At 58.9% G+C, this 66289-nt stretch overlaps 7 protein-coding genes across 15 annotated transcripts in view; 6 read left to right on the plus strand and 1 right to left on the minus strand.

Annotated features, from left to right (window-relative positions):
- Window positions 1-1414: 1414 nt before the first annotated feature.
- Window positions 1415-10561, plus strand: ANGPT4 (angiopoietin 4). 3 transcript variants are annotated; one of them, XM_041396172.1, is made up of 10 exons: window positions 1415-1885; window positions 6040-6195; window positions 6388-6509; window positions 6802-7034; window positions 7494-7609; window positions 8035-8136; window positions 8213-8379; window positions 9127-9257; window positions 9344-9549; window positions 9641-10561. In XM_041396172.1, the coding sequence occupies exons 1-9, from the start codon at window positions 1580-1582 to the stop codon at window positions 9502-9504; spliced, it is 1494 nt and encodes a 497-aa protein (XP_041252106.1). In that variant the 5' UTR covers window positions 1415-1579; the 3' UTR covers window positions 9505-9549; window positions 9641-10561. The 3 variants fall into 3 exon arrangements, with proteins under 3 accessions (XP_041252106.1, XP_041252107.1, XP_041252105.1); XM_041396173.1 differs by having other exon boundaries at window positions 9344-9537; XM_041396171.1 differs by having other exon boundaries at window positions 9344-10561.
- A 1779-nt stretch (window positions 10562-12340) lies between these two features.
- FAM110A (family with sequence similarity 110 member A) lies at window positions 12341-20243 on the minus strand. Of its 3 annotated transcripts, none has more exons than XM_041396116.1 (3): window positions 19969-20243; window positions 16370-16775; window positions 12341-14117 (listed from the first exon to the last, which is right to left on the minus strand). In XM_041396116.1, exon 3 carries the CDS (start codon window positions 14047-14049, stop codon window positions 13048-13050), a length of 1002 nt encoding a protein of 333 aa, XP_041252050.1. In that variant the 5' UTR covers window positions 14050-14117; window positions 16370-16775; window positions 19969-20243; the 3' UTR covers window positions 12341-13047. The 3 variants fall into 3 exon arrangements, with proteins under 3 accessions (XP_041252050.1, XP_041252051.1, XP_041252049.1); XM_041396117.1 differs by lacking the exon at window positions 19969-20243 and adding an exon at window positions 15217-15312 and having other exon boundaries at window positions 16370-16446; XM_041396115.1 differs by lacking the exons at window positions 16370-16775; window positions 19969-20243 and adding an exon at window positions 15217-15542.
- Window positions 20244-20382: 139 nt separating this feature from the next.
- Window positions 20383-23187, plus strand: SLC52A3 (solute carrier family 52 member 3). Of its 2 annotated transcripts, none has more exons than XM_041396114.1 (4): window positions 20383-20535; window positions 21277-22347; window positions 22602-22725; window positions 22849-23187. In XM_041396114.1, exons 2-4 carry the CDS (start codon window positions 21320-21322, stop codon window positions 23059-23061), a joined length of 1365 nt encoding a protein of 454 aa, XP_041252048.1. In that variant the 5' UTR covers window positions 20383-20535; window positions 21277-21319; the 3' UTR covers window positions 23062-23187. The 2 variants fall into 2 exon arrangements, with proteins under 2 accessions (XP_041252048.1, XP_041252047.1); XM_041396113.1 differs by having other exon boundaries at window positions 20384-20889.
- A 3543-nt stretch (window positions 23188-26730) lies between these two features.
- On the plus strand, window positions 26731-31762 carry SCRT2 (scratch family transcriptional repressor 2). Its single transcript, XM_041396118.1, has 2 exons — window positions 26731-26921; window positions 29031-31762. The coding sequence occupies exons 1-2, from the start codon at window positions 26798-26800 to the stop codon at window positions 29735-29737; spliced, it is 831 nt and encodes a 276-aa protein (XP_041252052.1). The 5' UTR covers window positions 26731-26797; the 3' UTR covers window positions 29738-31762.
- A 1161-nt stretch (window positions 31763-32923) lies between these two features.
- Window positions 32924-34149, plus strand: SRXN1 (sulfiredoxin 1; the record flags this gene model as incomplete). The annotated part of the gene is made up of 2 exons (XM_041396107.1): window positions 32924-33391; window positions 33558-34149. Coding segments are annotated over 2 exons (672 nt in total), but the record flags the coding sequence as incomplete, so codon positions are not given.
- A 6309-nt stretch (window positions 34150-40458) lies between these two features.
- Window positions 40459-43333, plus strand: TCF15 (transcription factor 15). Its single transcript, XM_041396154.1, has 2 exons — window positions 40459-41097; window positions 42897-43333. The coding sequence occupies exons 1-2, from the start codon at window positions 40621-40623 to the stop codon at window positions 42969-42971; spliced, it is 552 nt and encodes a 183-aa protein (XP_041252088.1). The 5' UTR covers window positions 40459-40620; the 3' UTR covers window positions 42972-43333.
- A 5888-nt stretch (window positions 43334-49221) lies between these two features.
- The window catches only part of CSNK2A1 (casein kinase 2 alpha 1), a 23159-nt gene continuing 6091 nt past the window's right edge, over window positions 49222-66289 (plus strand). The window contains exons 1-8 of one of the 4 annotated variants that reach the window (XM_041396178.1): window positions 49222-49339; window positions 61501-61694; window positions 62702-62813; window positions 63691-63792; window positions 64213-64263; window positions 64956-65015; window positions 65644-65727; window positions 66131-66241. In XM_041396178.1, the coding sequence (XP_041252112.1) occupies window positions 61594-61694; window positions 62702-62813; window positions 63691-63792; window positions 64213-64263; window positions 64956-65015; window positions 65644-65727; window positions 66131-66241 (621 nt within the window). In that variant the 5' untranslated portion in view covers window positions 49222-49339; window positions 61501-61593. Of the gene's footprint in view, window positions 49340-49393; window positions 49736-57191; window positions 57391-61301; window positions 61324-61500; window positions 61695-62701; window positions 62814-63690; window positions 63793-64212; window positions 64264-64955; window positions 65016-65643; window positions 65728-66130; window positions 66242-66289 lie in introns of those variants that run through there. The other 3 variants (XM_041396180.1, XM_041396176.1, XM_041396179.1) reach the window with 3 other exon arrangements.

The following is a 66289-nucleotide window of genomic DNA, read 5'->3' on the forward strand; positions in this document are numbered from 1 at the left end:
TGTTGGAAGCAGCGCTGCAAACCCCTCCCAGCCATCACCAGGGCGTGACCGTGGGGTGCTGAGCCCCCTCCCAGCCATCACCAGGGCGTGACCGTGGGGTGCTGAGCCCGGGCGTGCCAGTCTGTCCCTCCCTGCTGCGCTGCGTGTCCCAGGCACAGAGGGCTCTCTCGGGATGTATGCCATGTGTGCGCTTAAATCGCTGTCCAGCCGCAGGCAGCGCTGCCTTTGGGGATTGCCGGGGCGCAACTCCCCGTCCCCGCCCTGAGCGGGAGCAGGGAGAGGCCGGGGTGGCCGCGGGGTGTCGAGGCTGCGGGGGCTGCACAGACCCTTCAGGACGGGAGCGCTGGGTGTCAGCACCGAGCTGGCAGCCCCAGAGCCGGCACAAAGCTGCCGGAGCATCTCCTCCGATCGCTTCATGGCAAATAAATGGATTAAACCCCCGGCATTGCTCCTGTCCCTGTCTTCCCCATTCCCACGAGCTGCTGCCGGAGGGGGTTTGGAATGCTGGCCGTGGCCACGGTGCAGTCCCGTGTTCCACAGCTCTCCAGCTTGGGTCCCTGTGGGGGGACACCCTGCCCTGCCCCCCAGCACGGGGGTACTGGGGAAAGATTTGATTTAAAGTTTTAATGAGCATCACTCATTGCCTGAGCCAGCAGTGGGGCAAGCAGCAAGTGTGACACTGGGACTGCCATTCCACAGGACTGGGAATCACCAGGGTTTTTTTCTGGGTGTTGGAGAAAATCCCCCTCTGCTAAGATGCTTGGACATCCCCTTGGCAGCCTGTCCCCACCACGGGGATTGTCTGCTCCCGGGGGACACAGCCTAGCTCCTATCCCAGCCCATGGGCTGCCAGACGTGGTGTCCCCCAGTTCTGGTCAGAGTCACCAGCCCCCAACAGAGCCCGGCCTGGGATCTGGGCACGCCGAGCCCATGCACAGCGTGGCTGTGTCCTGCCAAGCCCTGCCTGGGACACAGCCCTCCCTCCTCCTGGTCCCCACGGGCTCGTCCATGGCCAGAGCAGCGCAATGCAGGCCTGGCTCCCGCTGGCACTATAAACAGCGGGACTCGGGGAGGGAGCGGGGCTGCCTGGGATGGGGGTGCCGGGTGCCGTGAATCCCAGCGGCTGCTGACCGGGGGCACCGGCGGGGTGCAGGGCTGGGGGGTGGGAGGGCTCGGCGCTGTCCACCCCGGGACGTGCGATGAGTTGTGCAGAGATCGCCCGGGGGAGGGACGGGGCTGCGTGTGCGACTGTGAGTGTGTGAGAGTGTGTGTGTGTGTGAGAGAGAGACATTTATAGATCACGTGTGAAACTTGATCTCCCCGCAGTGGACCCAGAGGAAAGAAAAAAGATAGAAGTATTGTTTTTAAACAGATTTTTTCCTTTGTTTTTCTTTTTTTTTTTTCTTTTCCTCCCCTCTCCCCCTGCGAGGGCTGGCGATAAAAGGCCGGGGCGGCCAGCGCCGGCTCAGAGGGAGGAAATGCCGAAATCGCCGCGGTCGGACGCGGCGGCGAGCGCCCACTGACCCATCCCGGCGCATCCCCCGCCGCGGCACCCCGGCCCCGCGGGGACCCCCGCGCCATGCGGGCGCTCAGCCTCGGCCTCGTGGCCCTGACCTGTGCCACCACGGCTCTGTGCGCTGCCGGAGCCCAGCGCCGGGCTCTGGAGGGCGGCGGCCGCCGGCGCTACCACCGCGTGCAGCACGGCCACTGCAGCTACACCTTCGTGCTGCCCGAGGCCGACCCTCTGCCCTGCCCCGCCGCCCCCGGCCCCGCCAACGTGCTGCTCCAGAGGGATTCGCCGGCCGGCACCGCCGGGCACGGGGCTGCCCAGCGCCTGCGGCACCTGGAGAGGATCCTGGAGAACAGCACCCAGTGGCTGCTGAAGGTAGGGGGTAGGATGGGGGATGTGGGGGGACACGCAGCGGGGTGGTGTGGGCAGGGATCTGTGCCCAGCACCCACTCATGCAGCATCCTTGTGGCACAGCTCGGGCACTGGGGCCTGCGCCCACCTGAGCATCCAGGTCAGCTTTTCTGTGCAGGTGTGCAGCTGGCATCAAGCACTGCCTGCATGGACGGGATGTGTGCTGCGGGTTCTGCAGGTGCTGCTGCAGATCACTCACCCAGAGCACTCCCCACTGAGGCTGTATTCCCTGTCCATCCTTGCCACAGGGCTCCTCATGGTCCTTGCTGGGTTAGCCGTGCCAAGCATCCCTTGGGGATCAGCATTCCAAGTTCTGGGCGAGGAGACTGGGAAGGGGTTTGGCCAGTGGTGGGGAGAGGGTCCCAAGGGCAGGGGCCACCAAAATCTCTCCAGCTTCATCATTTTCCCTCCTACAGGCTTTGCAGAAGCTCCCAGCACTTGGTGAGACTTTGTGTGGGAGCAGTGGGGTGCCACACCAGAGGGGCTGCGTACCCACAGGGTTGCCACCCTCAGCCCCCACTGGCTCACCCCGTCCCCAATGCCTGAGGCAGGAAGCAGCATTTCCTTCCTGGAGCCCCCAGCAGCTGAGTGTGACTGCCTGCGTCAGACCCAGGAATAGCTCATCCCACGGGACACATCCCTGGGGGCCCTGAACCCCACAGCCCGTGCCAGGAACACTGGGTACCTGCACTGATAAGAGGGGAAATGGCTTGTCCCCAGCTGTCACTGACCCAGCAGAGCCACATGCTTGTCCTGTGGTGTGCCACCAAGCTGCAATGGGACCTGTGTGCCTCTGTGCCATTTCCTGGGTGATGTCCCTGTGCCGAGCCCCTGCAGCACTCAGGGATCAGGATGGGGCCAACACACTGAGTGGGGATCCCGGGGATGGCCTGTGCCAGCCACGCTGCTTGGGTAGCCACCCTGGCTGTGGGGGACAGTGCAGGCAGCAGGGACGTGCAGGACGTTCTTCCTTGTCCCCTCAGCCATCCTAGAGAACAAATTCCTCAAGAGCTGGGAAAACGCTGAACCGTGGCTCTGCTGGCAGCCAGCCCAGAGTGCTGCAGAGGGGTCAGCAGGGCCAGTGACAACCTGGCTGGTGGCACCGAATCTCTGTCACTGTGGAACCTGCTGGGCCTGCTGGGTGCACACGAGTCCCGGGGTCCCTGTGCCCTGGGGTCCCTGTGCCTTGGTGTCCCTGTGCCCTGGTGTCTTTGTGCCCTGTGTGCCCAGGCCAGCTCTCGGGATGAGGGCAGCCTTTGTATGGCCAAGCAAGGCAAGGGATCAGGGTCCCACCACAGATGCACATGGCCCTGTGCAGAGCAGACAGCCACAGGCAAAGTGGGAGTGCACATCTGGGCAGCTGTGGGCAGCAATGCCCCTCACCACAGCCCCAAGGAGCACAAGGCAGTGGAGCACTGGGCAGCCAGTGCCTCATTCCTTCCCCATCCTCATCCTGTTCTATCCATCCATCCCATCACAACAATTCCACCCCATCCCATCCCATCCCATCCCATCCCATCCCATCCCATCCCATCCCATCCTGCAGCATAGCTCTCTCCTTTTAGAGGCAGCTTGCAGCTATGTTTTTTGGTGTTGTTCCTCAGCTTCCCAAATTTCAGCAGAGCTGCCCAAGAACGCTTGTTTTGGTCAGACTCCAGCCCTGAACAAACAAACGAGGGCTCAAAAGAGGCATTGGGTTCAGGGACAGATCGTAAACAATGTTGCATCCCTGTCTGCTCTGCCCTGGCACGGGGAGCTCCACAGGGTGCTGAGAAATTGGGAGGTCTCTGGTACCCAACAGGTTCCCCAGGTCCCCTCAGGCATCCCCAGCACTGGCCTCCCCCAGCAGCCCCATCCATGGCACTGGGGGCTCGCCCACCCTCCCCACTCAGCACCCCTTGGTGGGGACATGGCCAGGACCCAGCACACAAGGACACATCAGCTGCTTCCATCTCAGGAGGAATTCATTTTAGTTCAAACACAAACACTTGATGGTGCCACTGGGTCTAGCGGGGGACTTGGGGTGGGATGGGGTCTCCAGTGAGGCAGTGGCATCTTGGCAGCTCTGAGGTGCCTGAGGCACAGGGGCTGGTGCTGCTCACCCTGGGATGTGTGCAGTGGTATGGGGAGCAGGTGAAGGGTTTTCCACCCACCTGTGACTCAAGGATTCCTGAGCCGGTGCTTGTGAAATGTTTAGAAATGCCAGAGCGGGACAGGAACTGGGGCATAGGGGAGGGATGTGGCTGCAAGAAGGCAGCACAGGATGATCCAGCTGTGGGCAATGGGATCCCAGCATGGGGACAGCAAGTGGCTGAGTTACCTCCTGCTCCATGGTGATGTTTTGAGGTGAACAAAACAGCACCACAGCTCCTCCCGCAGCAGCTCTGCCCTTATGGTGCAGAAATGAGTCTCTGAGGCCAGGAGAGCCCAGCTCACATCAGCACCCACGAGATTAAGGAGGGGGGATCCCAGATTCTCTGTCCTTGGCTCAGAGCCTGCCCCACTTGTGCTTGTGTCCCCTATGCCAGACATGCCTGGGGACACTGTGCCCCACTCCAGCTCCCAGGGAGCTGCTGGGGCCAGGATCCAGGGCTCCATCTCCAGGGCTCTCAGCCTTCCCTGTGCCAGCTTGACCTTTTCTGTGGGTATGTTCTGCCCTCAGCTCGCAGATATGTTTATTTAAAAAAAAAAAAAAAAAAAGGCAAGATTGAGAGGGAGAAAAGGCCTCCCCAAGCCCTGTGAAGCAACAAGATTAACGACGTGGTTAAAGGGAAACTCTCCAGCAATCCCTCAGCTCGGGGAAATGTTTTCCAGACGCGGCTTTCCGACCTTTCCCTGCTTCCTCCCTGAGAGCATGTTCCTGCGAGGGAAAATCCCCAGGGAAACGGGTGCAGGCAGTGCTGGCTGGGATGGTCAGCCCTGGGACCTTCCTGCCCCAATCCCTCCTGCCCCACATGGATGCTCACAGTGGGGTGATGGTTTTGCCACTGCCTGGTGCAGAGGAGGAGGGAGCAGTGAGATTTCGTCATGCCAAACAAGTGCAGAGCCCTGTGCCCTGGCCCACTGCCGGCCCCACTCCCACGCTGAGTATCCCAACACTGCTGCCTGCCGTGGTGCTGAACATTCTGGTATTCCATGGTGCCAAACATCCCAGCACTGCTGCCTGCCTGCCACCGTGCCAAGCATCCCAGCAGCGCTGCATTCCCACCCCGGTGCAGAACATCCCGGCACCACTGCCTGCTTTCCACACAGCCCAGAGAGCAGCATCCCAACCCTGCTGATCCTGCTCCACGACCCCACAAGATGCAGGGGGATGTGGGGCTCTGCCTGCACCTCTGGGGAGCTCAGGCAGGGAGCAGGATCTGGGCAAGCAGGGAAGCAGCATCTGCGGGATGCAGGGAGCTGGGCAGCCCCCGTCCCTCCTGCTCTCAGGGGCTGCTTTCCCAGCGTGGGCGGCAGCGTGGCCCCTTCCGCTCCCTGTGGCCCCGCCGAGGGACCGTGCCCCCACCGAGGCCATCGCCCTGGGGAGGGGCTGAATGGGAACCTCATGGCGGGGCTGCCAGAAATAGCAAAGCCTTTGGGAAAGGCGGCTCCCCCGCGGGCTGGGAAAGCGGAAGCGTCATCTCAGCTGTGTCCGAGCTGTGTTCGCAGCCAGCTCCTTCCCAGCCCCGAGCGCTTCCAGGCGGTGGAGCGGCACAGGGTGCCGGACACCCGCCTTCCCTGGCTATGGTGTCCCCTCACCCTCCATATCCCCAGTGGCTGGGGGCCGGCAGCTGATGCTGATGCCAGTGCCAGCCACTCCCTGCCTGGCCGCTTGGCACAGGCAACCCTGGCTGGGCATCAGCCCCAGCTCGCCAGCACACCTGGGCACACAGACGCCCATGCCAGGCCCCAGCTGGTACCACAGCCCAGGAATCTTGGCAGCCGGTGCTTGAGGAGCCTCCCCTGCAGCAGCTCAGCTCGCTCTGTCCTCTGATAAGATTCCAATGACCCCGAGGTGGGTCAAGCCTTGTGGAGACACAGGGCTGTGCCCAGCGGTGCCAGGCTCAGCTGGGATGCTGAGATAGAACCCGAAGAGGTGCCCAAATGACCCCCTGCACCCTCACTTCCCTGCACAGCTGGAGAGCTACATCCAGAGCAGCGTGAAGCCGGAGATGGCGGAGCTGCAGCAGACGGCAGTGCAGAACCAGACCGCCACCATGCTGGAGATCGGCAGCTCCCTGCTGAACCGCAGCGCCGAGCAGAGCCGCAAGCTCACCGACGTGGAGGCCCAGGTACGGCGCGTGTGTCCCCACGTCCCCGCACCCTGAGACGCGGCGGGTGGCACGGTTTGTCTGCAGGTAAAAGCGATGCCCTGGGTGACGCAGGGTTTAATGCACCGGTGCCAGAGACGGCCGGCCCGGTGACTCCTGGGGTGTGGTGTGGCCCTGGCTGCTGATCCAAGGCTCCCTCTGCTCCCGAGGCAGGTGCTGAATCAGACGTGGCGCATCGAGATGCAGCTCCAGGAGAATTCCCTGTCCACCACCAAGCTGGAGAAGCAGCTGCTGCTGCAGACCAATGAGATCCACAAGCTGCAGAACAGAAACAAGTAGGGGCTGGGGTGGCTCAGGGACCCCCACAGCCCTTGGACCCCACAGGGAGGTCTCTAGCACCTCACACTGCATTTTGAGGGGGCTTGAACCCCTCCACGTGCTGGCTGCGATCGCTGGGAGGTTGCACAGCCCCAGCACGGCCACTGGGCTTTGGGTTCCCCAGGCTGGGCACATCCCAGAAGTGAGGGTACAATCAGGGGGTGCAGCAGGGGGTGGGGACAGCAATGGGTCCCTGCAGACACGCTGGGACCGCCCTGCCACCCCATCACCGCTGCATCCCACTCCCAGCATCCTGGAGGTGCGGGTGCTGGAGATGGAAACGAAGCAGCAGGCGGAGCTGGCGGGGGCTCACTCAGAGAAGGAGAAGCTGCAGCGGCTGCTGAGCCGGCAGAGCGGCACCATCGAGGAGATGGAAAGGACGCTGCTGGCTGCCAGTGCCAACACCAGCCTGCTGCAGCGCCAGCAGCTCCAGCTCCTCCGGTCTGTCCAGAGCCTGGTGCGCCTCGTCTCCCAGGGCAGAGGTGAGCGGGTGTGCGGGCACAGTGGGGGCAGTGGGAAAGCTCCTTGTTCTCCCAGGAGCGTGCCAGGGTGCCCCCTGTGGTCTGCTCAGCTTGAGTGACTTCACCTCAAAAATCATAGGATCATTCAATCGTAGAATGGTTTGTGTTGGAAGGGATCTTAAAGCTCATATCACTCCAGCATCCTTCCACTAGAAAATGATCCACTCATTGCAAACAGGGAGCAGCTTGGAGCCCCAAGGGCTGGGTCCATAGCCTGATGCCATTCCCAGCCATGGCAAACCCCCAGGGGTCAGGCTGGCAGCAGCCCTGGTGGCACAGCTGCCTTGCTCAGCCCTCAGGAGATGGCACAAAAGATAAAAAATAATCTGTGATCATAAAGGGAGAGGGAAGAGCAGCAAAGCGTGGCAGGGCTGCAGGGACATCACAGTTTCTGCCTTCTCACTGTCCCCTCTGCCACAGCCATGTCACCTGGGCAGGAGCAGCAATTCCAGGACTGTGCCGAGGTGCGCCGGGCGGGCATCCATGCCAGTGGCATCTACACCCTGCACATTGCCAACCTCAGCGAGCCCAAAAAGGTGAGCACAGTCCAGAGAGGGCTTCCCTGCCACACCCTGGAGTGTTGCCCACCCAGTGCACACCAGCCCCACACCAGATCCCTGCTGCTTGGCACATCCCAGGGCAGTTTCCCCACCCCATCCAGCCTTGGGGGCTGCACAGGGGTGAAGGCAGCGCCCACAGGATGAAAGCAGAGCTGGCACAGCCTTCCAAATGAGGGCATAAAACTGATTTTAGGCACCCTGAGCTTTAAGCACCAGACCCCAGCCACTGTCCACAGCCATGGAGGGAGGAGAGAGCCCTCAGCCAGGCACGGGCACAGCACACCCTCACCAGCCCCTCAGCCAGCTCTAGCACCCACAGAGCACCCACGCTGAGCTGCCCAGCCTGGCAGGGATGCACCTGGCTCCGAGCCACCCGCAGGTGTCCCTCGCTCCCCTTGCAGGCATACTGTGACATGGAGACGGATCGAGGGGGCTGGACCATCATCCAGCTGCGTGCCAACGGCAGCCTCAGCTTCCAGAGGAGCTGGAGGGAGTACAAGCAGGTGTGTGCCTGGCCGGGGAGGGGGACACCCTGGGGGCACCCCGGGCAGCCTGAACAATCCCCCTGCTGCTCCACAGGGCTTTGGGGACGCGTCGGGGGAGTACTGGCTGGGGAATGAGGCCGTGCACCTGCTGACCAGCCGGGTGCCCTACGCCCTGCGGGTGGAGCTGCAGGACTGGGAGGGCGGCCAGGTGTATGCCCACTACGGGAAATTCCAGCTGGGCAGTGAGCGGCAGTTTTACAGGTAGGGGAGAGGCACTGTGGGAACAGCCACCCCGAACTCCCCATCTCTGACTGTCCCCAAGCCCTGTGGGCAGCAGTGCCCAGGGTGAAGGGCTGGGTGGGGTGTTCCGGGGAGGTGCAGGATCACCTGGGGCTTCACTGGGTTGTCCTGGTGTAGTTACGGTGCCAGGTGCCAGGCACATTGTTGTGACACTTTCATCTCTCCCTGGGCTTCTGAGAAGTAGATTTTTAATGTATAAACTTGCATCAAGACAGTGGGATTTGCCATCCCCGTGGGAGCAACGTGGGCACTTGCACTGAGGTTCTTTGTTTGGGCAAGGGAGGTGACACAGCTGTGGCCATCAGGCATTTCCAGGGGTGTTGGGTTTCCTCAGGCTGTCCATGTCCACAAAGGGATGCTGTGCTCCTAATGCTCAGCTTGCCATGAGCATGTACTCCTGGCCATGGGCAGGAGGGTGGAAAGCAGCTGGGCTGGAGGTGGAACCAGACCCCAGACATGCTCTGCACCATCCAACCCATGCATGCACCGAGCTGACCCCAGCAAGAGAACCAGAGGAGACTTGGGGGTCCTCTCTGCCCCAGCATACCACAACCCCCACTCTTGGGGGCCAAGGACAGGAGGCCAAGCAGGATCTCTGCCCACATCCCTCTGTGCTGTGTTCATCTCCTGGCAGCCCCTGAGCAGTGCTGGGGGCTCTGTGACCCTCTGGCAGCCAGCAGTGACAGTGGCTGTGTTCCCTGGGCGCAGGCTGTCGCTGCAGGACTACAGTGGCACGGCTGGGCAGCAGAGTGGCCTGGCACTGCAGGGCACCCAGTTCAGCACCCGCGACGCCGACAACGACAACTGCCTCTGCAAGTGTGCCCAGATGCTGTCGGGAGGTGAGTGGAGCAGGGGGACACCCCCATGCAGCACCCATGGGTGCCAGCCTGCCATGCCACCTCCCTGCCCTTCTCCCTTCCCACAGGATGGTGGTTCGATGCCTGTGGCCTCTCCAACCTGAATGGCATCTACTACCCGGCCCGGAACAACATCCGCAAGCTCAACGGCATCCGCTGGCACCACTTCCAGGGGCCCAGCTACTCCCTGAAGGGCACCCGCATGATGATCCGACCCACCAGCTTCTAACGTGCCCACGGCAGTGCCAGCACTGAGAGACAAGTCCGGGACAAGGGATGGTTGGGGGCGGCTAAGATGCCCCAGCTGCTGCAGGGAAACTTGGCCATGAGTTTATTTTTTTACTCTCGTTTATCCCACTTTTCAGAAGTCTGCAGTGTCACCACGGCCATGCTGGAGGAACCGTGGGCAGGGGTGAAGGGCGCTGCAGGAGCTGGAGCTGCAGGAGCTGCACGAGTGGGACAAAGCCAGACCTGCCAAAGTGGACTCCAGCATATGGAAACCCCCTGATCTCACCTCAGCTTCTCTCCCCGAATTTCTGCTGGGCCTCAGGGTTTTGTCTTGGGGACAGGGCTCCAAGACCCCCTGGTGATGGGGCTCTGAGAGCCCCTGAGACCATATGCATTCAGAGGGACCCCAGACATGATGGGGGCTTTGCCTTTTCACTGGTTCTGGATATTGTAAATGCCCCACCATCCCACTTTCCTGCAGGATTAGAGGAGATGGATGGGACAGGAATCCTGATAAGCATGGAGGCTGGTGGTGTCCCTCCTTCCCCTTTTGTCCAGACACAGACATGCAGAGGGCCACAGGCTGTCCCCTTCCAAGCATGGCCCGAGCCACTGTCCCCATCTCTGGCAGGACAGGCACAGCTCCTCATGGGATGGAGCTGGGTTTCTCCAGCTCTCAGAGAGGACAGGAAGAGCAGGGGGTATCCTTGGGGACATTCATGGGGACCAGTCCTCGGATGGCCAGTGGCCCAGTTCTGGAAGGCGCTTGCTGGGAGCAGACGCTGCAGTGGCAGGGGCTGGCAGGGCCCCAGGACAGGCAGGAAGGGGCTGGGGGCTCGTGGGTGGGGAGGGGGCTGTGGGTTACAGGGGCTGGGAGCGGGAGGTGGTGGGTGCTGGCACCGACACGGCTGTGCACGCAGCAGAGGGGGGGCTCCTGCTGCCTGCCCTCATCACTGTCCCGAGGCACCCGCTAATTAACGCTGATTAAAGCACGTGACGTTGTTGGCGCTTCCAGAAGATGCTCATCAGTGGGGAATAATTAAAAAATGGAAAACACGGGGGGCGGTGCTGCCGGTTTTCCTTCTGTCCTGGCTGCCTGCCTGCAGCTCCTGCCTGCTCGTGGGGCACCCGTGGGGAATCTCAGCGCAGAGGGTGAGGGTGATGGACATTTCCCCGGCTGTCCGTCCTCCCTGGAATAACTGATGGCCTCAGCTGTGCTCCCCATGAAACTGGAGCCACCGGGAAGCAGCTGCCACGGAAAGTGATAGGGAGCATGGGGCTGTCCCCAGCAGGGACATGCAACGGGGGGGCATTCTGGGGGGGGACACGTGTGTCTGAACGTGTCTGTGCCAGGGTTTCATGCTGGCAATCCCATGGGTGAGGGTCAGATGGAGACTCCTGGTTTGGGAACAAGGCTGCTGTGTGTGCATCTGTGTGTGCACATCGAAATGCTGCTCACAAACACGCGTGCACATGGACACACAGACATCCTGCGTGCACGGGATCGTGCACACATGAGCACACAGGGCTTTGGATGGCCGTGTCAGATCCCATTCATGCAGGGCATGGGACACCAGAGCCACACCAAGGACTGGCAGCACCTGAGGGACAGCCCAGCCCTTGCCTGGCGTGGGGACTGGTGGGCCCCCCCTCTTCTCCTTAGCAATAGCAACAAATTTAGACCAAGCCCTGGGACACACCACGCTAAGGAATCCGACAGCACAGCCGGTCCCAGCACCAGCGAGGATCTGGTTCCCTCAGAGATTTCCCCAAGGGCAAAGCCTGTCCCCAGGCGATTGCCCAGGGTCCCTGTCACCCTCTGGTTTCCGGAGTGTTTTCCTTGGGGAGGCACCCAGTGCCCCGTGCCATCATTAAGGATCCCCTGGGTGTGCATGTCCTCCCAGAGCACTTCATCAGCCTGACTCACAGCCACATGCCATCCCCGTGCCCTGTCACCACGTCCTGACACCACATCCTGCCCTCCACATTCCCAGCAGCTGGACCTGACAATAACCCAGCAGGAGTCACGTGGACCTTGCACCCTAAGCAGGGGATCTGTGTGGACACACACCAGCACAAACAGAACACAACAGAAATCAAGCTGGGGTGGTAAATTCTTCTTTATGACAGCTTTTCTGGGGACCCCAAGGGCTGGATGGAAGCCCCAGCCAAGGGCCCGTGGTGCTGCCTTGGCCGGCAGCTGCTGGGGAGCTGCCACTGAAGGGAGGCAGAGGCAGCCCCAGGGCTCAGGTGGGGTCCCTGGGTGCAGGTGCTTGCTGATGGCTTTGATGTCACCTTCCCCAGCAGACACCTGCCTGCATGGGACATCAGGAGCACGGTGACTGCAGGGCACAGGTGGCACCTGAGGCGCCAGGGGAGCTGTGGTGCCATGCGAGGCTGCCCTGGGAGAACACACGGGCGCTTTTCATCTTCAAAGCGCTCCCCGCGCCAGCTTTCATCCCAGCCCACCTGGGAGGCCTCTGCTGCTGCCGCCCCCATCTCCCAGCTCCTGGAGAGCCGGGACCTGGCCAAGCTTTGCAGGAGGGAGGGAAGGAGGCGGGGAGGGTGCATGGCACAGAGGGGAATCCCAGCGGCTGGGGCTCTGCCGGGACCTGCCAGAGCCAACCGCCGCCCTGCCATGCCCGCCGGGCCCCGCGCTGGCACTCTGCGGCACGGAACCCGTGATTCCCTTCCAGCACCCGTCCACACAGCACCCACAGCCCTGCAGGGCTACTGGCACCCCAAGAGTCCCTGTCCCATCCCAAATTCCACCACCCCAAGAGACAACACACAGCCTCCAAAACACAGGCATTTAATAAAACTGGCTGCATTAAAATTACTGTTATTATTTACAGATCAAACATAAGGAAAAGAGTAGAAAAGAGGAACTGTTGTCTTCATAAATACCAGGCCCAGCATGGTGGGGACTTCTTGCCCACTGGCAGTCAGGAAGGGGAACACAGGCACCCACAGACACTCACACAGACACACAACCCTGGGCAGCTTGAAGCAGGGGGTCAGGTTTCTCCCTCACCCCTCAAAGCACCAGGCTTTTCTTCAGCAATAAGATGGGACCACCAGGATGTGGCCACCACCCCAGGCAGTGGGACCCCTTCCATGGAGGCTGCAAGGGGACAGCTATTTCACCAGTGCAGTGTCCCTGCTCCATGCAGGGGGACCCAGCCCCTTGCACCCCACCCAGGGTGCTGTGAGGAGCAGGACAGGCAGGAGCTGCCAGCAGTACAGGCAGGGCAGCCACACATGAGGCCCTGTGGGTGTTGAGGACCAGCCCCACACCCAGGGACACGTGTCCTCTGCCTTCCCATGAGCTCGCAGGGCCCTGGTTCTCCAGTGCTGGCACAGGGGTCTGACCATGGATCCCTGGCACATCAGGCCAATGATGCTGTGGCACGGCAGGGCTGAGTTCAAGGGTCCTGTCACCACCAAGAGCTCCCTGCTCCTCCCAGGGCACAGCCAGCGCTTTGTCCCCATCCAGCATTGCCCGCTTATGAGCGACCCATCCCAGGTGCCCAGCACGGCACTGCTACACGTCGGAGACCTGCTGGGGCTCCCTGGCCTGGCGCAGCCCGTAGAGCCACTTGATGACGCGGGCGTTGCGCTCGATGATGGAGATGCCGTAGGGCACTCGCTCCGCCGGCCGTCCCTCGGGGGTGGCGGCGCTGGGTGGCGAGCGGCCGCCCTCCGAGCTGGCCGTGCTCACGCTGTGGAACTTGAGGGACACGATGTCAGAGCTGGCGCGGGCGAAGCGCTCGGCCCCCATGTCCTGCATCTCCTCGGGGTCAAGGCCGCAGTAGTTGAAGAAGCGCTCCAGGTCGGCGGTGGCCCGCGAGAGCCGATCGCTCAGGTCCGACTTGGAGCGGTGCAGCAGCGGCTGCCGGCGGGCGCTCTCCGGGCGGGCGGGTGAGCTCCGGGACGGGGTCACAGGCAGCCCACCTGGCATGGGGGATGCAGGCAGAGGTGTCACCGGGCTCCGCGGAGCTGCACAGGGACGGACGTCCACCCTCCGCACGGCCACGCTGCCGGGGGGCTTGGTGGCGGCCGGGCTCTCCGGTGGCTTCACAGCCCCCTCCACCGCTGGCGCTTCCGCCCGCCACCTGCACTCCCTGCCCAGCGGGCTCTCCGCCTTGGGGAAGGGGCTGTCACAGAGGTTGATGAGGTTGTTGAGGATCTCCAGGTCAAGGGAGGTCTTCGGGCTGGCAGCGTCGGCGCGGCGTGGCCCCGGGGGTGCCCTGCGGCTGGGGGTGAGCACAGCCCGGCGCACCCCGGGGGTGAAGAGGGGCTGCTTGAGCAGCAGTGGCTTCACCGGCTCCTGCTTGGTGCTGGCGACCTTCTGGCTCTTCACGTACTTGGCCTTGTCGGCCTCCAGCCTCTCCACTGCGCTGGGCTTGCCGGCCCCCGGCTCGGCGTGCCGGCGGAAATACGCGGGCCCTTTGCGGAGGATACGGACGGGCATGGCCGAGGTGAAAGGCGCCGTCACCGTCACCCCCTTCATGGTGTCACCGGCTTGCAGCGCCTCGACGGGCATCCTCCGTGCCGGCACCGGGACACGGGTGAGCGGCCGCCACGGGCAGCGAGGGGCTCGGGCGCCGTCGGCTGCGAAAAGGGGCCGGAGTGAGAGCGGGGCCGGAGTGAGAGCGGCGGCGATGCTGCCCCTGCCCGCGCCCCGGCCCCACGGCAGACAAAGACAGCCCGGGCTGTGCGGTACCGCGCTCGCTGCGCCCCCGGCTCCGGGCTGCCTATTTGAAGGCGGTCACCACGCCTCCGCCGCCGCCGAGCCTCCCCGACAAGCGCCCCGGCCAATCCGCGCCGCACGCCTGCTTCAAACCGCACCGGGGCCAATGGCGCCGCCGGGGAGGGCGCCCCGGTCCCGGCGAGGGGCACCCTGCGGAGACAGTGGGGGCGGAGAGAGCCAAGCACCCCTCACTGATGCTCTGCCCAAGCCGCAGGTGCCGGGGGTGCATCGCCCGCCTCAAGGGGTGCGTTGCGTGTGCCCATCGTCCGTGCTCAGGGGGGCACTGCCCACATCCAGGGGACATTTCCTTCACCCAGTGCATCGCCCACTCCCAGGGGAGCACTGATTGCTCCCGGGGGTGCCTCATCTGCATCCTTGCATCGCCCATGCCCAGGGGTGCATTGCCTGCTCCCAGATGTGCATCCCCCATGCCCAGGGTTCCATCACCCACCGCCCTGCCGGGCTGGTGGATTCGGTGCTCCACTCCCTCTGCTGTTCCCTCGGCTCTTGCAAGCTCCGGCGCTGCTCCCAGGCTCCCTGCTCTCACCCCGGAGCTCCTTGGAAAGTAAGTGGAGTTCACGGGGGTTTCCACTCGTGCTTCCCCGGCCGCGGTGAGCTCGGGGCAGCGTGAGGCCCTGTGCACCCCGTGTCCTTGGGTCCCTGCCAACCCCAACAAGCGCAGCCGCCACAACGGTCGCACCAGCCCGCCCAGAGCGAAAAGGGGGGGGGAGGGCACCCAAACCAGCCCTACACCCTTCTGCAGCCCCCTGAGCAGAGCTGGGCACACCCAGAGTAGCCCCAACACCCAGAGGGGCTCAGCAGTGGCAGGGCCCACAGGAGCATATGTGGGTCAGACACCCTCCCCCAGCCCCTTTCCCAAGCTGCTCTGAGATTCTCCTGAGGGTCCCGATTTGGGGCACTGATGAGCCCGAGGATGTGGCAGCAAGCCCCAGCACTCACCAGGTGCAGTGGTGGGCAGGGCGGAGCCGGTGTGCTGTGGCCTCACTTGCTCCCGTGGCAGCCCCGAGCCGGCAGCTGCCACCGTCACCCGCTCACCTGCGTGCACAAACTTCCTGGGAGCAGCCCAGCGCCTGTCCCAGCGGCAGGAACCAGCCCTGGCACCCAGAGCCCCGCCGAGCAGTGGCTGAGCCATGTCCGCACCCCCTAGCAGCCCACGGGTGCCAGATTCCCCAGAATCTGGACCCCAGCAGGATCCCTGCACAGCACACGGTGCATCCCCACGACACGCTGTGACAGACGAGTGGCCATGGGGGAGGCTGGCTGCCCCTCTACCCGTTCCCGTCCCCTGCCTGGGGGGACATGCTGCCTCCTGACCTGGAAGATGTCTGCAGGGGGGCAGCCAGGCGTGCTGACAGCTGGGAACGGTCCCAGCACCGGCACAGATCCTCCTGCCTCCTCCCCAGGGCAGCTTTCTGCACCCTCTGCCTGACCTCTCGGGTCCAGTGCTGCCCAGCCCCTGTGCCAATGGCCAGCTTCACTGCCCTTGTACCTGTGCCCAGCACAGGGAGGGCTCCCCGGTTCAGCACGGGGGTGCAAAAGTGTCCCCCAGGCAAGGCAAAGATGGAAAATGTCCCCATGTCAGGCACTGGAGTTCAGCCTTGTACCAGACAGCCAAGCCACAGAAGAGATAGCTGCGAAGTGCAGGGACAAGGACACGGCAGCCCCAGCACAGCCACCAGTGGCCGGTGTGGGGACCCCTCCCCAGCACGGACAGCCCGGCCGGGCACAACCTGCTGCTCCACATTCCTGCAGAGCTGAGCCACTGTGCTGGCACGGCCACACCGAGCTGGGCTGCGCCGAGCCAAGCGGAGCTGAGCGGAGCCACCCTCCCAACAGCCCCAAAAACTCGGCAGCATAATCCTATGCCCCGAACCCAGCTGGAGTTCAGGGATCTGATCTCTGGGCATTGTCCAGTGTGGTCCCAGCTCCTCTTCCTCCTGGGGTCCAGCCAGGTTCACATGGCCCACCGGGTCACCTCCAGCCTGGAGGAGCTGCTCCAGAGGTACACGGTTGTGACCCCTTCAGCGGCTCACCCAGCCCCACTCTGCTGGCACTGAACCAGCACAGGACCAGCACCACCTCTGCCACCTACCTGGATTGGCCTCCTCGGCACGGATCAGCTGCCACCCTTCTTCTCCCTGCTCTCTTTCCGAGGGTGTCCCGACGCTGTCCTGCTGTCCCCACCCTCCCGCTCCCCAGGCACGTCCTCCCGGTGTCCCCGCGTGATGGCGGCTGGAGGGTGCTGGAGCGGTTCTGCATGCGGCAGCTGCCGCTGAGTCAGCGCCGGGCGAGGACGCCCTCCGAGGCAAATCAGCGCTCACATGGGATGGAAACCACAGGGCATTCCTCCATGCCAGCTGCGTCACGCAGCGTGCCGCTGCCCGGTGACGTCCCAGCTGCCGGTTCAGCCCACGGTGCTGGCCTGGCAGCCTGGATGCACACACGGCCCAAGGTGCTCACAGTGACAAATCCAAAATCCTTCTGGATGTCGCTGCTCGCTGTGGACAAAGGGTGCTGGTGCTGGTTTAGGGCTTCAGGGACACAGGGGAAATTCCCAGCCTTGCTGTGGGCACCCAGATTCCCTCATGTCACTGGTATGGTCAGTTGGCAGGGCCTGCTCTCATTTGGAAATCTCATCTTGTTTCTCCAATCACCCAGCAGCAATAAACTCCAAAACATAGGAAAATAAACTGGACAGCAGGAAGAGAGGTGACAGACAGGATCACCAAGCCTGCAGCCACTTGGACCTGCTGGTCTGAACCCAGCCCAGGCAGGGTGGCTCCTGCCCCATGGTACAGGCATCTCTGTTCAGCTCTGCACAGAGGGAATGAGCATTTGGCTCATGTTGCGGAGCTCAGTTACAGCCCTGCATTGTTCAAACGCTCCTGGAGCAAGACAAGAAGCTGGTGAAGGGAGAAGGGTCAAGGGAAGCACACAGTCTGGGAGCCAGAGGGCTGCCCTGAGCCCAGATTTGCACAACGGGCTCAGCTAGAAAATCCCAGTTGGTAGGCGAGGGCAGAGCCCGCAGGCTGCGTCCCCCCACAGGTGCCGAGGCTGTGCGGGTGCAGGCAGGAGGCTGCAGGAGCTGCTCGGGCACGTCTGGCCCGTTGGAGCGGGGCGTTGGATCCAGGCAGCGCCCCAAGCCTCGCCCTCCCCGGGAGCAGCTCGGGACATGCCCCAGGAGGACAGCCTCCTGCAGGAATGCCCCCCCAGCACCCGCTGCAGCATCCCCACCGCTGCCTCAGGAACACAGGGATGGTGTGTGTGAACAGAGGGACAACGAGGTGCTAGCAGTGCCTTTGCTCCCACCTTCTACAGACACCCTCGTGCCACTGCCAGGACTTCCTGGATGCTAAATTGAGCTGCCAAGGAGAAGAAAACACACTCAGCAGCCAATTCCCTCCTGGAAGTACTGGGTGGAGGCAGCTACGGGTGCCTGGCAACACCTGCCAAGCCGCAGGGCTGGGGCTCGGCAGTGTGGGCACCCTCACGCAGGGCACCCCCAGAGCTGAGAGCTCCCCAACCCCTTCATCTTGGGTGTTAACTCCCAGTGTTTTATTGCAGCCTGTTGCTGTGCCCCAACCCAGGATAAACCACCACCTGCTCCTGGCTCAGTTTCCCCAGCAAGAGCTCCACAGAGCTGCTCCAGAAGGAAGATGGGGACGTGTTCCCCATGGGGAATAGGGAAGCACCCGCTGCACCCAGCATCACCCCATTCCCTGTGGGCAGAGGGAACGATGCTGCCTGCACCCGGATGTTCACACTCGGTGTCTGCTCAGGGATCCGGGAGCCAGGGAGGTGACAGATGGGGACATGCTGGGCACGGGGCCTTTGTCTGGCCGGTGGTGGCGGCGGCACAGACCCGCAGATGGCGGCTGCCGTGGGGCCGTGGCCGCAGCTCATGGCCAGGCAAGCACTGGGCCCTGGGGATCCGGCCCTTTTGTTGGGGTCTCACCTCCGGCAGCGGCCCCTTCCCTGCTGCCCCCCACCAGCCTTTCCACTTTCAACTTGACCTGCTCCTTTCACATGGAAATGGAATGCAAATTGGGCTAGGGCTGGGGCTGTCAGGGTCCAGGCAGAGACCCGCCAGCAGGTCCCCAAGTCTGGGGGTCATACCCTCTCAAATAGGCTGGCCTGTAGTCCCTGGAGTGAGGGGGTCACCTTGTCCCCCTGCAATGGAGCAGCAGCCACCCTCTGCCCAGGCAGACCATCCCCACTGCTCACACATGGAAGATATTATGGGATGGGTCTCACTAGGGCTGAGCTCACGGACAGATCCCTGGTTTTCTGGGCTGCCAGTGTTTCCATGCCACCCTGCCACCCCCATGGCATGGGCAGTGTGTCCACCCTGGGATCCCTGCTGCACCCCCTGGCATGTGCTGGCTTGCGGTTGGGATGGGCTCCCCAGCCCTGGCTGGGTGAGGAGGGGGCTTCCTGGAGGGATGGCCGTCACAGCCCAGCAAAGTCCCGCAGGCAGGGACCACTCGGCTACCAAATGTTGCCATCTGCTCCGGGGCCTTCGCTCGCATCTGCCGGGGGTGCGGAGGGGAGAGGGGCCGGGAGTTCAGCTGCGGGGCGGGCAGGGGGCGGAGGAGGCACGGGCAGGGCAGGCAGCACGCGTCGGGTGGATTTGGGTGAGTAGCGTGAAGGGGCAACACGGGGGTCCCACACCCAGCCCCCCATCGAACTGCCTCTGCCCCGGAGCCATTCGCCCTTGGGAAGGGTCTCACTGCCGGCTGAGCCGGCTCTTAGTGCCGGCAAATTAAACACAGGACAATTGCTGTCCCCTCCCTGTCCCCATACCCATGGACACACCATGACCTCAGCTGCCCCACGCCCACCACAAGCTCCCTGTGCCTGGTTTCCCCAGCACCTTGCACCTGTTCCCCACCTTCCAGGTCCCCTGGGGTTCTGTACTGGTTTGACTGGGATAGAGGCCATTTTGCCATAGGAGCCGGGGGGGGACTGTTTTGGAGTTGTGCTGAAAGCAGTGCTGATAACCCAGGAGTGTCTGATCTTGGCTGAGCCATGTTCACAGAGCCCCAAGGACTTTTCTGCTCCTCCTGCTGCCCCACCAGCGAGTGAGAGCGCTGGGGGTGCATAGAAATTGGGAGGGGACGTGGATGGAACAGCTCTGCACTCCCCCTCTCCCCCCCGCCGGGGTACCTCGGACTTTTCCTATTAAGCTGATCCGTCAGTTAAGTCCCTTTTATCATTTTATCTTTCCCCATTTTGTACCCCATCCCACCGTGTGTGTGTGTGTGAGTGAGCAGTTGAGGCGGGCTGAGCAGCCTGCTGGAATTAAATCACAGCAGTACCTCAAACTGTGACCATCCCCCTCCACTGTCACCCAGCGTCTCTGCAGCCCCGGAGACAAGACTTGTCCCCACTACACCCAACGGTCCTGGCTGCCATGGGTGCTCCCACAGGCGCAGGGCAGGGTGGAGGAGCAAACTGCAGTCCCCCGGAGGGACAGGGACAGGTACGGGCACTGCAGACAGGTAGGGCAGGGAAGCAGGCGGGGAAGCAGACGGGAGAAGGCAGCCCCAGGTTTTGCAGGGCTGCAGCCCGCTCTCCCAGCGACACCCGGTGGGTGCTGGGGGAAGAGCCGCCATGAGGCATCCGGGGGCGGTGGGTCCTGGGTTGGGGGGGGGATTGCTGCTGGGGGTGACCAGGGGTCTCTCTCCTCACCCGTGTCACCTCCCGACCGGTGCAAATGGCTCATCCGCTGGCTCGCGGCTTGGTCCCAGAACTGTCCCGAGGTGGGACAACTGCCACATTCGGAGGTTCCCCAGCGCCCCACGCCAACCCGTGACCCCGCAGAGATCCCGATGGGGACAGGAACCGTCATCGGGTGACACTTGCACCTGCAAGAAGAGTCTGTGATAGGTGGGACGCAGTTCAGGCGGGGACAAGGACAAAGTCCAGGACACCGCCAAGAATTATAACCCCCCTGAGCTCGGGACTCTGCCAGCCGGGGCCAAGACGAAGAGCAGAGCAGGGCCAGGCTGTCACCGGTCCATCCGGAGGTGGTGACGCGCCCGCCTCACGTCACTGCTCCGGCAGCCAGGACTGGCTCCCGCCCGCGTGGTGCTGCCGGTTTCCCAAAGCGCAGTGAGTTACCCTTGGGAGATTGCCGAGGCACCGGTCCGACCGGAGCCCGTTTCCTTCCTGGCTGCTGCTGCAGCCCCGCTGCCTCCCCGCGGCGCCGGGGCCATGGCTGGGTCCTTGCGCCCGCCGGGCTCAGCCCCGTGAGACGTGAGTTTCCTCTGGCGGCCTCAGCGCCCCGGGGAGGGCTGGAGACGGCTCTGCGGGGCCGGGGGTGGCACGGAGCGTAGGGGCATGGGACCTGAGAGTTCCTGCCAGCAGCGGGATGGGAGTGGGCAAGGGATGTGTTCGGAGCCCGGCTGACTCAGCTGGCTGGTACGAGCAGAGGCTGGGCTGCAGGTTGGGCTGCCGAGGCCTGTCGCCCGCGGCACCGGAGCGTGTCGGAATCGCGCGGGTCCCGACTGGAAGGGGACGGGCGCTGCGTCGCCCTGCCCTGCAGATGCAGTGGGAGGTACGAGGCGTCCATTCCCAGCAGAGCAGCTGCCCAGGCCGCTGAGCTCCCAGGTGAGAGCCCCCTTCCCCCTGCACCCGGCCGTGCCGAGCCCTTCCAGGCTGCACGGAGCTGCTACGTGAGCTGGCACAGGTTCAATGCCCTCCTGGGTATCGCACCTGCCGCTGCCAAGCCCCAATGCTCTGGGATGAGACCAGGTGAAGCTCATCAGGATCCACACCCAGGGCAGGAGAGCACCGTGTCATCACTTGAAGGGGGCAGAGGGGTCCATGGGGCCTGCAGAGGGCAAAGTGGGGCTGGGCTGGGCTGTGCGTCCCACACCCTCACAGCACGTAGAAGGAAGCTGTTCTGCCAGCACAGGGGATGGTCATGGGAGGACAGGGTCAGGATCTGGAAGGGTCAGATCTCACCTCACCACTCATCAAAGTCTCTCCCCACAGCACAGCAGCGTCACTCGCAGGCCCAGGCACCCAGCCCTGAGCCATGGCACTGCTCACCCACTTTCTGGCCTGTGCCTTCGGCATGGGCTCCTGGGTGGCCATCAATGGACTGTGGGTGGAGGTGCCCCTGCTGGTGACAGTGCTGCCGGAGCAGTGGTACCTCCCCTCCTACATCACCATCATCATCCAGATGGCCAACGTGGGACCACTCTTCGTCACCCTCATGAATCGCTTTCGGCCTGGCTTGATGAAGGAGGTGGCTGTTATCTATGTGATCGTGTCCGTGGGTGTCATGGCCTGCTTGCTCCTGGCTTTCCTCTGGAACCACACGTCCCTCATTGCCGGGACATCCCACAGCATCCCCTTCCTAATCCTGACCTTCTTCCTGGCCCTGGTGGACTGCACCTCCTCTGTCACCTTTCTGCCTTTCATGATGCAGCTGCAGCCCCAGTACACGAACACCTTCTTCGTAGGTGAAGGGCTAAGTGGGCTGATCCCTTCTCTCATTGCCCTGGGCCAGGGCTCTGGTATCTCCAGCTGCACCAATGTCAGCTACAAGGTCAACATCACCACTGGCAACGAGACCGTGGAGAGCACCACCTTCCATCTGGAGACCAGCTACCTCCCACCCAACTTCTCCACCCTCATCTTTTTCCTGCTGATGACTGCAATGATGCTGACCTGCTTGCTGGCCTTCTTCTTCCTCACCCGGCAGCCCAAGGTGTGGGAGCTCTCTCAGCAGCACCTCTTTCCCAGCAGCATTGTGCTGAACTCATTTGACCAGATCCATGATGAGGGAGCTGACTTGCACCTGAGCAGAGGCTGCTCATGCCCAAAGGATCCCAAGGGACCTGGGGACATCCTGCCACAGAAAGTCTCCTACTCCCTAACCCAGCTCACCCTCATCTACCTCCTCATCGCCTGGGTGAGCGCCCTGACAAACGGGGTCCTGCCATCTGTGCAGTCCTACTCCTGCCTGCCCTACGGACACACCACCTACCACCTGGCAGCCACGCTCAGCTCCATGGCCAACCCCCTGGCCTGCATCGTGGCCATGTTCCTGCCCAGCAGGTGAGTTGCCGGGCCCTGGGAGTTGCAGCAGGGTGCACACCAGGGGCTTCTGCCCCAAAAGTGGCCCCTACTTTGCAAGGGTTGGGGGTGTAGGCACTGGGTGGGAGAGGGCCTGTGGGGTGTCCATGCCCTGGCAGCACAGACACCCCAGGAAAGAAGGATGGAGCCAGGAAGGAGCCAGAACATGCTGCGTGTCTGTGCTGCTCACCAGGGAAAGGTGGTGTTCTCCAGTGACACTCACATGTCCCTTGCAGGTCCCTGGCCCTGATGGTCATCCTCACTATAGCAGGGACAGGCTTTGGTGCCTACAACATGGCCATTGCAGTGATGAGCCCCTGCCCGCTCCTGCAGCAGTCCCAGTGGGGCGATGTCATCATCGTAAGTCACGGTGTCCCTCTCACTCAGGGAGGTCTTTGACACCACACCTGGACCTGACCTCAGCACAATGTCCCCACAGTGGGGAACCCCTGGCCCTGACCACTTTTCCACCTGTGCCACCAGGTCCTCTCCTGGGTGCTGTTCACCGGGACGCTCTCCTACATGAAGGTGATGGCCGGGGTGATCCTGCGGAGCCGCAGCCACAGAGCGCTGGTGTGCTACGGGGTGCTGGAGCAGCTGGGCTCCCTCCTCGGGGCACTGCTCATGTTCCCCCTTGTCAACGTCTATGGCCTTTTCAAATCTGCTGACTACTGCAGCCCGCAGTGCCCAGCATGAGTGGGGTGGACACCCCAAGACCGCTGCTCTTGCCTGCACGAACTCCCAAAATCAGCAGGGCTGGCTGGCTGGGAAGCAGCGCTGGGACCAGGACGGCTGCAGACACAGCTCCCTGATGGGCTCTGCCAGGGCGCAGCATCTCCAGGGCTTTGTCCCTAGCCTGGGCACGGGGTGTTCCCATCCTGTGAAAGCAATAGAAGGTGTTTTATTTCACTCAGCCCTCTGCCTCCCTGCTGCCTGCACACCCCATGTTGAGGGGCCTGTGTGTGCCAGTGCCCCCCACCTGGGTACCTCTCAACTGGGGCCTTGCCCAGTCCTTTCCCCTGGGGGGTCTGGCACTGTTTGGCATCGTGCCCTAAAGCCCCCCTGGGCTCTGTGGGTGGGCACAGCCCCAGCTGCACCGGTGGCGTTCCTGGCCCTGCGCTGTGGCAGCTGCCCCCAGACAGGGGGTTTGCAGCCAGCTGGGGGGAGTGGGGACAAAGGCGGCCATGGGGAGGGGGATGGTGTGGGAACACAGAACATTCACAAGGCCCCCAGTAGCAGCTGGGGAAACTGAGGCACAGTGGGACTGGAGCGACATGTGTGATATTTGCCACCCTCTGCTGTGGTCCCATCCATGCTTTCTGCTTCCTCCCCACAGCCCTGTGCCCCCTGCACCCCATTTCAGCCCCGCTGCACCTTGAGATGGGCAGAGCTGGAGAGGGGCTGCAGCAGAGCCTCGCACCAGAGCAGTGCAGGCAGAGTGCCCATGGCAGGGGTGGCACAGCACCAGTGCCCGGGCTGGCCCGCCTGGTACCTAGCTGTGCCCCAGCCATGCCAGCAGGGCAGGGGCCGGGTGGGCACTGGGGCATGGCAGGCACGGGAGGTCAGGGCAGTGCAGCCCCGGGATGGGACAGCGCCCGTGCCCTGCACGCGCCTGCGCCCCTTCCCTGGGGCACGAGGCAGCCGGGCCTTTGTCCCCGGCCCTTTGTCTGGCATCTGCTCCCTGCGCCGGCGGCAGCACCAGACCACGGATTGGAGCCACTTCGGGGCTCCGGCTGCGACCCGGACGCCTCTGGGAAGAACGAGATTGGAATACCTAATGGCCAGCAGCCCCCCAGGCTGGCAGTGGTGGGGGTCCTGCAGCTGAGGCAGCAGAGAGGGCAGGAGTGGGACTCTTCCTCCTGGCACTAGTGGGCATCCTCTGGCAGATCCTGGCTGACCCCAGAGCCCGTGTCCAGGATCCATGGAGGATGGGGGAGCTGAAGACCAGTGGGAGATGTGGGGGCACCGCAGGGCAGCTTGTCTCATTCCAGTAGCAGGATATGTCCCTTGTGGGTAGACTGGGAGCTGGAGTAGGGACCTGACCTCTCTCCTCCTGCCCCCCAAGAGCATGATCCTGCCCTTGGGAGCCCCCAAAACCCCTCACCCACAGTACCCCCCCAGCCCCCTCCTTCTTGTCGGGGAAACAATTGCCTCCGATGGGAATTATTTCCATACAGCTGCTCAGGAAGGCACAAACCCGGTGGAGGAAGGCTGAGCCTTTCTTCTGGCGCTGCTCCCCCTCCCCACAGTGGCGGGGGCAGGTTTGGGGGGGCCCAGGCGCTGCCGTCAGCGCTATCAGCTCGGCGGGGCTGGCTGCGGTTATTACCATACATTATCGCAGTCCCCTGCCTCCGAAAGGAGCCGGGGCTGCTCCCCCCTCCCAGCCCTCCCTCCTCCTGCCTTTTACACTTAATTACCTCCCTTATTACACCGCAGCCTGGAGAGAGACAAAATCCCAGGGCAGCGGGCAGGCAGGCAGCAGGCAGCGGGCGGGCGGGCAGCGGGCAGCGGGCGGGCAGCGGGCAGGCAGGCCCAACTAGGGCGTAAGTAATCGCCCGTTCTGCAAGCGTGCCTTCCAGGAGAGAACAGGCACACGCACGGATAAATAAATCAGGGAGCGGAGGCCGGGAGCCCAGTGCGTGTGTGTGGGATGCCCGAGCAGCCCGGCAGGCGATGTCCCCTCGGGGCCGCAGCCCTGCGGGAGAGGTGGCCTTGAACTTGGCAGAGCCTTGACGTCAGGGCAGCGCTGCAGGGACAGATGGGACTCGTGGTGCTGCCGGCAATCCCTGGCCAAGGCCTGCTGGAGCAAGTGGAGAGACCCCAGCCCACATGGGGAGCAGCCCTGGGATCCTGTAGGATGTGGAGTGCTGTGGATATGGGATGCTCTGGGATGGGGGATGCTGTGAGCTGTGGGATGCACTTAGCTGTGGAATGCTGTGCGATGCTGTGGGATGCTGTGGGATATCAGATGCTGTGTGATGCTGTGGTCTGTGGGATGCTCTAGGCTGTGGAATGATGTGGGCTGTGAGATGCCCTGGGCTGTAGGATCCTGTGGCATGCTGTGGGATGCCCTGGGCTGTGGAGTACCACACAAAGCAGTGAGCAGGGGCACTGCGATGCAGGGCTGGCCCCAGATGTGGCCCTGGGGCACAGCTGAAGGAGCAGACATGGCTGTGAGCAGTCAGGTGCTGCCTGTGGGGATGCTGCTTTTGGTCCCCAGACCCAGTGCCACATCCCTGGCCGAAGGAGTTAGTGTGCCCAGGGCTGCCCCGTGCCAGCACTCTGCCTGCGGTGACAGCAGAGGCACCGTCCTTATTAAGTGCTGCAACACTCTGGGCACTGCACAAGGCTCAGGGAGAGCACGGCCAGCTGCCAGGCAGGTCCCTGTGTCACCCACTGGCTCTCAGATGGCACAACTCCGGCCTTCAGATGGCACAACTGCAGGGAAAGGCAGCCCTGGAGCACCAGCTGCCTGCAGCGGAGCGCAGAGAGGAGGGGGGAGTGGGAGTGGGGGCTCCAGTGAGACGAAGGGGGAGTAAGTGTGGGGGCTCCAGCCGGGAACAATGAACTGCCACGAGCCTGGCTATTGTTGTGGCTCCGAAGGTCACGGTGCTTTCTGGGGACTGGGAGTGGGACAGGGACATGGGAAGGGAGAGAATGTGGGAAAAGAGGGATAGGAACAGTGAGAAGGGATGGGGACAAGACAGAGATGGGACAGAGATGGGACAGAGTCTCTCTCAGGGAAGAGGGGAAAGGGTTGAGGACAGAGAAAAAGGTACAGGGGAAGGGAGAAGGGAAAGAGAAGGGGGTCAGTGGAAAGGGTCTGTGGACAGAGATGAGAACAGGGAAGATGGATGGGAATGAGAACCGGGAACAGGGATAGGAACAGGGAGCAAGGACAAGGAAAGGAGAAAGGGACAAGAAGCAGGAACAGGGACAGGGATGAAGATAAGACAAGGGACAGGGGACAGGAATGGGGCAGGGGACATGGATGGGGACAGGGATGGGGATGAGGACTCCCGCCCGGCAGACCCGTTCTTCCCGGGCCCCGGGGACTGGCGGCAGGGAGACAAAGGCGGTGGGAGGCAGAGGCATGTGCCCCCCCGCTCCCGTCTCCCCCCGTCCCCCTGTGTCCCCATTGTCCGTGGCCGGGGTGGGGGGAGGAACCAGGGGGAGGGACCAGGGACCCCACAGTGTCGTGATGCCCGGGGCACCCCGCGCTACCGGCGGCTCGGGGGGCTCTGGGGGGCTCCGGGCGCGGCCGGGGGAAGCTGCCGCCTCCCCGCCCCTCGCACTCGCCTCCCCGCGCCTCTCCGTGCGCACCGCCGGGGCCGAGCGCCGGGGCCGGGGCGGGGGGGGCCGGGGCCGGTGCGGGGCCCGGGGCCGGTGGCGGTGCCGGTACCGGAGGTGTCCAGCGCTGCCCGGCCCCGCCATGCCCCGCTCCTTCCTGGTGAAGAAGCTGAAAGCGGAGGCGTTCCCGGCCGCCGGAGCCCCTGCGCCCCCCTACGCCCCCCTGGAGCCCCCCTACACGCTGCCCGGCCCCGCCGCCGGCGATGGTGAGTGCGGGGCCGGGGGTCCGGAGGGGCCCCCCCGCCTCTATTGTCTGTGCGCCCGGCGGGGCACCGGGAAGGAGACACGGGGGGACGCAGGGCAGGACGGGGAGGGGGTCCCCGCGCTGTGTCCCGCGGCGGGCGAGGGGTGCGGGATGGGGTGTGTCATCCCTCGTCGTCGTCTTGTCCGCGGATCGGGGGCCACCGGCCGCTGCCGAAGTTGGTCCTTGGGGAAACATCCCCTGCGTGACAGCGTCAGCCCCGTGGGCAGCCCCGAGACCCCCCCGCCCGTGGGACACCGAGGTGGGCTCCTTCCCACGACAAGTTGGGGGGGTAAGAAGCGACCGGTCTGCGGGGGCGGCGGGGGGCGGCGGGGGGCGGCAGCCTCGCCGTGCCGGAGGGTTTCATTGTTCGCAGCGGTGCCCCGAGCCCCCCTGGGAGCGCGGGGGGGGCCGGCGCCGTCCGGGGCACGGGGAGCCGGGGGGGGGGCAGCGGGAGAGATGCAAAAGGCTGGACTTGGGGTGGCCGAGGTCCTTGGAATCCCGTCCTGCGGGGGAGCACTGGGGTGGGCTCGGAGTTCCCTGGGCTTGGCACAGCCGCACAACGGGGCAGCCCAGGCACCTGCCCAGAAAGAGGGGCTGGCCGTGGGTCGGGGGCTCTGTTGCATAGGCTGGGGAGTTCTGGCTGCTCGTGGATTGGGAAACGGAGCTGGATGCGGGAATGGGCCTGATCCACGCACAAGCTAACATTGCCCAGCCGCTGCGGCACTTGTCCCCCCTTTTCTGGTGCTCCCCAGCCCTGGGTGGGCTTTTCCTGCCAGGGGCTGGGGTGCGAAGCCTGTCTGGTCTGGGGGTCCCCTGCTCCCCCTATCAACCAGGAGCCGGTGGGGGAGGGATGTGCTGCAGCTGGGCAGAAGCTGCCGACGCTGCTCTCCTGGAAATAACCTTGCTGCATGCTCGGAGGCAGCGTGAGAAATTGCTGAGCAGAGCGCTTTCTGCACAGCCCGCGCTGTCAGCACGGCGCGGGGGACGGGGGGGCTCTGCCCCTGCCCCACATCCCCTCCCCACAGTAGGCACCGCTGGCCTCCACGGGACAAACGGCAGCAGTTGCTTGCCAAGGGGTCCCGTGGGTGCTGCCAGAGGCTGTGTGGATTTAGGGGATGCTCAGCTGCAGCTGTGGCGGGATGTCCCTGCTGCCCCACGGTGTGCATGGGTCAGCTCAGCTGTGCACTGACCCCAGGCCCCCGATAGCCCCTCTGTCACTGTCAGTGGGGTGAGGCCTCTGAAGCAGCTTGCAAGGACCGGTATGCACAAGACAGGGGATTGCTGGGACCAATTTGTGGGTCTTGGGGTGCCAATACCTCATCAGGATTGCTGGCCTGGGGGAAGGGGGCTGCACTGCTGCGACCTTTGTGTGACAGCACAGAGGGACAGGGATGCCAACGCAGCACCCACTCTGACACAGGCTGGGAGACCCACATACGGAGCAGTGTCATGAGCAGACTTGCACCAATGTCACACGTGTGTGACGCCAGTGGAGTGGTACCCGAGCCTGGCTCCACATCTGAGGGGCTGTGGGTCGCTCAGTTTGGCAGGAGGCCGGGGACCCGGTGCTGCTGCCCTCCTGGTGCTGTCCCAGGGGATAGGCCTTGCAGGGACAGCGAGTTGGGGGGCTTTCCCAGCCCCTTTGCTGAGGAAGGGGAACCTGGAGCAGCCTCATCCCCTTCATCCCGGCTGCCCACGGAGCGTAGCTCATTACCGGCACGGCCCCGGTGAACAATGAGCTCCCGGCACCGACAGCTGTCTGGCAGCTAATAGCCCCTGGGGGCTGCCCGCAGCTGGGGCAGGCGCAGCTGGACCTTCCGCAGCTCCATCCCCAGTTCCCATCTCAGGCAGCCCTGCGGGATGGGACCCATCCTGCTGACAGATGCAGACAGGAGCCAGGACAGGACAATGCAGCTCTGCTGCTCAGTGGCTCAGCCAGGACAGGAACCAGTTTGTGGTGGGGACAACCCTGGTTCTGCACCTTCTATGGGAAATTTTAGCTTGTGGCTTTTTCCTGTCCCTGGTGAGGCTGCTCTGGAGGGACAATGATCCCACTGTGTTGTCCCCACAGGGTACCTCCAGCACTGCCTGGCGCCAGCCGGCTATGACACTGACAAGAAGCAAGGCCTGCCACCACCGCCACCAGACCCAGCCTACGCACCCGGCCACGAGGAGTACAGCGATCCCGAGAGCCCCCAGTCCAGCTTTTCCGCCCGCTACTTCAACGGGGAGGCCGCAGTGACAGACAGCTATTCCATGGATGCCTTCTTCATCACGGACGGGCGGTCGCGCCGGCGCAGCGAGAGCCAGCGCCGTGGCGGCCACCGCCACTCCTGCCCCGAGTGCGGCAAGACCTACGCCACCTCCTCCAACCTCAGCCGGCACAAGCAGACCCACCGCAGCCTGGACAGCAAGATGGCCAGGAAATGCCCCACCTGCGGGAAGGCGTACGTCTCCATGCCCGCCCTGGCCATGCACGTCCTCACCCACAACCTCAAGCACAAGTGCGACGTGTGCGGCAAAGCCTTCAGCCGGCCCTGGCTGCTGCAGGGCCACATGCGGTCCCACCCCGGGGAGAAGCCGTTCGGCTGCTCCCACTGCGGGAAAGCCTTCGCCGACCGCTCCAACCTGCGCGCCCACATGCAGACCCACTCCGCCTTCAAGCACTACAAGTGCAAGCAGTGCGAGAAGACCTTCGCCCTCAAGTCGTACCTCAACAAGCACTACGAGTCCGCCTGCTTCAAGGGCTCCGAACACAGCTGTGCAATAGGGAACTAGCCCCCCAAGCCCTGTGGCACATCCCCATTCCCAATTTCATCCTTCTACCCAATCCCCATCCCCATCTCAGCCCATGCCCATCCCTATTCCCCTATACTTCCCATCCTATCCCCATCCCCATCCCCATCCCATCCCGGTCCCAGTCCCTGTGCCAGCACTCCTGCAGCTGCAGCCAGCTGGTTTGTTGCTGTGCTCAGACTGGAGGACACATCCCCACAGACTCACTCCCCATCTGCTCCCTGGGAAGGGGGTCCCCCATAGTGGGACCCAGCTCCTTTCCCCTGGGTCCCAGAGCCCCCCCCGCAGCCAGGCAGGTCTCTCTGCGGGGGACTCACCTGGGGACCTCTTCCTGACCCAGGAGAGACTTTCCTCCCCTAGCTTGTGACTTTCACCTCTATTTATTTAATTTATTACTATTATTTATTTAGAGCTGCTGCTTCTCTTCCCGGGGGATCCCGGGGGAGAAAAGACACTTTTCTGCTCCCCACTAGGAGCAAACCCTCCCCTTGACCCTAATCTTGATGAGACCATGGGCTGGTGTTCCTGCCAGCTCGGCAGGACTGATGGCCACTGAGGCTGACAGAGGGCAGGGCTGCCAGTCACCCTTGGAGCCTCGGGTCCCTGCAGCCCACCACACAGGGCACCCGGCTGCCCTCTGCCCCATGGCGCAGCGTTCACCCTGGCACTGCAGATCCGCAGCCCTGGAGTCAGGGGAAGAGCCAAGGGAGGAGCCAGGGGCTTCCAGCAGAGATCCACAGGACACAACCTCCGTTGGCTCCCAGCTTCCAGCTTGGCCAGGCACAACTGGCCCCTGCCACGGTGATGGGGAATAGCCCCCCCAGGCAGGTGCAGCCCCCCTCACCATGCAAAGGGCTGGGCTAGCAGCTGGCTGGAGACCCAGCCCTGGGGCAGGTAGTACCCAAACCCCCAACCACCCCCCATGTATCCCCAGCCCCTTCTCCAGCCGGCTCCCGGCTCCCTCGCCATTGCCCCCCACCTGCACTCAGGAGGAGGGGGTCAGAGTAGCTGTAAAGTTTGGGTGAGTCTATTTAAATGTTCTTATTTATATTATTTATAACTTATGCTTTTCACTATTTATTTGTCAAGACTGGCCGGGCCATGCCAGCGCTGGCTCGCAGGAGGTGGCAGAGCTGCAGCAGAACTGCCGTGCCCAGGACACAGCCACGGTGACACGGACGGGGACAGGACCCCGAGAGCGGACTGTGTGGCGGGCACGGAGGCAGGAGGGCACGAGCTGGCCCGGCAGCCCAGGCTGCATGTCCTGCAAGCCTCCCACAAAGGCAAAGCCCTTCTCATTTGTCTTCCTTGCTTCCACGGGCTCCTGCTTTGCTCCGTGCCCCGCGCCAGCCCAGTGGGGACAAACCAGCCACTCTATGCAACCTCCCGGCGGAGCGCCCCCGCACCGGCCCCGGAGCAAGCGCCGCGCTCGGCATTCCGGAGCGGGGCCCGACCCACGCCTCCGCTTCCTACCTCGGGCCGCGAGTCGCCACAGCCCCATCACCCTGTGCCGGTCCCCAACACTTCGGGACTCAGCCCGGCACCCCGCGGGGCCGCACTCGCGCACCCCCACACCGTCTTCCTGCGCCGTCTTCCTCCCTGCACCGTCTTCCTCCCGCTGCCTCGGTGCCTGTGTTGGTCACGGGTTGAGTGGGGATGTCCCTGTCATGGTCCTCGCTGCCATGGCACGGTGACCACACATCCGCACCCCACAGAGGGGATGAGCATCGCCCTGGCCACGCAGGCACCCCACCGGGTTTCCCCCACGATGCCGGCGCCGTTCCGCGGAGCACGGTGTCCTGAGGCCGGCAGGCTTGGAGCACTGCGCTGCTGCCCCTCTCTCCTGTAAATAGCAGATACTACAGCAATAATTTTCCGTGCATGATAGATTTTTTCTGCCAGGTTTTGTACTCGCCAGCCCCAGTACGACAAGTCTACTGAGATCCGGCCACCCGCAGTATTACTTGTAATGCAATTCAGGGATATAAAAGGGATTTCTGCCACTAACCATGTGTCTTGGGGCATTTGTGTCGGCGGTGGCAGGTGGTGGCACACGAGCTGCCACCCTGCCCATCCCACGGTGCCCTGTGCCCACGCCCGCTCCTGGGCTGGAGCATCGTGGAGAAAACTGCCCCAGAGAGAGGGGTGATGTCCTGGCAGCACGATGGGAACGGGTGGCTCAGGCGCCCTGAGCATTCCACGTGGCCCTGCCAGCCCTCCAGCCAGTGGGCAGCAGCCAGACAACCCCTGCTGTGACAAGGAGGGGTGACGGTGCCACCCTGCTCGTGAGAGCGCCGGGGGCTGTGAGCGCGGCAGAGCGCTGACCTGGAAGTAAAGCGGCGTGTGAAATCCCGGCAGCGGGCGCAGAGCCCGGCGGGCGGCCCGGGAAGGGCGCCGGTAATGCTCACACACCCCCGGGGCGCGGGATGGGGAGGATTCTGTGAGCAAATTTGAACTCGCCAGTGATGACAACGCAGTAGAGCCCCTGCTCCCAGGGGCAGACAGGCATTCCTGCTCCCCACCCCTCTTTCCTCATCCTTTCCCAGATGTGGGTGCCAGTGGGGGAAGGCAAATTATTTTTAGCATCCAGCTTGTCAGCACAGACCGAGCTGAGCCCTGGGCTCCCGGTGACATCAGTGCAATCTTTCACCCGCAAAGTCCTTGGCAGATTCACCCTGCAAGAAACTAATTCCAGAACCTCACAAAACCATCCCTGACCACCAACTGCAACCTTCTGAGTCAGCTCTGGGGCTGAGGACCCTCCATGACACCAGGGAGCCAGGGTGAGGGCACTGGGAGCAGCCACCCCCTGTCATCATGTCCCTTCTGTGGATTCAGGGTGTCCCGGTTGCAGCAGCCAGAAGGGTGGGAGACCCAGTTCCTCCCGGGAGCCTCTCTCTGTTTGGAACATTGGTCGGAAGAAATGACCTAGAAAGACTCAGGGCTGAAGTTCTTCAGTGCCTGCCCAGCTGTGGGGCACCACTGCTCAGCTCTGCAGTTGTTTCACGCCTCATCTTCCTCACTGTGGACCCCGTAGGTGTCAGCGCAGCAGGGAGGGGGCTCTGGGCTGGGGGTGTGTTCCTGGTACAGCCAGGCGGGCGGGGGGCATATCCCACCTCTCAGCTGCAGGATGACCCTTAGGGCCCCGTCCAGGACAGGTGGGACCCGAGACCCCCAGGGGGCAGGGCAGGGATCCCAGCACACACGGTGGGGAGCTCAGCTGCTGCATGCCCATGGGAAGGACGAGCCCAGGGCAGCCCTGACCGCAGGCTCTCCGGAGCAGGCAGCGGGCCAGCCGGCTCTGGCACCCGGCCCGGAAGTCTGTCCTGCCCCTTCACTGTGACTCTGCAAAACAGTGGGGCGGAGGCCGTGACGATGACGATGGCCGGGCAAGGAGGAAGTAAAGGGGCACGGCTGGGCGCTGCACTGCTCGGGGCACAGCGGAGGGCTCGGCTGAGCACGACAGAGGAAAGCCAAGGCCGGCCGGCAGCCACAGCCATGGCAGAGGCCGAGGACAGGAGCATCCATACCCAGCACATCTCGGCCGTGCACAACGTGCCCATGCGGGTCCTCATCCGGCCCATCCCGGCACAGCTGGAGCCGGGAAAGGTGCAGAGCCTGATGGAGACCCTGCAGGTGAGCACTGCCCTCGGGAAGCAGAGGCAGCCCCTCCTGCACCCGTTCAGGGGCACTGCTGGGGAAGCCGTCAGCATCCAAGCCCTGGCACAGTCTGCTCGGGGGGGTGTCGGGAGGCTGGGAGTGCCGGGGTGTGTTGCTCTTGGGCGTCTCTTCCCCTTCCCAGGAGGATCCCGAGCGGGTGCCCCCCATCGACGTGCTCTGGATCAAAGGCAGTGAGGGCGGCGATTATTTCTACTCCTTCGGGGGCTGCCACCGCTATGCTGCCCACCAGGCACTCCGCCGGGAGACCATCCCCGCCAAGATCATCCCCTCCACCCTCAGCGACCTCCGTACCTACCTCGGCTCCTCCACGCCTCACCTGCGCTAGCCCAGCACCCTGAGGATGCCCAGCAGCCCCTTCTATCCCTGTTGGTTCCGACCCGTGAGCCCTCGATGAGGATGTGGTCGGCGTCCCCAGCCCTGGGGAGTCCCCATGGTCCCTCCAGCCGGGATGAGGCGAGAGTCCCCAAGACTTGGAGGGTCCCCTAGGTTCCTCCAGCCGGGATGAGGTGCGGATCCCCCAGACTTGGAGGGTCCATGGGGTCCCGGCAGCCGGGATGGGTCGGGCTCTCACCGGTACCGGGAGGTGCCCGGCGGGGCCAGCAGGTGGCGCTATTGTGCCGCGCTGCGCCGCCGGAGCGACCTGGACGGGACGGGAGGAACCGGGACGGGAGGAACCGGGGCGGGACGGGAGGAACCGGGACGAGAGGAACCGGGACGGGTTGAACCGGGACGGGACGGGAGGAACCGGGACGGGATGAACCGGTACGGGTTGAACTGGGACGGGACGGGATGAGCCGGGACGGGACGGGACGGGACGGGACGGGACGGGACGGGACGGGACGGGACGGGACGGGACGGGAGGAACCGGGGCGGGTTGAACTGGGACGGGACGGGATGAGCCGGGACGGAACGGGACAGGAGGAACCGGGGCCGTACAGGATGAACTGGGAGGGGATGAACAGGGACGGGATGGGATAAACCGGGACGGGAGGAACCGGGACAGGATGAACTGGTTGGTGTGGGATGAACGGGAGCACGGTGCAATCGGGAATAGATGAACCGTGATGGAACAGGCCAAACCGGGGCACATCTCAACCGAGAATAGCTGAACCGGGATGGAATGGGCTTAACCGGGGCATGGCTCAAGCGGGAATGGCTGAACCGGAGCACACTGGAACTGGGACAAGTCACAGCTCATTCGGGGCACAGCTGAACCGGGAAGGGGTACAGGCAAACTGGGACACAACAGAATCAGGACACAGGGAAGAGACACAGCCGGCCTGGCATGGCCAGTCCCCAGCCCTCCCTCAGCGACTCTGGGCTCACCAGTGGTCCCAGTCTCTGTGGGGGATATCTCCAAAATCCTGTGGTGGTGACAGCCACTGCTGCACCTGGAATAAAGATGATCAAAACCCCTGCAGCTCCTTGGCGTGGTGCTAGAGGGTGCTGAGGTTGGAAGCAGGGATGCAGTGGTCCAACATGGCACAGCACGGCACAGCATGGTGGCCTGGCACCAGCAAGAGCAGTGGCTGTGGGCACACGGAACAAGGACAGATGCTTTGCAAGGGGATGGATGTTCTGCGAGGGACTGGATGCTGTGCTGAGGGATGGATGCTGTGGCAGGACAATGTTCTGCCAGCCCACCCTGCCATAGAGCTGAATTCAGGGTCAGTTCTGCCCAGCTGTGGGGGCTCATGTGGTCGGGCCATGCTGGGATGCTGTCATTTCTGCAAGCACCACGTCGTCACCCCACGTGCAGCCTGGAAAAACTGCCTCAAGCATCCCCTGGGCATCCCAGCATCCCTCTAAGCCGAGAGCCTCCATCCAGAGAGGGGAAAGGCCACTGAGTCACTCACCACGCCGTGAGTCAGCAGAAGGACTGGGACTGCGGCCGGACACTTCTGCCCCATCAGCCATGCTCCTCCCTGAACGCATCCTGTCCCCTAGGGCAGAAACGGGCTGGGAGAGGAGGGCACGGCCGGGTCGTTTGCATGGCAGGAGCTGGCAGAGCTGGCATCGGACGGGGCACAATTTACCCCAGCCTCCACCTTTCCGCAGGATCCGCTGGGGAGGAAGAGCAGGGTGGGCTGGGGGTGCCGGGTGAGGGGAAGGGACCGGAGGGAGACTCCGGCGCGGCAGAGCTGCATGTGCCGCATGAAAGCAGCTGTGTGCCGGGAGGAAACCCTGCAAGCACTCACGGAGAGCAGCCCTGGCCCGCGGCTCCCTGATGGGCCATAAATTTCTCCTCAGAATTGTGGCGTGCTAAAAAGTTTCCTCTTGTTAGAGAGCGGGGGGGTGGAGGGAGGAGGTGGCAGCTCCTGCGGCAGCTCCTGGGGCAATGTGGACATTTCCAGAGTGCACCCAAACGGGTGTCCCATGGCAGGGACTGATGTCTGCCCATATCCTGTGTGCCCCCACTGCTGGGCATCTCACATGAACGCTGTTTGCCCCACCCGCCCAGACTTGTGCCCCTCATCCCTTGGATAAGAGGCAGCTCAGCAGAGCTGGGAATTCCACAAAGTGGGAATGAACTGAGGCTGCCCAGATCCTGCAACTCCCGCAAGCCATGGAGCCTTCTTCCAGCTGGGAAGCCTGCTGCAGGATCTGCTTTTTCAGCTTACCACGCCCTGCAAACAGTGCCAAAGGTGCGTGCCAGTCCCAGGGTGTCCTGACATCACTCCCAGGGCTCCCTGGCACCGGAGCTGTGTCCAAGGTGCTGCGTGAGCATCTCCAGGCCTGACTGTGCATCCATGGGGCTGGCATGGGGTGGGCAGTGGGAGCTGGTCCCCAGCTGGGGCTACTGGTGCCACAGCCCCATGGCTGGCACAGGAATGGGTCTCTGCAGAGCCCTGATTGTCTCCATCCATCCGTCCTCCACCTGTCCCCCTTCCCTCTGCCTGACCCGCGGGGTCTCTGGTGTCGCCGGCTGACAGCCGATCCGGCTGCCTCCAATCCATTCGTTCCAGGGCAGGAACAAAGGCTCTTTGTGGGCTCCCCCCAGCCCGGGCCGGGTGGGGGGGGGGTACCAGCTCCGGAACTGGGACAGACTTCCCCGTGCGACAGGCGTGTAATGCCTTCCAGACCAGCAGCCCCGGCCCTCAGGTACAGCCCGGGGGGCAGGGGGGGCCTGGTGCTTCCCACACTGCCTGGGGACCCACCAGGTCACCCTGGTACAGCCCTGATCCAGGAAAATGGGGAAACTCTCTAGTTCCCCAAAATGTTTCACAATGCCCAGTCCCCATGGCACTCACAGCTCCTCCTCACTCAGGGGGCTCCAGGGGCTCCGGGGGCTCCCAGTGTTGGGGAGCAGGGATAGACTCCCCTGGGATGAGATCCCTGCCTCACTGGGCTCAGCTGGACTTAGACACTGTGTGTGCCCAGCTGGACAGGACTGTGCATTTGGGATGGGGCAGCTCCCAGGCCTGTGGCCTCACTGGCCTGAGCACCCTGAAACTGGGGAGCCACAGGCAGAGGGGTCAGTCCTGGGCATCCCCCAGTGCCAAGGTCTGGTCAGGGGCTGTGGGCTTAGGGCACGGAGTAGTATGGGATGGGGTAGGATGGCATGGATGGGTTGTGATGGGATAGGATGGGACATGATAGGACAGGGTGGGATGGGATGGGATGGGAGAGGGTGGGGTGGAGTTGAATGGACCAGTCCAGCACTGCTTCATTAGGGCTCAGCAGGGTCAGGCCCAGTGTCCTGGTGGCCACATGTTCCAGCCCTGCTGTGGGTCTGGAATCCATTTGCCTCGCCGGCCGTGGTGTTTTCCCAGCAGGGCTGGAGCATTCCCATGGGGCCGGGGGCAGCCCTGGCCCCTGCCCCATCTGCTCCCTGTTTATTTTCTTACACTTAAGTATCACCTCCAAGATAAACACTCCCTGGTGTGGGGGGCAGGGGGCATTTCTCTGGCAGCAGAGGCAGGACCCAGCCCTCAGGGTGCCCAGCACCCTGACCCCACGATGCCCACCGAGCAGGAGGTGCCTGGTTGGACTGGAGTCAGGGCTGCAAGCCAAGCTCAGGCCATGTCCCCTCCATGCTGTATATCCCATGCAGTGTGCCGTGGATGCCTGAGCCATGCCTGGTGCTACCCTCTGTGCAGGGGTCAGTTAGTTGGCTGGATCAGCTGTGAGGCTAAACCACGTCCTGGCACCCACTCAAGCTGGCAGAAGGTTTGTGATGCCTCAGCTGCATCTTGCACTGCCCGGCTGAGTCAGAGCCCAGGCCACAGTGCTGGGGAGCTGAGGGGGCCCAGGGGCTCATGCCCTGTACCAGATGCCTGCCAGGCAGCACAGGAAAACCTGGCTGCTGCCACACGTCCTCCTGCCCCGCAGCCACAGCATCCGCAGGCAGCTGGACAGGCAGGGAGCCGGCAGCGTTCCCTGCTTCCCATGGCTCCTGCTGCTCTCCCAGCCAGGGATGACAGCTCCTGTCCATCCATCCTTCTGTGTGCAGCATCTGGCAAGGTGGTGGTCACACATACACACGTCTGTGCCAACATGGAGGTGTCACTGCAGCAGGAGGTGGTGGCATTTGGGGTTTACGTGGCACCCACAGGAACACACCCACATCCATGTGCAACTGCACAAACACAGGCACACAGCCATATATTCACACATATCCCTGAGCACACACTGTGCACACATCCACGCATGCTTGGATGTACAGATGTGTGCAGCTGCACACCCCCACACACACTCGTGGGCACACACATGTGCTGTCCCCACCCCACATCTCCTGTCTGCTGCTCCTTCCCTGCCTGAGCCCTGCCATGCTCCAGACCCCACAGGCCACCAGCACCCCACACCTGTCCCTGCCCCCCAGAAAAGCCCTGGGGCAGTTTGGCTGGGTGTGGGGACTGGGTGACCCCCCCAGCCTGTCCCTGTCAGCTGGAGGCCATGTGTGGGACGTGCAGCTGAGTACACAGCCCCTGCCATCCATCTTAGCACCTGTCAGAGCCAGGGGCTGCTGTGGACCCTCAGCCATGGCTCAGCAAGGCTCTGGGGTGAGAGGGGGGCAGAGTGAGGGTTCCCCTCTCTGTCCAGGCACCTGCCTTCTCCCTGCCTGTTCCCTGCCTGCTTCCTGCCTGTCATGCCGAGGGCCTGCCCTTCCCCAGCTTTGCCCCTGGCACTGCCTGCACATACCCTTTTGTGGGGGTCTGCTCTTGGCAAATGCTACAGAAGGTCGGGGTCCCTCATGGGGACTGATGCATGGTGAGAGCTGTCAGTGCAGACACAGTGCAGACCCCTGCCCATCCTCACCCCAGGAGGATCCCTGCCCTCTTGCTCAGCCCTGTGTGTCCCCAGCCCCTGGTGTGGCCCTGCATGTCCCCTGCTCCAGTGGAACCCCTGGCCCTTGGAGCAGCCCTACATGTCCCCAGCCCCAGCAAGACCACCAGCCCCAGCCCATCTCTCTGCCCCCCACTGTGATTTACAGGCTCTGCACAGGCAGACAAATGGTGAAGGAAAACAGGGCGGGGGTCCCGCCAGCCGGGGGCTGCCTGTGCCCCGCGGGGGGCAGAGGGGCCGTTTGCTCACAGCCAGCAGGGTGGGAGGCAGTGAAGCAGTGCCTGTGCCAGGCAGCACAGCTGCCCCTGTCATGGTCCAGGAGCCACAAACCCTGGAAGCACTAGGAGAGCCCATGGGGGGACCCAGACCCCAGAAGCCATACCACAAGCTGCAGTCCTGCAACATGCTTTTGGCCATGGGGCACTGAGGAACATGATGTCACCCCATTCCATGGCTCCAGGGCACCCCACTGACCACCTCACCGGGGTGTTGGTGATATCCCAGCTGCATTCCATGGCCACAGTCTCAGCCCTGGCAAGCCTCCAAGATTCCCCCCAGCCATCCCTCTCTGGCTGTGGAGCTGCTGGACAGTGGGGACTGCAGCTGGCACTGCCAAGTCTCCCAGCCACATCCCCAGCAGCCCTGGGGCCATCTGCCAGGAGCCAGGTCCTGCCCTCCACATGTTTTTGCTGCTTGACCTGCATCATGCCTAGAGCATCATGGAGGAGGAGGAAGGGGAGGAAGGCAGGCAGGAAGCCTCCTGCCTGCTTGGTTCAGCTGGCTACCCCCCTGCCTGCTCCTGGGAGGGCTGGGCTCAGGGCTGGGGGTCCTGCATTGACCTCTCTGGTGAGGAGGAGCAGGGCCATAGTCTATGGCATTGAGTGCCAAGGGGAATGACAAGGAGCAGCAGTCAGGCTGGGGGGCAACCCTAGCCCTTCCCAGGACACCGCTGATTCCCGCTGCTGCCAGCTCATCGCTCCCCTCTCAGGAAAAGACTCTGTGTTTCCACTGCCGGCACACACCTTCCTCCTGGGCGGGAGGAAATGCTCCTGGCAGCGCTGCCGGCAGTGCTGCCCGTGCCTCTCCACGTCTCCCTGTCACCTCCCATGGTGGGCAGGCACGGTGCCAGGCCCCGGGAACAGAGGAGCAAGGAGTGCATCCTTGCGGGGCTGCCTGCCCTTGCTGCTCCCTGAGTGCTCTGGGCATCCTCCTGGGCACAGACCGTGTCCCAGGGGGGCACGGCAGGGTGTGGGCAGCAGCACGTCCCCCACTGGCATTCCTCTGATAAACACCCCTGGCACCTCACCAGTGCCACCCGCTCCTGGTTGCCTTTCCCATCCCAGCTCCTGTGCCCCAGGTTCATCTCATGCCACCCTGTGCAGGACCCAGGGCTGGCAAGGGACAGCCAGGCAGGGGCTGGGGACACGCTGCCTGTGCGCTGACTGTGTGTGACATTGCTCTGCAGGTGCCAGAGGCCATGGCACAGGGAGCACTTGTCAGGCAGTGGCCCTGGCACTGCCACGGCTCAGTCACCACCGTGGGCATGACCTGGGGTCGAGGTGCCCGCAGCCAGGCCAGCGTGCCGGAGCGGGGCCAGGCCGGTGGCCAGAGCCAGCACTGGCTCCGAGGGCTGGGGTGAGGACGCTGGCCGCTGGCCACCCGCCGCTGGCCGGAGCTCGGGGGGCCGGCTGGGGGTGGGCTCCGGAGCCAGCCCCTCCCCGGCCGTATAAATCCCGATTCCCCCTGCAGACAGTGTCCCAGCCCTGCTCAGCTGCCGCGGCGGAGCAGCAGCGGGAAGGCGTCCGGAGCCGCCGTCGCAGCTGTGCCGGCGGGGGAAGGCTCCCCGCAGCCCGGGGGGTGCCCCCAGCGGGGCCGGGGGTGCGGGCGGGCACCCCACCATGGCCTTCACCATGCTGCGCCCTGTGGCCGCCCGCGTGCTCTACCCCGACCTCAGCATGCTCTCGGAGGACGAGGAGAACCGCAGCGAGAGCGACACGTCGGACCAGTCGTTCGGCTGCTGCGAGGGCGCCGAGGCTCGCCGCAAGCTGCCGCGGAAGCCGGGGCCGATGGTGATGGTGAAGCAGAGGCAGGCGGCGAACGCACGGGAGCGGGACCGGACCCAGAGCGTCAACACGGCCTTCACCGCCCTGCGGACCCTCATCCCCACCGAGCCGGTGGATCGGAAGCTGTCCAAGATCGAGACCCTCCGCCTGGCCTCCAGCTACATCTCCCACCTGGCCAACGTGCTGCTGCTGGGCGAGGGCTGCGAGGACGGGCAGCCCTGTTTTAGTGCCATCTATGGCGCCAAGGGCGACCTGGACAGCAAACAGCCCCGCAGCATCTGCACCTTCTGCCTCAGCAACCAGCGGAAAGGGGTGAGCGGGGCTCTGGGATGGGTTAGGGTTCTTCCTCCCCTTACTGGCCTGAGTGGGGCAGGAGGCTCAGCATGTCTCCAAGGGATGGGGGGCAGCAGACCCTGCCTGGGCTGAGCGGGGACGAGACTTGGCATGGCTCAGTGAGAACCACAGCTTCTGGCTCCAGCTCCCACTGGAGGTTTTGGCTGCTCCTGGCCAAATCCTGCTTGTAGCCACACGCCTACAGCTCCTGCTCACGTCAGAGGGCTGGGCTGCTCCCCCACGTCCATCCGGGCTGGGAGGTCTCAGGGGTTAAACAGTCACCCCAGAGCTGGCATTGATTGTCCCAGGGGGAGCTTAGAGTTCGCTGGCTGACCTCTTCTCCATCCCAATCCCCATTCCCATCCCTATCTCCATCCCCAACCCTGCCAGCCCACCAGCACTGCAGCAGGGCCACTCCTGATGTGATGAGGACAGGAAGAGCCCAGAAGACACCCCCTGAGGGGGCCCAGACAGAGTTCCCCATCCCGTGTTCCCATGCAGGGTCTGCTGGCAGCACTGGCACAGCTCCCACACGGCTGAGCTGGGCCATGGCAGAGCACCCCTGCCCAGCCATCAGCTGATTCCCCCCAGCACCCTGTGGCTCAAGGGGCACCTTTCCTGTGGTGAGCCCACCCTGCTGGCCATGCCGGGGTGTGCTTGACCCAGGAATAGCTGTGCAGGATATGGGGTGCAGGGTGAGGGGGCTGGAAGCTGCCCGACCTCTTGGACATCCTTTGGCAGGGCTGCGATCAGGGGTTGCTGTACTTGCTACTGTCCCCACAGACACTCAAGATGTCCCTTGTGTGACCCAGGCAATACAGCCATGGGTCACACTCCAGCCCTCAGAGCTTTTTCACATTTTGCTGCTCCATTTTTAATCATTCCCCTACTCCTGCCGCCCCCCTCAGTAGCCTCTCCAGCCCTCCTGGGGTCTTCCAACCCTGGTCCCTGGCAGAGCTGGAATCATCTGGGCTGCTTCCTGGGGCTGGAGCCAGGGGTCTGGCACAGTGCTGGACCCCCCAGGGGACCCTGTGGAGGCACTGGGGCTGGGAAACTCCTGCTGGAGGGCAATGGGGGGAGCTGGGTTGGGATCTGACTCTGCATCCCAGCCCTGAGGCTGGTCTGGAAAGGGGCTGTACAGGGCTGGAAATGGGCAGGGCTGGAAATGGGTTGTGCTGTGCTGGAAATGGTCTGGAAATGGGCTGTACTGGACCATGCTTGGCTGTGCAAGGCTGGAAATAGTCTGGGTTGGAACTGGGCTCTGCTGATCCATGCTGAGTTATACTGGAATGTTCTGGGCTAAATGTGGACCATGCTGGTCTGTGCTGGGTTATACTGGGCAGTACTGGGCTGATGTTGTTCTCGTAAACTGCGAGGTAGAGCTGAGTCTCCCCATCCCCGTTTGGACTCTGTCAGGGCTGTAGATCTGTCTGGGGCCATGTGTCTGTCCTGGGGTGCTACTGGCCCTTGCCACAGGTCTGAGCCCTGCGGTGCTGAGCAGCCATGGGGGCTGTTTCCTGCAGGGTGACAAGGCCAAGGGGGACCCACCTTGGAGGGCTCCAGCACAGCACCCTCAGCCACACACTCAACCACTTGTCAGGCATAGCCCCATCTGTCTGTCCACTCCAGGCAGCATAGAGCCACCCCAGGACTGAGCCACTGGCCATCTCACAGCGGGTCCCCATGGAGGAGTCGGTGTGCTGGGCAGTGGGCAGGAGCGGGGTGCCCCCCACCCAGACACGCCATGGTACCTGCAGCTCTCCCTCCTCTCTCTGCAGGGCAGTCGGAGGGACCTCGGGGGCAACTGCCTGAAGGTGCGAGGGGTGACGCCCCTGCGAGTGTCGCGGAGATGAGCCGGGCTCCGGCAGCACCCACCTGACACAGCGGCACAGGCAGACAGAGCCCGCACACGCCAGCCCAGAGACCGCAGCGGGGAGGGAGGGAGCTGCTCACCTGAGGTGGCAGCGGCCGAGCCCAGGCTGGCAGCACACCGACACTGGCCCTGGAGCCGGCAGTGGGGCGGGAGGACGCTCCCGTGGCCGAGGCTGCCCACGCGGGGCAGGGCCGGGGAGGGGGGTCCCCGCGCCCCGGGGCTGGACTGGAAGGGGCCTGTGTGCAGCCGGCGTCGAGGCGCTCCAGGGGGACGGTGTCGTGGCCCTGGGGATGCTGGTTGTGCACGTGCAGCCGCTTGGAAAATAAAACCTTATTTTTCTGATGGGCCAGTGCCTGCCTGTCACCCCTGTGTGGGGTGAGGTGGGGTCCCCAAGATGGCTCTGGACCCCCAGCCCTGCACTGCTGGTCGGTGCCACTGGAACCAGCGTGACCATCCCAGCCTGTGCCACAGTGGGATTCACATGGGTAAGACCCCTGGGTGAGCTGTCCCTGTGTCCCCAGGCCCTGAGGACAGCTTTAGCCCCACAAAGAAGTGCAGAAGTCCCAAGGGGTCATTGCCATGCCATGGGATGGGGATGGCACTGTCAGCCCCCTGCTGCAGCCACGCGTGCCCAAGTGGTGGGTCAGCGTTGGTGTGACAGCTTTTGTGCCTTGCCCTCCACCTGGGACATCATGACTGGTGCGATGTTGCTGCCACTGCAACTGCCCCCATTGCCACTGCTGCCACCAGCACGGCTGTCCCCGCTGTGACTGCCACTGCCACCACGATGACCATGCAGAGCCTTGTACAGTGGGGCTGCAGGCAGCAGCACCTGCACGGGGTCAGGTGGGGACATGGGGGGTTCCCAGGCCAGATCCCCACATGGGATTCTGCTGGAGGGGGCTGGACTGGCTGGGCGGTGCGGATAGCTGAGCCTGGGAATGGTGCTGTGCCGGGGCTGGCGGCTCCCAGGGGCCGGCGTGTCCCACGGAGCAGAGGCAGCTGTGCATGGGGCAGCTGGGGGCTCCCCCCAAGGGCTGAAGAACTGGAGCTGCCCTATCTCCCCAGGGTCCTGGAGCCAACACGGAGCAAAGGGAGCACGCTGGGGGTCCCGCTGGAGCCTGCCCCGGGCAGGGGCTCTGTTGGGAGCCCACAGCACCTCTTGGCCCCCTGCTCACCGAGGTGAGCCTGCCCCGGGCTCCCTCCCCCGGGTTTGATTTATGGAGCTGACAGCGCGGTGCAGCTGTGAGAGCTGGTCCCAAGCAGGGACCGGGGTGGGTGGGAGAGGTTTGTTCTCAGCGTGGCTAATGTGTCCCAGACCCCAATAAACAGCCGTGAGATTCTCCAAACAGCCCAGGACACAGAATCCCTGCCCCCGGGTTTATCGGGGGGCAGGGGCCGTGGGGGATGCTGTGCTCTGCAAACAACCCGACCCGCACATAAAAGGGGACTGTCCTCGTGAAGTAGTGGCTCTGGAGCCCCCCAGGGGGTCAGCAAGGGCTGGTGGTCCCAGTGCTGGGGGCACAGCAGGTCCCAGCACTGAGTGTGTAGGTCCCAGTATGTCCCAGGGCTGAGCGCCAGTGTTCCAGGATGTCCCAGTGCCAGCAACTGGGGCCTCAGCGAGCTCCAATATGAAGACCATGAGCCCCAGTGAACCCCTGCACAGGAGCTGTGCATCCAGTCCAGTGCCAGAGACTGGGGCCCTAGAAACCTCCAATATAAAGGCAATGCATCCCAGTACAGCCCTGTGCAGAGGCTGTGGGATCCAGCATGTCGCAGTGCTAGGGCCATGGATGTCACCACACCCCAGTGCCAAGGAGGCACAATGACCCCAGAGCAAGCTCCGGTGTAACAGCCCTGGATCCCAGCATGTCCAGAAGCTGGGCACGCAACAACATCCAGTGCTGGGCTTGTGGATTCCAGCACATCCCACTGCTGAGGCTACGGATCCCAGCATATCCCAGCACTGGGGCCAAGGGTCCCAGCACGTCCCAGTGACAAGCCTGTGGGTCCCAGTACATTCCAGCCCCTCCCAGCACCGTGAGAGGGAAACGGTGACTCAGAGCTGCCGGGCTGGTGGGAGCCGGGTGCCCCTTTGCCCCGTGTGGGGCGAGTGCTGTGGCCACCGATCGCTCCCGGCCACCGCCGGCGCCCCGGCAGCCGCAGCCCTGCACCGAGCTCAGCCACGCTCCCCTCCCATCCTCTCCCCTTCCTGCGTGCGGACACCCTTGGAAAGGCTCTTGGCCGCTTTCTCTGAGACAGGAAGGTGTCCCCGAGTCTCAGGAAGGAAAAACACTCAGTGCTGAACCCACAAAGACCGTCTCTGAGGGGCCAGGGCTGGAGAGGCTCCAGGCCTGACATCACCTGGGAACTGGAACCAGAACCGCAGCTGCACTCCGCGCCTGGTATTTTTTTTTTTTTAACTTGTGTTTTTAAACTTTCTTTTTATAGATTTTTATTTTATTATTTATTTTCCCCTTTCCCTTCTCCATTCCCCTCCCAAATATTTCAGCCTCCCCGCAGGCTGGCCAGCCAGGCTGGAATGCAGCAGGGCTGCACCCGCGGGTGCCGGGAGCTGCCTTGCTGCTGGGATGGATGAGGCTGGGTCTGGCCAGGCAGGAGCTGCTGGATCCATGGGCAGGGGTCAGGCTGGGGCTCACGCCCCGTGACAGGGGCCAGGACCTGATAGCCCCTGGTACTGCTGTGCACCAGTGCTGCTGGAAAGGGATCCATGGCCAAGCAGGGACACAGGAGGGTCAGTCTCCCATGGGGTGTGGGAGGACAGAGGGCAGAGGGGTCAGGCAGAGCCCGCAGTCCGTGGGCAGCGCTGCTTTCCCGACACACCGCCCCCAGGACAGGGCTGTGGAGTCAAACCACGTCTGAGTCTGAGTCAGCGGAGCAAGAGGAGCCAGACAGGGATAGAGGACACAAAGACAGATTTTGGGCCCAGGATCCAGCCCTACTCATTCCTCGTCCTTTGGCAACACCTTTGGGTGCTGCCTGACCCTCCCTGGGCTTCCCCCAGAGTGGAGGCTCATGATAAAGACCCCAGTGTATCCTGGAGCAAAGCTCAGTTGCCTGTTGCCTGGGGAATCCTCCCTTGGGATGTGACAGCCATCAACTGAGTGTCCCAGGTCACTCTGAGCCCTGTCAGATGTGGGGTGAAGGACTGGGAAGGGAGCCCCAAGGTCTAGATGGCACTGAGTGGAGACAGGGTGACACATCCCTGCTGCCCAGGGCAGGGTGGAGAGAAGGATCAGCGAGGGATGGGATGGGATGGGATGGGATGGGATGGGATGGGATGGGATGGGATGGGATGGGATGTCAGACCATGGTCCTCCAGGTGGGGGTGCTGGGCAGTCTCTGCCTCCCCATGCCACCAGACCCAGACTGGCATCCTGCCAGGGTCCCTGGGGAAGAAAACAGGCAAAGGGTCTGCCTGAGACCCCCAAGACACCTGGCAGATCCTCACCATCACGAGGGATGCACGGCAAGAATGCCCCAAGGTCCCACATATCCCAGGGGTGCAGCGGGCACTGCTGCAGGGCTGCCACGTCCCCCCCATGCACAGGAGCCCTCGGAGCTGTTCACCCTGCTGGGACCTCGTGCCAGCTGCGGTCCCTGGGGACACGGGCCCGGCAGCAGGGACAGGGTGTGAGGCCGTGGCGCGGGGTGAACGCCAGGTTAATCTCCCGCTGGAGCTTCCCTCTGCAAACAATAAGACAATGCCCGGCCGGGGCCGCCTGCGTAACCAGCGGCGAGGAGGGGAAGTTGTAATATTTGGATTTAGCCCTCAGTAAATTAAGGAAGAAAAAGGAAAAAACGCTGGGGGTAATCAGAGCAGGGCTGGCCCCGTGCCCTGCCCCATGGCCAGCAGCCCTGGGGGCTCAGCTCAGCCTGTGGGCAGCAGGTGAGCAGGGCCAGAGGCTCTGAGTCACTGAGGCCAGGCATGGCTGGGAGAGGGACATGTCCCTGAAGGCCAGGCAGGGGACAGGCATGTCCCCACCATGGGGACAGCAGCCTGGAGGGTCAAGGCTTGGATACCCAGCAGCGCTGTGGGCAAACATCTCCAGCCACATCAGAAAAAAGGGATCTGGGCCAGGAGGTTATTTTAATCCAAACCTCTTCATGGGAAATAAAATCTTATTTCTGCAGCTGGGGTGGCTGGGCAGGAGAGGGCCTGGGGGGGTCGTCACCTTCAGCTGGCAGTGGGTGGCAGGGGATGACAAGGGAGGGGGCTGTGCCAGGATGTCTCCACTGCACAGCCCCTTTCCCAGCACAAGCCCTGCAGCGGTGCTGGTTCCCTGGGATCCCACGGCAGGGCCCACACTCAATCAAACATACACCGTGGCTGGACATGGGGCTCTGAGAGGGGATGGAAAAAGGTCTCACCGCAGGGAATGCCTGCAGATGCTCAGGGCAGGAGCAGTGCTGCAGGGATGGCCTTAAGCCTTCCAAAATGTGGCCATCCCACACACCAGCACCCCCACTCCCCCAGGGCTGCCCCTGCCTGTCCTGGCCCCAATGGGGTGAACAAGGCAGGGACACCCCAGTTTGGGGGGCAGGGCTGGACCCCACCCTGCAGGATCTGAACTGGGGGCCTGGGAGGGCTCCATCCCCCGCTGTGCCCTGGGGAGACCCTTCCCCTGCTTGGTGACCCGGGGTGGTGCGGGCTGGCCGGAGCTGGGGCAGGTGGGGGAGAGGTGAGCAGCGGGCAGCAGCGGCACGGGAAGGCCTTGGGCACGGTGCCTCACGCCGGGAGCCCATTTCCCCACAACAGGGGCCGTTATCAGCGGCAAATCCTCCGAGCGGTCCCAGGGGGGACCTCCAGCCCTTCCCCTCCACCTACCCCACCGCTCTCCCGCTCCGGCCCACGTCAATGCCGCCGCGAAGGTGTCGGAACAATCGCCTGACAAAGAGCTATTTTTAGGGGCCGGGGCTCGGAGCGAGGATACGGCCCGGCCGCTGACAATGGGGGGAAGGGGGCCGGGCTTCCCCCGTGACCACTCGGCAGCAGAAGGACCTGTAAGATTTCCTCGATGACCCAGGCCCGTACAATACAAGGAAAGCGCGAGAGGGAGATACCCCCGCCAGGACGAGCTGCTCCTTTACCTAATGGGAGTGACCCGGGGTGAGGGGCTGCGAGCTTTGGGCCAGCGGCCTCCCCTGGGGGAGACTCCCACACCGGGAGGGAAGGGGGGTGAAGCCTGGCCGTGCTCAGCTTTCCGTGAGGTCGAGGTGAGGGGGGGCCCGCAGGCTCCCTTCTGAAGGGCATGGGGAGATCTGGAGGGGGTAAAGGGGTGCAGACATAGCTCAGCACACCCCCTTCCCCTCCAGGCTGGCTCACAGCTCGAGGTGGGAGGACGGTGACCAGCCCAGAGCTGCATGTCCCCAGCTGGCCTGGTCTGAGTGTGCCACGAGCCCCGGCTGCTGCTCGTCCTCAGGCTGAACCTGGATGCCTTTCCTCCCACCTCAGGGTCTCCCCCAGTTCAGCCTGTGCCAGATGGGTTGGACCATTTGCTCCTGCCAGTCCTTTGGGGGAAAAGCGATGTCCTGGGCTGCACGGCAAGAAATTGGGCTAAAAAGGTGAAAGGCAGGGAGAGAAGGTCACGGGGTGCTGGACTAGGTCAAGGCTTGGCCTGGTTGCTGGCCGGGCTGCCGGCTCAACAGAGGGATAAGCCCCTTCTATGAACAGCGCCCGAGACCCCGCACGCCGGGCGGGCCCCCACCGCTCTGCGGCGGCCCCGGGGTCTGGGAGGGCCGGGGCCGGGCCGGTGGAAGGGCTGGAAAGGGCTGATAGAAGGTCCAGAGAAGGGCTGAAGAACGGCGGGGACAGGGCTGTGGAAGGGCCAGGACAGGACTCTGGAAGGGCGTGGGAAAAACCGGGGTAAGGGCCGGTACCGGGGCCGATGGAGGGGCCGGGGCAGCGCCGGTACCGGAGCACCTCCGCAGGCCACAGTCGCCCCCTGGCGGCGGGTCCCGCGCACAGCCCCGCAGAGGGGCTGGGCCCAAGCGGCCGCCGCTCACGGTCGGGCCTCTCGCCGGCTCTGCGGAGGCCGACACGGACCCCGCCACCTTCCCGCGGCTCACGGGGACACAGCTGGGCACGGAGCGGGAACAAACCCGCGTCCTTCCCGCCCCACCGTCACCATCGTGGACTACAACTCCCATAGCCCCCCGCGGCGTGCTCCACCCTTCCCTGCGCACGCCCCCGCGGCGCGTGGCGGGGTTCGCGCGGTTTCCGTTTCCGGCGCGCCTCGCTCTGGTCCCTGCGGCGGCGGCCGAGCCTTGTGCCTCCGCCATATTGTCTGTGTGCGGCGGCGGCGGCGGCGGTAGCGGCCGCGCCAGGTACCGGCGGCTCCGGCGCCCAAGCGGGGCCCCGCGGCGGTGGCGGGCGGAGCGGGCGGCGGGGGGGAGGCGCCGCTGTGCCTCCTGAGCTCCTCCGCCCCCCCGCCGCGGGCGCGGTGTGGGCCGGGGGGCCGCGGGTGCCCCTCAGGAGAGCGGGGCCGCGGCGGCGCTGAGGGGGAGCGGGCAGAGCGGGCGGGTCCGGTGCGGCGGAAAGGGCACGGCCCGCCGCCCGCTGCCCTCGGAGGGGCTCCGAGTCCCCGGGGGGAGCGGGCAGGGGCTGTGGAGGGGCCGCCCCGCTGCCCCCAGCCCGGTGCGGGGCCGCGCAGGAAGGGCAGAGCCCCGCGGAACGGGAGCCGTCCCCTCCCCCAGCTCTCCCAGCTCGCACGTTCGGGCCGTGTAGGTGTTATTTTCCTAAATTGCTCGATCTTGCCTCTTCCCCGCCCTGCCCGGAGAAGCGGGGAGATGGAAGGGCCTGGTAGTGCTCGCTGCCACCCCCGGCTGCGCGGGGGCTCCATTCTGCGCCTTTCTGGGTGGAGGGAAGGTCGTTCTCACGGCTTTCCACACCAGTCTCTGGAAGCAGTGGTGGTCAGTGTTGCCCCCGCTGTAATTTAGTTAATTGTGCCTTGGGACCGAGAGCAGTGTGTCTGTTGGTAAAATGTGGTTTGTAAGAGAGGGGTAAGATGAGATTGTGGAACCCCATGCGTGTCAGATCACTTAATTGTTTCTTACTGAGGGCTTTGGGTAAAAACAATAAAGTTTGGATTGTGAATATTCAAGCAAAGCGGAGGGGCAGGCACTGATCTGTGGTCTCTGGTGATCGGTTGCAGGACCTGGGGGAACGGCATGGAGCTGTGTGCAGGTGGTTTAGGTCGGATATTAGGAGAAGGTTTTTCACCCAGAGGGTGGATGGAGACTGAAACAGGCTCCCCAGGGCAGTGGTAACAGCCCCAAGCCTGACAGAGTTCAAGGAGCATTTGGACAAGGTTCTCAGGCACAGGGTGGGATTGCTGGGGTGTCCTGTGCAGGGCCAGGAGTTGGACTTGATGTTCTTTGTGGGTCACATCCAGCCCTGGTACCCTTGAGAGGGGTCTCTTGATTTGGGATTTGTGTTGCTCAAACCTGACCCTGGGCTGGGGCCTTGGGGAGCTGCTCTTGCACTGACCCTGGTGCCAGGCTTTGAATCTGGGCACTTGTCCCTGTAGAGGGCTGTGCCATGTGCTCACCTGGCTCCTCATGGAAGCTCAGTCCTGGGTGCACTCCACAGATGGGTTGGGAAGAGCCCGTGCCAGAGGGGACTGGGCACAGTGGCAGCTGTTCAGAGGAAAGCAAGTGGACACCCAGCATTTCTGCTTGGGGCTGGGAGTGATTTCTTTGTTCTTTGAACATACTCTCTTTTCTGAAACAGAAATTACTCAAATTGTTCAGACTCAGAGTTGGGGCTTGTGCCATCCTGCCAGCCAGCCTGGGTGTTGGATGTGAATCCAGGGTGGATTCTGGGTGCATCATCAGCTGGGGCAGAGGAATCGCTCATCCTGTGGTTGCTGGTTTGGTGTGATGTAGAAAAGGGCAAAGTTCCTGCTAGGAGAGGAGAGAGTGAGCTTGGGAAGACTCAAGGCAAGATTTGGGGCAAGTGTGAAGCTTTATCAGTTCCTTAATTAGCCCTAAAACTAGGATTAGGGTAAGGTTCCAGTTCCTACAGCACAGGCTCTGTGGAGACACACACCATGTCTGTAACTGGAAGATGAAAATTGGGATGTCTGGTCCCAGGTGCAGGGCAGGCAGTGCTCTGCACTCAGGAGATCTGCCTGTGCCTGTGCCTGGAATCCCTGTTCCCTTTGGGTGACTCCTGACAGGGAAGGTAAATTTGTAAAGGTCCAGACATTGTACAATTGTAACTGTAAAGGTCCAGACCTTTCCCTGAGCGTGAAGAATGTCCATCTTTGGTGGTAGGCAGTGATCCTTTCCTTTCATCTCACCAGTGGAGAGAAGTTTCCATTATTTCACCGTCCTCTAGTGATTTATTTCAATACCTGGTAACATAGTTTCTGTTGTTAGTGAAATGTGCTGTTTTCTTGTTCCAGTGTGTGTGGTGGTAGAGTTGGGTGTGCGTGTCCTGCCCTCAGCAGAGAGCTTGGCTGGTCAGCTGCTGCCTATGGGGAGTTGAAGCAGGGTTGAGGAAGGGAACGTAGTCTTGGCTTTGGCTGCAGCAAAGAAGCAAAAACTCAGCAGCTGAAGATCTGGGTGAGGGGATGAGGCACAGAGCCTGGGCAGATGTGGTGAGAGGTAGATGTTGGAGGAGAAAAACACTTCAAGTGGGAGGGTCAGAACAGGTTTTCTTGGTTTGTCAGGGCTCATGGGTTCATAGATGGAGGGAAAGTGAGGCTTGTTGGATGTTGGGAGTATGGCTCTTGGGAAAAGTGGTACTAAAATTGGCAGTAGGTTCTAGCAAATGTGGAGGAAATTGGATCATGGAATGTTGCATGACATTCAGGTTGTTGAGGTTTGTGCAGGGGCAGTTAATGGCGCTTGTTTGCTTCAAAAAAGGCTGGTGAGATGTGAGAATGAAGATGGAAACCTGGGATTGGGAATTGGTGTGATGAAATGCCATTTCCTGACGGTGAGACATTGAAAGAGTTTGATATTTGGGGCAATTTCAAGTCATGCAGATTAGATTCATCAGCATGGAATGCGTTGGAAGGAGGAATCTCAGGGTATAAAGGATGTTGAAAGGTGGTTATAGGAAAGGTGGTTATAGATTTGTGGAGCTGTAGAGAAAGAAACTTTCTGCTCTGATGAAAGGGACACGTACCAAACTTTTCCCAATTTTGTTAAATGCTGGGTGTCCTTACACTTCCATTTCAGTTCTTCTCCATTTTCTCCTTGCAGAACTAATTTTCTCTTTGTCTTTCCTGATGTCCTCTGAGGGTTCATAGATGGAGGGAAAGTGAGGCTTGTTGGATGTTGGGAGTATGGCTCTTGGGAAAAGTGGTACTAAAATTGGCAGTAGGTTCTAGCAAATGTGGAGGAAATTGGATCGTGGAATGTTGCATGACATTCAGGTTGTTGAGGTTTGTGCGGGGGCAGTTAATGGCACCTGTTTGCTTGAAAAAGGCTGGTGAGATGTGAGAATGAAGATGGAAACCTGGGATTGGGAATTGGTGTGATGAAATGCCATTTCCTGACGGTGAGACATTGAAAGAGTTTGATATTTGGGGCAATTTCAAGTCATGCAGATTAGATTCATCAGCATGGAATGCGTTGGAAGGAGGAATCTCAGGGTATAAAGGATGTTGAAAGGTGGTTATAGATTTGTGGAGCTGTAGAGAAAGAAACTTTCTGCTCTGATGAAAGGGACACGTACCAAACTTTTCCCAATTTTGTTAAATGGTGGGTGTCCTTACACTTCCATTTCAGTTCTTCTCCATTTTCTCCTTGCAGAACTAATTTTCTCTTTGTCTTTCCTGATGTCCTCTGAGGAATAAGGGAAAGGAAGACAGGAGAAGCAAATGGGTGACATTGTGGTGGTGTGATTAATTTCGTGTCACATTTCTGAAGAGGCAGGGATTTATTTCTGGGTTACCAGACCTGTCACCTCCACCGTTCCTCCAGGATGGAATTGCTTACATTACGATATTTGTTTTAGAACTCTGTGCATGAGATTGTTGTCATCTTAGGTCTTATTGTCCCATAAGGGTCTTGAGAGAAAAAAACAAAAAAACAAAAAACAAGATGATTTTAAGATCAGCAAATACTGCCTTGACTTAGACTGGCTACAAACATTTGTTGCAAGACAGCTCTTGGATAATTTTTCTGAGCTTGGATATCTCCTTCCAGGGGCTTCCAAGAGCTGACTTCCCTGGAATTTGCAGAATGTAATTGGAGAAAGGGAGTTCTCCTTTGAACCTGAAAAAACTGCTTGGAAGAGGAGGCTGCAGCTTTTTGAGCTGGTGTTAGTACTGCTGCTGAATGTAGAGTGTTTTTCCAAGCTGGTTTTTGGCCCCTTTTTCCATCAAGGTGCCAAACTGACATATTGGTAGGGAAGATTGATGAGAAGTGGGGTTGTTGATGTGGTCATGGGATCAGTGGTTCCTGGATATTTTCTGGTGAGGAATCCAGTAGAGAAGCAGCAACATGAGCCTGGCCCAAGTCTCATCTGCTCCTGTTTTCTCACTGTTCTGGACAAATGGTTTTATTGCCCATCTCATGCTGCTGCTTTGGGAAGCAGAAGAGCAGAAGGGAAGCTTGGAGTTCTTTGTGGACTTGGTACCACTACAGATTCACATTTGGAAGGTTACAACTTCAGTCATTTTAATTTTCCACGGAGTTGAGTTCTGAGATTTAGGTTATATCCTCCTTACTGAGTTCTATTTTTTAATTAATATTACCATTTAAGGGAGGTGGTTTCTAAAGCAGGCTGTCCAGCTCCTGCCTATGGAATGGCTGCATCATATTATGGCAGTTTATTTCATGTGAGTGGTGAATAAATTGTGTGCTAGATGGAAAACAATTTTGAGTCAAGGCAAGAGTTTGGCTGCAGGTTTCCCATTGGACAGTCTGAAGTGTTAACAGCAGACCTAGAAAATTGAAGTTACTCACTCTGTTTTTGCAGAGAAGGAGGCTCTGCCCTTGCACCTTCTGGAACAACCAAAGGCTAAATTAGTCCTCTTTTAATTAAGCCAAATTCAGGGAGAATCCAGTGTGCTAATACAGAATTACATGCCAGAACTTGCTTTCCCTGGGTGGGAAAGGTCTTCCTGTGGTGGGAAGAAGTGGCCACAAATCCTCTTGTGTGTCCAGAGAGCTGAAAAGGTGCCTCTCCCTGTGTTACCAAAGCCTTTGGAGAAGGCATTTTCTCAGAGCATATTTGCACATGTGCGTGTGAGTTGTCAGAAAGTCTTTATTTTTAGTGCTCAGAAAATGGATGAGCGTGGACGCGCACAACAAATTAATTTCCAGTCTAGAAAAGCAAGAGCTCCTGCAGTGTTCCTTCTCTTGCAGCCTTTTTCACAGGTTTTTCTATCTGTTACCAATGTGCTGTTGAATTTGAGTCTTTCTTCCACACTTGGTTGTACTCCAGAAAGGAAAAAGAGGGCTTTTTCCTCACACTGCAGCATCTAGATTAATTTCAGCTGAGCTTACAAATTAAGTTACAAGTTTTGGCACAATGGCTTTACTGGGGGCTTGTAAGGTGTGAAGGAGAGTGCTGATTGCTGGAGTTTAATAGCTGGGGGTTTTTTTCCATTTGATTCTTGGAATGGTGGTAGCTGGTTTCATCTTGTGTTAATAATGATAAATTTTTAGAGAATTATGTCAGAACTTCACTTCTGGCAGGGATTTGCACCGGGTGCCTCTTGCTGAGCCTGCTCAATGCTGGCTGAGGGTTGGAGATGGTTTGTGGTGGATTGCCTGCTCCATGGAACAGCTGATCACTGGGATTTCCTGAAGAAATAGTTACAGGCAGTGTCCTCTCGTTTATTCTTTTGCTCTGGTAATTGTTCCTGCCTCTAGGAATTGCATGATCAGATCAATTAAAACTCTATAACTTTTACAGATGGTTGGTACAGGTCAGTTTTCTGAGTTCTGCCTAAATCCCTCTCTCTACACGGACCATAGGAGTCAAATCAGCTGAATGATTGTCCTGGCAGTACTCTGTGCCTACTAATTAATGAGGAAAACAACTGTGTCACTTAGCAGCAATTAGGGAGATAGAACTTTCCAGAGGATGCTGCCAGTGGAACCTGATGTCAGCCCGTAGTGCTGCTGAAACATTCCCCTTTGTGAGCCTCCAGGAAGAGTTCCCTGGTGTTGCTGGGGTCTCACAAACTGAAGTTTTGGTAACTGGAATACTGTCCAAAGCTCCAGCAGTAGGAGATTTAGTTTTGTTAGTGCTCTTGGAAGAAAAAGGAACTGCTTCCTGTTGAAGTATTGCTTTGGCTTTAGGGCAGACCTGAAGGGATATTCCTCCAAAGAAAATCCCCCCACCTTTCCTGCACTCCCTGCTCAGCCAGAACTGTCAGTTTGGGGAAGAGGTGCGAGCAGAAGAGTTTTGGAGTTTTGTCGTTGCTTTCTGTTTGGTGTGTGTGTACAGACAAGTTAGTTTGGCAGTGCCTGGTTGTATTGCAGCCATTTTTCTGGGGTTGTGTCAGGAGTCCTTGGCACTGGCAGTGAGGATATCCGCTGGGTGCTGGGAGCGTGGCAGGAGAAGCTGCAGGCCTGGGAAAGAGGCAGAGCCTGCTGGGGCTTGGGTGTCTTGCTGATGTTGCTGCCCTCTGCAGCTACATGGCCTCACCCAAGGTCAGCTTTTGGGTCTTTGTGTTTTGGGGTCTTTCCCTTTGCTCCATGTGCTGTTGACTAACTTAGCTCTGAAAATAATAGTGATCATGGTCTTGGAGAATTGTCTGTCATAGAATCCATGTCACTGCTGCTGGAGGTGATCCCAGTGTTCTGCCCCAGGTCCACGTGCTGTTGCCAAACTGATGTCCAACCAGGCTGAGATGCTGGAGACCCATGGAGAGTTTGTGTGAGCTCTGCTAAAATTCAGCTGCTAGAGAAAACATGACAGACCTTCTGCCAGGAGAGTGTGTGGCACCAGAGCCCCTGCCAGGGCATCCCAGAGGGTGACAGACACGTAACACTCTGCTTTCCAAGATGGGAAAGTGGCACAGTGAAGTTTTCCCCAAGACTGAAGAGTATCATGGAGTTGCAGTAAAACCATTCCTGTGGCTTCCATACAGGTTGTGATCCTCGTTACAGAGGGTGACTTTGGCAGGAATCGTGAGGAATTCAGAGAGGAATCAGTGGAGCTGATGTAGGAAGAGCCAGTCTAAATTTAGGATGTTTCTAGTGCAGAATTACTCCAAGATGTTTCTTCCAGTATAACTAAACCTGTCAACTGCTTTCCCTGCAGACTGGCCATGTCTTGTTTTGAATTAATCACAACAGTTTGTGTTTCTTTGTTAGGGGAATGTTGAGGTCATTGCGTTATCATTTGTTATTTCTCTACAGTCGGACACAACCAGCTATTGAAAAGAAATCTGGAAAATAATTTTGGTGGGAAATGCAGTTAAATCAGACTGTGCTGTTTCAAAACAACACCCAGAGAAAACTTTGATTTCAAACCTAAGCTTTTTTTTAAACTCAAATTTTAAAACCTACTTTTCTGTCAATGTTGTTCCTTTTAGTAGGGAAATGATCTTCAGGAAAGGATATAAAATGTCAATTTTGTTAATCCAGGCTTGTTTCTATTTTAGCTGTAAAATCATAGAAAAATATAGGTTGCAAGGGACTTCTGGAGGTCACTTGTTCCGTTCTTGTATTGCTGAAGTTTCAGCATCATGAGAATACCCAAATCAGGTTTCTTTTGTGAGAGAGAGCATATTTTTTAATAGCGTTGATTACTATTATTTCTTTTAAAAGTAAGCTGGGTGTTGATTGATGTTGACTGCCAGCAGGCAGTACTGTAAAATTTAGGCATGTCTTGATTTTTTAATTTCAGTGTTTCTCCAGTATTAGATATTCTTCAAACTCTGAAGGAGCAAGTGCACCTCCCTGGGAGGATTACAGGGCTATGTGAAGGAAATCATCAACAATTTCATCTGATAATTGTAATTCTTGCTCACCCTACCAAATCACATTTTACACTCATGATTTTAGAGGCTGGGTTTAAGCTTTCTGCTGTGAAAGGTAACATCTTGCTTGCAGTTGTAGATGAAAGAAGGGGAATAACCTTTTGATTCCAGACTCTGTGCTGTAATTCTGCTCTTCTCCACTGACAGAGCTTTTCTTCTCTCACAACAAACCCGCTGCTGTCTCAGCCTGTTTACAGTCTTAGGCTGGCACAATCGCCGCTGTAATGAGCTTACGTGGGGAAAGTAGAAGTGAGAGGAAAGTCTCTAGACCTGTTTGGCCAATCTGTCCACTTTGCTTTCTCCTCGAGGAAGGTGAGCTTGTCTGGAGTTCATAAAGCTACAGAAATGTTTTCTTGCCTCTTCGAGTTCAGGGCCTGTTTTACTCCTTTGGGACTGCTGTGGGCTCACTGAAGCAGAGTTCAGGTGGGTCATCGGGAATAACCGGGTTTATGGGGTATTGAACAAGGTTTTCTGGGCTCACTCCACTCTCTCTGGGTGAACTTGGATCTTTCTGGCAATATACTGTTCACGCTGAGGGCAAGGCATGCTGTTAACAGCAATCCACAGGGAAGCTAGTGTCAAGCTGTGTTTGTGTTCTTGGCTGCATTATTTATACTCCAAACCTTATCCACAAAGGTCATCACTTGGATGGCACTTGTGAGTTCCTTGGGACACCAGTCTTCCGGGAAGCTCTTGGCTCTCAGCTCACTGGGAGCCTGTGTAAGTGCTGCATCATACTGGGGCAACTTCATAGGTTTTAAGTTCTGAATGAGTAACTGCTTGAGAGAGGTTCCATGCCAAGAACATTTCCATTTAAAAGGAGAAAAAAAAAAAATCCGGTATCTCAGTTATTCTGGCTTAAAAAAAAAAAAAAAAGGCAAATTTTACTAGAGGCGAAGTAGGTGTGTTTCTCAGAAACTAATCTGCCTGGATTTCTTAGCTGTGTTTTGTTGCTACTTGCTCTAAGTGCATGCATCTGGAAGGACAGAGGGTGTATGAAATTCCTGTACTAATTGGAGTAGGTGCTGGAAGTATGGATCCTTCACAAAATACCAAATTCTCTATGGGGGCATGGTTGCCCTTAGAACTAGAGTGCATTGTAAGGATGATAACATCCTTTTTTTAAAAATGAGGGGGTTTGTAACTGGTTTAGATTAAAATGTTTTAAAAAACAGAGTTAAAGAGAGCATTGAGAGGCTTTTTACCATTTCACTGAAATTTAGGCACAAAATGTCTCAGCTTGCCAAGCTGTTCAGACAACAGGCTACTGTTAGAAGAATTCAAACTTTTAAGAACTGATCTTTTTTAATTAGTAGGCCTTCCAATTAAAAAATTCCTATATGGTGGCAGCACAGTTATTAGTCTCTGGGCTGGGGCTCTGGGTACTCCCCTGGAGTCTGTCAGCAGGACAGGAGCTGTGTTTGGCTCTGTTCTTGTCTGGGATGAGCAGGGTTCCTCTTGATAAGGCTGCTGTGTCAGAAATCAGCTAATTATCAGTTTGTTAATACTCCAACGGCATTTTTGAGGACAGGCCTGTGTGGGAGAAGCCAGCAGTGTAACTTTGGCATGGTGTTCCTTTGCTCTAGCTGTCATGTGAGCCCTTTTGGGTGCTATCTGTCCAAGGGGTGTCACCACGGGCTGATTGAGAAGCCCTGCTCTGTGTCCTTGCACAGGCAGGCCTTGGCAGTGAGCAGCATGTCAGAGCTTTGTCTTCCTCTCTTTGTGACCTCTGGTACATTACCTAAAAGCTCATGGTTGTTTCCTAGTTAAAGATTTCTCTACCAGAGAAATTAAAATTTTAATGTTGTTTCTGGAGATGCTCAAGGCTACACTGGACTCTGATCTCACCACATCTGCTTTGATTAGGTGATGTTGAGCAGACTCTCCCAATATATTCTATGATTCTGTCATCAATGCAGGAATTAATAAATGACAACATTCTGTTTGGATTCTGCAGAAATAGAACTCATCTGTTTTAACAAGCTCAGGGCAGTTCTCTAGGTGCAGTCACTGCTCATACTGTAGATTTTTCTGCTTTAAAACTGCAGGCTCAACTGATGCTTGCATGTCAACACCTGGCCCCATTATCTGTCCTTATTTGTGTCATTCCCTTCTGCCAAAGAGCTTGGATCCACTGCAAAATAATCCCCCTCCAGGGGCACTGAAGGCAAAAATCTATACAAATTCCTTGGCAGTTTTGAGCAGAGAGTGAGCAGCTTTTAGGCAGGGTAAGTTTGTGTATGTCTGTAACTGTTTGCTTTAAAATTTAGTTATCTGTGCAGATTCTCTCCCCTTCCTGTGTAAAGAATAGTAGACAATAATACCTACCCTCATAAATAGACATTGTGTGCCATTCTTAGAAGCTGCAGTTGATGATTTCCTGAAAAAGCCCTTCTCTGAGCAGCCTGTTACAATGTGCTGCTTGAGCTAGGCTAGAGCTACGTGACAAAAAATAGCCACTGTGAAATTTGATCTATCTTTAGATAATGTGATTGATTTTTCTTTTTTTTTTTGTGCTGAAACTGATCTTGCTAAGCTGGGTGAGGGGAGCAGTCACGTGTGCTTTATTTATACTGGATTGTGCTTAAAAATTAAAATTGCTAAGTCATCTGAGACATGTATAAGTTCAGTTAATTCCTTCACAAGGAGTATTGGGCAGAGGAAATGGACCAGTGCATCTCCTGCCAGAAGCACAGGGAGTGAGAAGAAACACAAACACAGTGATTGAACTTTGAAATCTAATAAATTTCACTGTACTAAACTGTTCTAGTAAACTTGCATGCTCTAGTAATGCCTGGGGACATCTAATTTCTAAGTGTCTGAGTCATGCCACATAAATGCTTTGAGGTCTTAGATGATTGCTGCCTCATCTTCTGAAATTGTGTTTTGTGAGAGGACTAGCATTTTATCCAGGAATAGACATATTATATTTTGAGGAATGCTTCATATTCTTCCATTAGCTGGACACACAGCTGAAATGCCTCATCCTTCTTTTATTGGTCTAAGGCCTCAGTCACCCTTCCACAGTGGATTTTGGGATAGTGCTGTGTCCCTGTTTATCCTTTGGACTGGATTATTCCACCCTGTCTACCTGAAGCTGCCACCAACACCATTTGTGTGTCAGTAGGTCAAAAAATATCCCATTGCTGAGCTCTGTCCCACCTAAGGAGGCTTTGTCCATGTCAGAGAGCCCTTGCAGGCACTTCTGCCTCTGGAAGCAGGACCAGCTGCTGCTCAGGTTGTGTGACATGGTGAAGGACATCAGACCTGTGTTCCCCAGGTCCTCTGCCATCTTCACAGCCAGTGGGTCTTGCTGGGTCCCTACAGGAGCTGAAGTTCTACAGACCTCAAATAAACACCAGGACTCTGCCTGTAGAGCAGGATTTTGCTTCTAGAATTTTCTTCTGTTGTGACGTGTCCTAGTAGCTTAAGCTACTAGAAACCTGCTCCGAGCAGATTTCTTGGTCTTTCTCATTAGTGGGTGATAAATGGGGCTGTTACTTCCTTCTGCAGTCTGGCAGTTGCCCATTTTCTGTGAAGGGATAAGATTGGCATAGCAAGTAAGTCTATTAGTTTAGATAACAGTGTTGCCCACTGTTTGAGCACATACACAGGGCTGTATGGCCCTGCCACCTGCTGCTGCACACCCAACAATGCTCTTCCCTGCTCCTTTCTTGTAAGTTATTTTGAAAGCTGACAAGGGGATTCTTGTATTTAAACATCTAAAAGGGTATTAACTTCCCCTTGTGAAAGATTTGAGACATGTAAAGGCACCACATTTATCTTGGGTGGGACAATATTGATAAAAAACTGTAGTGAGTTACTGCTGTCCTAAATATTCACATCAGGATGATAAAGTATTCAGACATATAGAATAAAGATACAGTGTTTGTCTCTAATATACAGTAACTTTCTTTTGAGTGGTTTTGACCAGTCACAATACTGAAGAAACTTATCAGAAGCTTTGCAAAAATTGCATTGGAAGAAGGAAGGATTGGAGGAACTTTGGCCAAGCAGAATGCAAAGAACATCTTCAGACCCTTGCAGCAGTGCATTTCTTTCATGTTGGAATAAAGCATCATAATCCAACCCAGATGCTGCTGTCTTTTCGACAGTCAGATTTAATGTTTTGACTGTAGGAAGTTGTGACTAAAGCTGGTTTCCATTCCAGCAGAATTGATTTTGTTGCATTGCATGGCCCAAGACGGGGTGAGATTGCAGCCTGTGGCTGTTGCTTTCAGTCTGGAATTGAAAGGAGAGGATCTGTCTGCAGATACAGAGCACGTGGCATTCTTTCCTTTTGGAAAGTTACCTTTACAACCAGCAGCTGGAAACAAGGTGCTGAAAAATTACCAGGTTGGTTTGCTAGGGGCCGGTCCTGCGTGAGGGAGAGCAGACAAATGGCTTTCAAGAAATCCCAGGCCTGTGGCTGGGCAGGCTCCAGCCTCTCCTCTGCAGCAGCTTTTAATGATTAACTTAAATACTTTTGAAGTACGTTGAGAATTTAACCTCTGGTTTATGTTCTGTCTGCAGGTGGAGGAATCTGAGGCCTTTCTCCTGTGGCAGCACTGCAGAGCAGGTCGCCTCTGATTTCACATCTCGCTTCCGCCTGCCAAGCTGTCTGATATGTCGGGACCCGTGCCGAGCAGGGCCAGAGTTTACACGGATGTGAACACACACAGACCCCGGGAGTACTGGGACTATGAGTCTCATGTTGTTGAGTGGGGGTAAGTCTGGGCTGCTTCTGGATGTCCCTGTACCAGGATCAATCCCTGTGGATCCTGCACAGTGGTACTTGGGGAGTTCAGGCAATTGTGCTGCGTGAGGCTTTTTCGTGCTTCTTGGCAGATGGCAAGGGAAAGGATCACAACTTCCCTTCAGAAAAATGTTTCTTAATCAAACTTTTAAATTCCCAGTTGTGGAAGAACATGTATAGCAGCTTCCTTAAAAGTTTGAAGAAGTTTTGCCAGGTAGTCGAGAAACATCCCCTTTCAGAGGGAAGAAAATCTATTTCTGAAACAATCCAAACAGTCCTGAGTGCAGGGCTGAAAAGAAATGAAAAGACTTTCAAACTGAAGTTGCTGCTGACTTGGATAAGTGAAGAGGCTCCACAGACTTAAATAGGTACATGCTATTTTATGACTTGTTGCTCAGCTCTCTGGGAGTGCCTGGAAAAGACATGGCTGCTTCTCTTTGAAGGAAGGAGGTGTCTAAATTGAGCTCATGACTAAATTGTCCCAGAATCAGACAGCAGCGGTGGCAGCTTCATAGTTGGGATATGGAGGGCCCAGACAGAGTTCTGCCCTCAGCTGTGCAGTTCCCAGTTTCTGGAATGTACACAGTCGTCTGAGCATGAGTGCTGCTTTGTGCCCAGACTGTTTTTAAACAGCCTTGCACTTAGATTTTGCCTTGTACTGGCTTTGTTGAATTTTACCGGCATTATACAAGGAAAAATGGAGCTTCCAAATGTAGAGAGAAGGGATAGTTCAAATTTGCTAATGCTGAAATACATAGTTGGGCTTTCAATCCATCGTTCTGGATTGAATCTGTCTTGGGCAAATAGAAGCTCCCGGTTTCTCTCATAGTTCTTAAATCATCCAGTTCAGGAGAGGTAAGGCACTAGTTAATCCCCTTTGTCTGTCAAGTGAGGCAGTGATTGAGTGTTAAGCAGCAGTTTATAAATTGTGATGGAAATGAGTGAGCCCTTTGGAACTCTAACCTTTTCTCTCCACAGAAATCAAGATGACTACCAGCTAGTTCGAAAATTAGGCCGAGGCAAATACAGTGAAGTATTTGAAGCCATCAACATTACAAATAATGAAAAAGTAGTTGTTAAAATTCTCAAGGTGAGCTGGGGATTGGGCAAAAGATAAAATCTGTCTTGAGGTGATCAGGAGGCCAGAAAGGGGTTTTTGATGTTCTAAAACTGAAATCCTTAAAGCCTGAGTTTAAACTCCTGGCTTTGGAGTGTCAGTGAAACAGGCCATCTATAAACCGTGCACTTAAGTCAGATCTCTGCCTGTAAGGAATTAGGCTCTGTCTTAAAGAAGCCCTGATGTGCAACACCTTTTTACTTGGAACTAAGCAACATTTCAGCAGCTGACTACAAAATTTTCAGCTTCACTAAGTGCCAGTGTCATGGCAGGCTGTCACAGCCTTGGCCTTCATTTAGTGACCCTCCAAAAGCCCATGGACTTCTCATAGTTAAACATTTGCCACATGCCAGTTAAGAAATCTTGGAGTATCACAGGACTGTTCAGGTTGGAAAAGCACTTAAAGATCATCAAGTCCAGCCAACACCCCAGCATTCATGTCTTCCATCTACATCTTTTAAATCTGTTCAAGGATGGTGTCCTCACCACTGGAGCAGCCTGTTCCAGGTATTGACAACCCATTCTGTGAAAAAAATTTTTTCTGGCATGACTTGAGGCCATTTCCTCTTGGCCTATCAGATTATGTTCAGAGAGCTTTTTAAAAAAATGCCATCTTCCAACCTCTCCTTCACTTGGAGTTATTGTCTGTAGCTGTCAGAGTTGTGTGGTTAGAAAGGAGACAGCAGATATTTGAGCCCTTACTGGTGTGATGCATACTCAAGTTAAATTGCAAATGTTTCAATATATTTTGCTGATCTGCAGTCACCTGGATGATGTCATCTGGGTGTTGAGCTATTAGCCTCACTTTACTGCAGGGCTTTATCTTACACTTTGGGTTTTTATTCTTCAGCCTGTTAAAAAGAAGAAAATCAAGCGTGAAATCAAGATCTTAGAGAACTTGCGAGGCGGTCCCAATATAATCACCCTTGCAGATATAGTAAAAGATCCTGTGGTGAGTAAGGGAGAAACTCAAGGAGTACATTGGGGTTGTGGGTGAAGTTGCTCTGTTTGATTTCAGCTCTGACCTGGCTTTTTGTTTTCCCCTGCTCTTAAATCCTGCTTTTGAATTGACTGATCAGATCAGCTCTTAATCTGATAAACTTCTTTTAGAGGGCCCTTCCCCCACAGGTCCCTCCAGCCCCTCACTCTGTGAGGAAGAGATACCAGTGAGCTGAGACAAGTTAATTCGCTCTGCAAACAGTGCTGCTGGAGGCTGTGGGCTTAGGCTCTGCTCTCTCTGTCTGGGGGAATCATAAATATGTCCAAGGCAGAGGGATTTTGTGCAGTTTTAGTAGAAAAGAAACTATGTAATTCATTATCCTAAGTGGAAACATAACTTAACATGGCTGAATGCTTTTTTTTTCTGTTTCAGTCTCGAACACCCGCTCTGGTTTTTGAACATGTAAACAACACAGACTTTAAGGTACAGTGTGGGATGTGACTTCTCTTTTTTTTTTTGTGTTTGAAAACCACTGATACGGTCTTTCTGGGGAAGGGAAAGTACATAGGATAGGCATTTCCTTCCAGCATGGGAAATGCTTTTAAAGGTAAATGCAGTTGGGACAGAAGTTTGTAATTAGCCCACCAGTACCATTTTGCCACATAAGTTACAAGAGGAGAATGCAGATTCCAAGAGGTATTTAACCTTGGGAGCAAATGAATCTGTTACCTTGTGGCCCATCAGTGCCTGTGTTTTTGAGGCATTTGGCTTTTATGTGTACAACTCTTTATGGAAACCACTTTAAATGTGGACAGCTGTTTATGTGGCCTTCCATACTCCTGGGAATGGGGATTTAAATGTTTATTTGTCCCTTCATACTGACCTGCCTCAGAAGAAGAAAGACTGTGCAATGCCATCCATCATGCTTGTGCTGGGTGAATATCACCAGAGGGAGATAGTGACAGGAGCCAGGATGTGCTGTCTGAGCAAAGCTGGAAGGAAACTACGTATGGGGTTTGTAAAGGGAGAGGAACAGACTGATCAGAGTCAGGTGTGGGATCAGAGTAATTTGAGAAACTTGAACTGTATTTCAAATGGCTTTGGAGAATGCCAGCAGCCCAGAACAGGAGTTTTTTGGATGTTGAACACTGACATGATGTGTTTGTGTCCCACAGCAATTATACCAGACATTAACAGATTATGATATTCGATTCTACATGTATGAGATTTTGAAGGTAAGTTGGTGTTTTGCTGTTTTGTTGGTTTATTTCTAGTATTTGCTCTCAGCTAATCCTGTAGAGATGGTTCTCATGTCATTGATGATAGTGACATCATATCACTAAGAGAAGGAGAGTCCATGGAAGAATTGGGCAGAAAAATATCTGTTTCAGTATCTGTTTTTCAGCATTTTGGTACATGGAGATACCTTAAAATCTTAAATCAGGAGTACATGTAGCCTCTGGAAGAAGAAAACTGTGAGCTGTTACTGGCTGGGTTTGTGCTCAGGCATAATATGAGTCAAATAACTTCATCCATTCTTCTGAACTAAGTAATTTCTCCTTAGGAGTCTGGAGAAAGGGGGCTTGTGTGATCATTAGTGCCTAGTAACTATGCTCTTAGAGACTCTGAAATTCCAATTTTTATGAGGAAGCACGTGAAGTAAACTAAAGACATTTGTGTTGCTGGGACCTCCCTTTGGGGGGTGGGTCTAGAAGCATTTTCTGTGATCAGTGAGTCTAGTCTAGGATCTATCACTGGACAGTCCTGCCATCAAGTTAGACTTGATATGTGTGGAAATACTTTTGAATATGTTTAACTTGGCAGATTCTTGTGATTCCAGCATCTGTTTCCTTTCACCTGCAGGCTCTAGATTACTGCCATAGCATGGGAATCATGCACAGAGATGTCAAACCTCACAATGTCATGATTGACCATGAGCACAGAAAGGTAGTGTGGGGTGGCTGGGGGGCAGGGAGGGGTCCTGCTCTTCTTTGGCAAACTATTGATCCATCCCTTTTGGGTACTCCTGCTTAGTGGTACTAGCAGACCTCTTTGAGGGGAACTCTGCTCTCATGGTGTGAACAAATGTAAAATGAGAATATTGTGCTGCTTTTTGAGGCTTTACTTTGTCACATGTTACCCACAGGCAGGGTTGTATGGATAGGTTTTATTATAAGTTTATAGATTTTATTTAGACTGCTTGGTGATATGGGTTTGGGGAGAATATGTAACCAGACACTGATCAAATTAATTGAAAATGGAAGATTTATAAGTTAACTTCATACTAAATTCACCAGTGGTAAACTGGAGCATCCCTTGAGCCTTTTTTCTTTGTTTTTACCATTTTTAGCTCAGACTAATAGACTGGGGTTTGGCTGAATTCTATCACCCTGGCCAGGAGTACAATGTCAGAGTGGCTTCCAGATATTTCAAAGGACCTGAACTTCTTGTAGATTATCAGGTAAGAGTTACCAGGACTTCTTACTGACTTTGATATGGAAAGTCAGTG

This window comes from Onychostruthus taczanowskii, unplaced genomic scaffold, assembly GCF_017590055.1.
Source record: "Onychostruthus taczanowskii isolate IOZ18803 unplaced genomic scaffold, ASM1759005v1 scaffold126, whole genome shotgun sequence".
In the NCBI taxonomy this organism is placed as follows: Eukaryota; Metazoa; Chordata; class Aves; order Passeriformes; family Passeridae; genus Onychostruthus; species Onychostruthus taczanowskii.

What these genes read in the sequence shown, in the direction of transcription:
- ANGPT4 (XM_041396171.1), top strand. Translation starts at nt 1,580, where the DNA reads ATGCGGGCGCTCAGCCTCGGCCTCGTGGCCCTGACCTGTGCCACCACG. An exon ending in TCACCGACGTGGAGGCCCAG is followed by an intron (nt 6,196 to 6,387) that starts GTACGGCGCGTG and finishes CTCCCGAGGCAG; the next exon opens with GTGCTGAATCAGACGTGGCG. An exon ending in AAGCTGCAGAACAGAAACAA is followed by an intron (nt 6,510 to 6,801) that starts GTAGGGGCTGGG and finishes TCCCACTCCCAG; the next exon opens with CATCCTGGAGGTGCGGGTGC.
- FAM110A (XM_041396115.1), bottom strand. Translation starts at nt 15,409, where the DNA reads ATGGCTCAGCCACTGCTCGGCGGGGCTCTGGGTGCCAGGGCTGGTTCC. An exon ending in CCTGCCCACCACTGCACCTG is followed by an intron (nt 14,118 to 15,216) that starts GTGAGTGCTGGG and finishes CCCTTTTCGCAG; the next exon opens with CCGACGGCGCCCGAGCCCCT.
- SLC52A3 (XM_041396114.1), top strand. Translation starts at nt 21,320, where the DNA reads ATGGCACTGCTCACCCACTTTCTGGCCTGTGCCTTCGGCATGGGCTCC. An exon ending in GCCATGTTCCTGCCCAGCAG is followed by an intron (nt 22,348 to 22,601) that starts GTGAGTTGCCGG and finishes TGTCCCTTGCAG; the next exon opens with GTCCCTGGCCCTGATGGTCA. An exon ending in AGTGGGGCGATGTCATCATC is followed by an intron (nt 22,726 to 22,848) that starts GTAAGTCACGGT and finishes CTGTGCCACCAG; the next exon opens with GTCCTCTCCTGGGTGCTGTT.
- SCRT2 (XM_041396118.1), top strand. Translation starts at nt 26,798, where the DNA reads ATGCCCCGCTCCTTCCTGGTGAAGAAGCTGAAAGCGGAGGCGTTCCCG. An exon ending in CGGCCCCGCCGCCGGCGATG is followed by an intron (nt 26,922 to 29,030) that starts GTGAGTGCGGGG and finishes TTGTCCCCACAG; the next exon opens with GGTACCTCCAGCACTGCCTG.
- TCF15 (XM_041396154.1), top strand. Translation starts at nt 40,621, where the DNA reads ATGGCCTTCACCATGCTGCGCCCTGTGGCCGCCCGCGTGCTCTACCCC. An exon ending in TCAGCAACCAGCGGAAAGGG is followed by an intron (nt 41,098 to 42,896) that starts GTGAGCGGGGCT and finishes CTCTCTCTGCAG; the next exon opens with GGCAGTCGGAGGGACCTCGG.